This window comes from Electrophorus electricus, chromosome 1 (assembly GCF_013358815.1).
Source record: "Electrophorus electricus isolate fEleEle1 chromosome 1, fEleEle1.pri, whole genome shotgun sequence".
Lineage (NCBI taxonomy): Eukaryota > Metazoa > Chordata > Actinopteri > Gymnotiformes > Gymnotidae > Electrophorus > Electrophorus electricus.
The window spans coordinates 2694528-2766458 of NC_049535.1; the positions used below are offsets into that span (position 1 = coordinate 2694528).

General features: G+C 41.3%; 4 protein-coding genes across 6 annotated transcripts; 2 read left to right on the forward strand and 2 right to left on the reverse strand.

The window, feature by feature from the left end:
- The first annotated feature begins 12660 nt into the window (after positions 1-12660).
- pth1b (parathyroid hormone 1b) lies at positions 12661-13762 on the forward strand. Its single transcript, XM_027012279.2, has 3 exons — positions 12661-12760; positions 12856-12958; positions 13084-13762. The coding sequence occupies exons 2-3, from the start codon at positions 12864-12866 to the stop codon at positions 13280-13282; spliced, it is 294 nt and encodes a 97-aa protein (XP_026868080.1). The 5' UTR covers positions 12661-12760; positions 12856-12863; the 3' UTR covers positions 13283-13762.
- Positions 13763-14017: 255 nt separating this feature from the next.
- Positions 14018-21320, forward strand: btbd10b (BTB (POZ) domain containing 10b). The gene is made up of 8 exons (XM_027012567.2): positions 14018-14177; positions 16892-17084; positions 17330-17618; positions 17762-17864; positions 18787-18907; positions 19159-19356; positions 19757-19867; positions 20335-21320. The coding sequence occupies exons 2-8, from the start codon at positions 16931-16933 to the stop codon at positions 20664-20666; spliced, it is 1308 nt and encodes a 435-aa protein (XP_026868368.2). The 5' UTR covers positions 14018-14177; positions 16892-16930; the 3' UTR covers positions 20667-21320.
- Positions 21321-21895: 575 nt separating this feature from the next.
- Positions 21896-39826, reverse strand: arntl1b (aryl hydrocarbon receptor nuclear translocator-like 1b). 3 transcript variants are annotated; one of them, XM_035527491.1, is made up of 19 exons: positions 39733-39826; positions 33184-33311; positions 31326-31473; positions 31034-31054; positions 27039-27077; positions 26699-26737; positions 26348-26505; positions 26153-26232; positions 25979-26071; positions 25710-25827; positions 25234-25383; positions 24838-25084; positions 23900-24006; positions 23579-23729; positions 23319-23404; positions 23106-23208; positions 22918-23014; positions 22714-22807; positions 21896-22602 (listed from the first exon to the last, which is right to left on the reverse strand). In XM_035527491.1, exons 2-19 carry the CDS (start codon positions 33194-33196, stop codon positions 22442-22444), a joined length of 1905 nt encoding a protein of 634 aa, XP_035383384.1. In that variant the 5' UTR covers positions 33197-33311; positions 39733-39826; the 3' UTR covers positions 21896-22441. The 3 variants fall into 3 exon arrangements, with proteins under 3 accessions (XP_035383384.1, XP_035383385.1, XP_026867250.1); XM_035527492.1 differs by lacking the exon at positions 39733-39826 and adding an exon at positions 34695-34719; XM_027011449.2 differs by lacking the exon at positions 31034-31054.
- Positions 39827-69885: 30059 nt separating this feature from the next.
- On the reverse strand, positions 69886-71873 carry rassf10b (Ras association domain family member 10b). Its single transcript, XM_027011992.2, has one exon. It carries the CDS (start codon positions 71649-71651, stop codon positions 70281-70283), a length of 1371 nt encoding a protein of 456 aa, XP_026867793.2. The 5' UTR covers positions 71652-71873; the 3' UTR covers positions 69886-70280.
- Positions 71874-71931: the final 58 nt, after the last annotated feature.

Here is a 71931-nt window from a genome sequence, read left to right on the forward strand (position 1 = left end):
ATACAGGCGGGTTCCATTTGCCCCCTGTTTTCATTCTTGTTTTCATTAAATAAATTTCATGCTCTGGGGAATTCATACTTGCTAATTGACGGGCAGTAAGTAGCATTCCAACTTTTGATCCTGAGAAACACCACTAGCAGTATATTTTAGGTCATTGTATTGTTGGAAGGTTAAGCACTGTCCTGTAAGGAAGCATGTTTCACTGAAATAGAGCAATTTGGTCATTCTCAATGCTTTCATTAACCTGATCTTTTCATGCTTGTGTCTTACCACTGGCTTTAGTGGATAAACCTTCTAAGGTCTTGCTGGTGTGTTCTTCTGTTCACTTCTTTGCCATGTCAGTGCTTACATGTTCTTGAGCTGTTTAATTTTAAAAGGTTTTTTTCTTTTCATGACCGAACATAATTCTGCTGTCATAGTCATGTGCTGCCACTAAGCATCACACTCATCCAGTGCTTTACCAGGTGTTTCTGTTCACCATGCTCTGATTTTTCAGACATGTGATGGCCTATTTTACACACACACATGCGCGCGCGCGTGCGCACACACACATGCACACACACACGCGCACGCAAACACGCACACACATGCACACACACGCATGCACACACGCATGCACACACACACACGCATATATATATATATATATATATATATATATATATATATATATATATATATAAATGTACCTCAGCCCATGTCAGCTGTCAAACTACAGGCCGATCTCAAACCTTCCATTTATTTCCAAGATCCTAGAAAAAGCTGTAGCTCTGCAGCTAAGCTCATACCTAAATCAGAAGCATGAAGTCTTTAAATCACGGTTTAGGCCGCATCATAGCACAGAGACAGCACTGATTAAAGTAGTTAATGGCCTGTTGTGGACTCCTGACCAGGGTTATGTCTCTTTGCTTATATTGCTTAATCTGAGTGCAGCATTTGACACTATAGATAACAACATCTTACTAAATAGACTTGCAAATGCTGTTGGGATTAGGGCAATAGCCCTTTCCTGGTTTAAATCTTATTTAGCCAGTTGCTACCAGTTTGTTAACATAAATGGAGACTTTTCAGCATACAACAAGGTTAGCTATGGTGTCCAACAAGGATCTGTTGTAGGGCCTCTGCTTTTTCTTTATACATGCTACCTCTAGGTAACATTATACATAAACATTGTGCTAGTTTCCACTGCTATGCTGATGATACTCAGCTATATGTCTGAGCCAAACCAGAGGACATATATAATCTTCATATTATTGAGGAATGCATAAAGGACATCAGACACTGGATGATGGGAAACTTTCTCCCATTTAATCCTAACAAAATAGAGGTGCTTCTATTAGGCCCACAGACAGCGAGATCCTCACTCTCTAATTACTCAATGAACCTCAATAGCCTCCCAATCACATCTTCTTCCAAAGATCTTGGAGTAATTATGGAACCCAGTCTCTCATTTGAAGCTCATGTAAATAATATTTCTAGGATCGCCTTTCTCCACCTCAGGAACACTACAAACATTAGGATCATACTCTCCTCACATGATGCAGAAAAACTAGTCCATGTATTTATCACTTGAAAATTGGACTACTGTAATGCCTTACTATCTGGCTGTACCACTAAATGCCTAAACAAGCTGCAGCTAGTTTAAAATGCAGCAGCCAGAGTTCTTACTAGAACTAGAAAATCACTCCTATCTTAGCTACTATATATTGCCAAGGTACACTGCCAAGGTACATATATAACTGCAAACGTGTGTGTGTGTGTGTGTATGAGAGAGAGAGAGAGAGAGAGAGAGAGAGAGAGAGAGAGACAGAGAGAGAGAGAGAGAGAGAGAGAGAGAGAGAGAGAAAGAGAGAGAGAGAGAGAGGAGAAAGATAGAGAGAGACCGAAGTATAAATTAAGATGACTGAAGTTTCTTGCCCCAGTTAGTGAGTGCATTTACATTCACTCAATAATCTGATCCTTGTCGGATTTCTACAGTTATCTGATTATTCAAGTGCTCATGTAAAAAGCACACTCCGATTTCTTAGACCGGATTAAGGTCATAATCATATTTCTTGAAATCCGATAAAAAGAGGTCGATTTCAGCTCAGTAATTGGGTTTCCCAGTATCTACATACACAAATTTCTTTCAAAGTCCTTAGGTTGCGCATGTGCAAAAACACTCCTAGGTTGACAAAGCTGTACCAGAAACTGCAAACAGCCTCCTGAACAACAGCAGAAACAAACAAAAAGGAAACCTCTAAGAAAGGCAGCATTGCACACATGAAGCCATAAAAATCTGCAGGTCCTTGTTTGCTAGAGCAATGATTCCATGCTTTAAAAAATGCTGCAGAAGGAAGTTAAAAATGTCATCACATGCTACTTCTCCTTTGAGTTCACTGGTGGGCTGCACATCAGAAATCAGATTACTGCCAGACTCATGTCGACCCCGAGTTTTCTCATTATCTCATTATCTGATTACTGAAGTGCATGTAAACTAATTAATCGTATTACTGATAAAATCTGCTTTCTTGCCATTACCGAATTATTGAGTACACGTGCAGTGTTCTGTTGACCTCTGGAATGGACAGAATGAATGATCTGAGTGAATGTGACATGTTGGTGCCATAAATGCACCTCCCTAATGTCCTGAGCTTTTCAAGCACAACTACTCCAGGTACAGTTTACCGAGTGTGGTGTAAAAAGTAAAAAGTATCAGTGCATGATGATTTGTGCATGAAACTGCATCAGAGAGCTCAAAGGAGAACCACTAAATTCATGCAAGCAGACAAACCATGCCTGAATCACATCTGAATTCAACATCAGTGTGTAATGTAATCTCAGAACTCACATTCATTGTACATTGTCTTGAATGGGCTACAACAGCCGAAGTTCATGTCGGTTGCTGATCTTGACAGCATAGAATCAGAAATGACATCTCGAGTGGACCCAAGATTTGAATCAATTAGAACTTGTCACAAACAGCGTCTTCGGAGCCATCCTGTCGGGTGTCAACACCACAGACTGGTGGTGATAGAGTGTGATGGTGTTCTGGCACACATTAGGGCCCCTAATACTCATCAATGAACATCTGAACAGCACAAAGTATCTGAATATCGCTGCTCTGTGCATTCATGCTTTCACACCTACACTTAATTCAGACTCAGATCATGATGCACCCTGTTAGGAGACGTGTAACACTGTCACCATATAGTTCTGCAAACATGGCAGCATGTTCTGATTGCTTGAGTAGCTCTGCATCTCAGTCGTACTGAGCATATTTGGGAATGAGCTGTTTGCAGCAACACTGTTCAGCCATCCGGTTTGCAGCAACTGTGTGAGATTGTTATTTCTACATGGTAATATATACGAGCACAACACATCCTTGGACAATCCCTGCTAGAAAGCACACTAGTAGATAGGCAGACATAATAAACTGACATCTCAATATGTGCATACATATATATGATCATAAGGCAATCTCCAACTGACACTGCAGTACGTATATCTGACTAAATATAACCTGCTACAAACCTCATTTGGTTCAATTGAACTTTATCCTGCACAAACAGTGTTCAAGTACAGATGTGACTTAACGTTGATACAACATTGCAGTGTTTGCAGCTTTGATGTAGTCATGGGCAAGCTGCTGCTTTGTATGTCACACAGTGTGTAGTGAGGGGAGGGTTGCAGATGCAACACTTCTCGTTCTAGTATTCTTGTGGCACAAGCCAGTCACCCGGTGGTGCCACTGCATGCACCTGCTCTCATTAGCACGCACACAGGGTGACATATCTGACACCAGGCCTGCCTGAGTAGGTGGGGCTCCAGCTCGTAATATTCAAGAGTTCCACATAGTCAGAAATGTGTTAGGTGTTGAAAATTTGTTTTAAAGGTTTGGTAAGTGTGATATTATCCCTGTCATATGTGCAAATGCTTTTTCTAATAAAGCTAAACATTTTTTTTCCTTGCACCTTGTCAGGAGAAAGTGCTCTGCATGACTTTGAGCATGTGAAATTATTTCAGTAATGCCAGTGAAAGATGGGCCACACCACACACGCTGCAGACTTCTGGAAAATATCATAATCAGAGAAATTTGGGCCGTTGCATCACAAATGTTTGCAGAAGCACAAGAGGCACATGCAGGGAGCTCAGAGGAGTAAATGAAGGGCTGTGTGCTTGTTTTCCACCAGTGCAGGTAGAGCCTCCCATATTTGTATTTCCAGCAGGAGGAGAGGGAGCAGGGACTCATTAGGTTGGACTGCACAGCGGTGGTTCTCAGGCTCCAGGTAGCAGTTTGCTACCATCAATACATCTACTCAGCCAACCTGGCCTGGATTCTACTGAGAAGGCCTTTATGCTGAAGAGTGCAGTTTTCAGAGTTTGTGTGCATATGCATGTCTGTGTGCGTGTCTATACATGACAATCATGGATATACATTCATATTCATATATGCTTGCATATAATTGTGAATATGCTGTCTCATAGGAACATTTCTTGTTGCCAGAAATGTTACATTATACTTTAAGAAGGACCATGCTATGTTATCACAACAATCTATTTAGCAGCTCTTGACAGAGCCTAGCCATTAGCTGTCTGGCAGGAGTAGCTGGCTGCAGGTTACAAGCCAGTGATCTCACCACACTCTTCACCCTCGAGCGAGTCTCTTAGCTGAAGGAGGAAGGAACAAGCAAGAGGGATTTTGTTCTTAAAAAACCTGCCCCAAGCTACTGCCTTTTGCCGAAATATGCCTTTGTGATGCAGTGTTCATCCATTTCTGAAATTACCAGCTTGAACAGTTTAGTGTAGCAACGTGCTGGGCTTAATAAATCTCATTTAGTGAAATGCATATTGAGTGAATAAGTTAACAATACACCCAAAGAAATTAAAGCTTAGCACATCATATGAGTCAAGGAATTTGTTTCATTAATAATTTAGATCAAAAACCCACACATTTCCCCACACTTAATTTGTGAAAAACTGGAAATAAAGAGTAACAGTGTTACTAACATACATAAATATGTATACATAATATTTCTATATAATTGATAAAATACCCTGAAAACTACATTTTGAATTTTATGCAAAGAAAACACAGAGTTAACGTTAGCGATAGGTTAAAATACAATATAGAAACATGAGTCTAAAGTGCCATTTCAGAGCTTTGTTCTGCTTTATCCATCATCACACACAATCTACATTTTAATCAATAATCGGTTTTCACTGATGAGGCTGAACAGATAAATGCATATGTTTACAGTTTGTCAAAGTTGAGGTTTTTTTCTTTCTCATACCACCTCTTGGGAACATTTAAGCTAATTATTATTGCCAGTGGCCTTCCTTTAATTATTTGAAAGTTAATGGATTTTAAATTGCCCTGTCTGTTGAATTTTTAATTTCCAACTAGAATTTCCATCAGACTACAGAAAAAAAATAGACATTTAAGAACACCTCACCTGCAGTTTCTGCCTGGTGTTTTAAATTAGAGTTCTGCTAATTTGCTTAGGAGTCTGAAGCTGCTTTATTATCCTACCTGAACAGACTAAAACTTAAAGCCACTTTAATCAATTTTACAGCCCTTGCTAACTTATACCAGACTTAGCCACAGAAGCAGTTTTCTCTCCTTCAACCCTATGCCACCCAAACCTTTCTTTATCATCTACCCAGAGACATGTGTGCAAAGCCAACTTTGAATACACTGATTGGTGAATACAACTGAATCATGTTGAGCTTTTTAGCTGCTGATGTCAGAACCCAAATCAGTCACTGCTATGTTTTTGTTTCTTAAAGCAGCTAGTTTATTGAAAGCTATCAGGACTTAAAGACAGTTCAGCCTAAAGTTTTTTTAAATAAATAATTCTAAACATTATTCTGAGACAGAGGATGAACTATTTGAATGGAAGCAAAAACACGCACACACACACACACGCACGCACACATGCACACACATACATACACACACACACACGCACACACACACACACACACACACACGCGCGCGCGCGCATGCAGGCTAGAAATACACATACATGTTAACATGCATATTATTACAAACAATAAACAGACTGTTCTTCCCTGAAGATAAAAAAAAGGAATCAAATATATAACTTTTATTCCCAGGACAGCAGAACAGCAAGGAAAAGAGCTGTATCCACCATACGCTGTTATTAAAGCTTTTAGCTTTGGCACCTCCTGTGGTGAATAATTCAATTATTGTGCTTAGAATGCACTGCAGGAGTGGAAGAGTATGTCCTAAGACAACAAGAAACCATGATGGAGTTTCTGCATTTCCCAAAGAGAAGAAGGTTTTTGTGGGATTTTCCTTTTGCCTTTGGAGTAGTGCTAGACTTCATGGACTGGTTACACTGACTTGGCTATGTGTTTGATACTCGGGACATGAACTGAGCCCAGAACAGCAGGCCGGAACAGGTCAGACCGAATCTGCAGAGAGATTCAACAAAAGCTTTTTGATTCACAATCTGATAGGTCCCTGTTTTAAGGAGGATGTTTGACTTCAGGTTTATTCCACTTCTTTTTTTGGGCGGATAAGTGTCCACACCCCTCCTCTGCCCTGCCCCGCTGACACACACACACCACAAACACACACACACGCATACCTCACAAACACATCCCAACCAAACCACCCACCCCCCAATTCCCCCCGACACACCCCGCAAACACATCCCCACTAAACCACACACACAACACCAGACCCCCAACAAACCACCTACCTGCTCACCCCCCACACACACACACACACATGCACACAACCCCAATTTTAACAAATTCCTGTCTCACCTGTCCAGTGAGTTGTCATGTATTTTGCCTCACACTAGGGCGTATTTTTGCTGTTGCTATAATTGCGTTCATCTGGACTGAAATTGATGTTGTCAGTCCTGGAATCTGCTGCAGCCAGATCTTCTTTTTAGGGGTTGTAAACCCAAGTGCCCATGTCACCACGGCGACAACCTTGGTGTTAACCTTCCACATTGTCTCTATTTCTTCTTCCACTCCTGGCTATTTTTCCAACTTCTCATATTCCTTCCTTTGGATGTTTCCATCACTTGGGACTTCCACATCTATTACCACTGTTTTCTGATGCTGTTTTCTGCATCTCACCCACTATCACAATGTCTGGTTGGTTTGTCACTACCTGTTTATCTGTCTGGATCTGGAGGTCCCACGGGATCTTAGTCTTGTTGTTCTCCACCACTCTTTACAGTTCCTCCCATGTGGGGGTGTCCAGCTTGTATGCTCATATATATATATATATATATATATATATATCAGAAAAGGTGGTTCTTCTGGTTAAAGAGATGCATACAAAGAGCTGAATATGCTCCCTCCCCAAACACAGTTAGCACACAATTCACAACTTGAAAAAACTGTTGCTTCCTTTTCCAACGCCTTCGTTACAAGGGCGTTTTAATTGTATGAAGTGAGTCAGAAAACCTTTTTTCCTGAATCATTTTCTGAATGTACATCCCTATGCTGCCACCTTGTGGATGAACTAATGAACAGCAATTCAGTCTTCAGTAGGCGCAAATATTATGCAAAATATATTCATAGCTGAATCATCTCCCCGGAAGGTAAATGTAACATTTCCCAGAAAACAGAAGTAGAACAAAAAAAATGAGCCATGTGCTTGTGACGTGATTCTTAATAAAGTTTCCTCATCACCCTGTGCAAAAGTGATTGCAGATAAATTAAATCTAGTAGCAAATTTGCTATTCCAGTATACTAGAATAACAGCCATAGTAATATAGTTCTTAAAAGGCAGAAAACATAAACATTGTGAGAAAATGTGTAAATATAGTCCACTGTGACACTGAGGATCCTGTGTATTAAAGTCACACTGGACAGGCCTCATGACACACTTCATGTGTCATATGTGTAATAATACTGGATGAAAGCTCGAGAACAACAAACCTTTTGGAATCTGTCTGGTACACATTGTATCAGCCTTACAGCTCTTACTGTGATGGCTAAACATAAAATGAGCCCAAACTAACAACCAAAACCCAGCCCAGTCTAGCCACACTCTTTTAGCCTCTCAACCTGTCTGTTATAAACATGATTCTAAATAATTAGTGGAAATGAACACTTAAGCAATGAATATATAATCCATATAATAATTCAAAAGTCATTACATCATAATTAGCCATTTTTATTCAATGGTTTCATTTGATTAGCTGAAGGCTTAGTTAGCAAGCTAAGATACAAACATTCTATGAGATTTTGTCAGTTAATTTTATAACTTTAACCTGAATGTAGAACCTCACAGAAGAGGTATTTTCATTCTGCAAATGCAAAATAGTATGTGATCTGTGAATAGAGACAGGATAGGAGTCTGGGGAGGTGTAAATCATACCTACCTTCTTGGTCACTGATATCATGGATTTCATTAACTGTGGACCTCTTTCAGCCATTGTAGTGGCAGTAGATTGAAATATTCACAGAGAAATGTGGGCACTGTCTCGCACAGGACCTTCATATCAGTCTTGCCACTCCCCATATAGGTATGGATGCTTTCTTGCAAGAAATAATAAGTTCTAGAGTGTGTGTGTGTGTGTGTGTGTGTGTGTGTGTGTGTGTGTGTGTGTGTGTGTGTGTGTGTGTGTGTGTGTGTACGTGTGTGTGTGTGTACGTGTGTGTGTGCGTACGTGTGTGTGTGCACATGTGTGCGTGCGTGTTTTAACAAAATTTCAGAATACACACCTGTGCACAGGGAGCAACTTGGTAAATGGTAGTCTCCATTTTTTGACCTGTGTAGTTTTAGTACAGGTTCAACACTGGTTTCTGATTACTTGGCTTTCAATTCAAGACACAAGCAAAATGTAATGTGACCCAGTTTGGGGGATAAAAGCTGTGTTTTAACTCATGGGGGAAAAAGGGGGCTAAGATACTAAAGAAACCTCTGTGAACTTCAGGAAATGAGGTATTCACTACACTACAGCACATATCCAATATGTATTCGAAGGCAGGCTGGTTACCCAAACTTCAAATTACCAGTTGCCAGTTACCCTGTTATTAAAGTGTGGAGCCAAAATGGTGAGTTTGGAGTTTCACTGACATCTATGCTCAGGTGCTACTGACATGTGTTTCCTATGCATGTTGCTGTATGAGTTGCTGGAGCAAGCAGAACTAGCTCTGTGAGCTGATTCATGAAGAAGGAGGAGGCGGTTCAGTCCTTCAGTGCTGAAAATTAGGTCAGTTCTTGGAGAAAACAAAGTATAAGCATACTTTACCATATATCTGCTTATCAGGAACGTGTCCCCAAATATGACACGTAGAATGACTGTGTATGCTCAGTATATGCAGTTGAAAGCTCTGTAAACAGAAGAAAGAAGCATTTGGTTACGATCCAGCCGGTGTGAATCAGCCTAAAGTGTTTGTGTTTGTGTATCCACTAAACCCAAACTGACTGATGAGCTCATGTTGTAGATCAAAGGTTGAAAAACTGGTTAGATCATTTTAAGTTGGTTGTTCCTTTAGTGGTATAACAGGTGCTTATATTTACATTTTAGTTCAGGTTCTGCTTTGGTTTCCATTTATTTTGCTTTGGATTCAACACAGAAGCAGAATTTCAAGAAGGTACCAACTGAGGAGATGAGTTCAATAAAGGGCCAAGACACTAACGAGGTCTCTTGGAACTTTAATGAGGGACTTTAGGGTGGTACACGTTATATATGTGGTCGACATGATGATGGTCGTCCAATATTCACATATTGCCAGTTTCACCCCATTCTTATTATATTATTAAGCAGACATGTCAAGTTTGGACTTTCATTAACATCTGTGCTTAGGTGCTGATAATATAAATAGATATTTGAAGACATATATATGATTGTCATAGCCCATATTTTCATTTTCACTGAGATATATGAGGATTTTTTAACTTTCTGCTGATTCTCTCACTGTTTAGATTGTTGTCTATTATTCTCTGATCATTCTGGTTTTCTTCTGTACCACTTTATTAGCATGTCTATATGCAGCTGTTTTTCATGAATGGTTCTAGTCTAATTTTGATGCCTACATGGCTGTCAAAATGTGGCAGTGGCTAAATTCACAGCCATGAAAATCCATCTTCATGGCACTGACCTATTTTAAATGTTCTCACAGGCGTACTGATCTGAAAAAAAAAAAAAACTTCTCTAATATAAGAGCATGTAGATTATTCCTCAGCAGTCCTTACATGTTAGGATGTGCCACACCCCTGAGACCAGCTGCAAGTGTTATCTTAAGGTCTGTTGAATTAAATATCTACTCTGTTGTCACTTCAATTATGTAAACCCTGCAGTTTTTATTTACCATCTTGGGCTAATAAATCTGGATTTCAGTATCTCAGTCCCTGGATTTGTTTTCCCCTGTTATGGCATATCTTGCTGTATGAGGCCCTTGTTTTTGTCATGTTAACCCACACATCCATGCTTAAAATGTATAGTTAGTGTCATGTGTAGGACACAGACTGATTATTAATTAATAGCTTGATAAGAAAAAAAAACATCTCCAAGTTTGATATATGTAAATTCAAGTTTAACTACAACATTATATCATGGTGTGATCTATTTCAATGTAATTTTTCTCATTCCTGCATTATTCATATCTTGCCAATAAATATCCAAAAATGTGAGAGGCTACATATTCATTTCAATTTCTTGCCTTTATAAAATGTAAAATTCTCCCAGACAGAAATCTTGCTTCAGTTACTTACAAAGAAATATGCCAAGCACAAGATGTACCAAAAAGGTTATATATAGACTCATTTCTATATATCTATCCCATTGTTCCAATTATAGAGGGAACCCTGCATGATGTTCATTCTTCATGGTTGTCATGGCATCTTGGGGGTGACCCCAGTTAATGGTTTGTAAGCAATTCTTCACCTTTATCCTTGCCGAGCTCCTGTGCGCACTGCTGCAGCAACATGCCATTAGTAGGATGACAAGCATTACACCCGCATGAGGTAATGAGAACAGCCTGGTCAGGAGCCTGCGTGCCCAGCCTGCTGCATCTGCAATCAACCTCTTCAGTTGCAGGGACAGCTTTAGGCATAAGCTGTTTACATAGGAAATGTGAAGTCCAGGCTAAATGTGAAATGTGAATTGCTTTCTGAATCTGCTGTGTTCAGTGTGAAATCAGGTATGCTTAATTTCACGGAAGCACAAAGCTGTCAAGGGTGCGTACATTGTGCTCACATAAAAAAAAAAAACATGAATTAAAATGTAGTGCTATTGTAATATTGCAGATTTAATTTAGTTTCACTATTTGGCTGTGAAAATTATTTTGCTCTCATTCAAGGGTATGACTCACACACTATTCCATGTGTGACACAAAAGAACCCAAAGAAATGTTAAAAGCACACTATAACATCATACTAACCACACATCAAATAGGCTATTATTACTATTATTAGCCATCCTATAATGAGCTGCAAGAATGGTTCTACATAACACACATCACACAAATCAACCTTTGCCCTTTGAAAAAGATCCTATGTGTTGCGCTGTCCGTACAATTCCAGGCTATGCACTACACCATGTGGTCATGGGGGTAGAGTCCTCCTGACCTCACTATGTAAGCTACCCCTTGCTGAGTTAGAACGAGCACAGTAAACCTTAAGATGGAGGAATGGGAAATGTACCGTTGTGAAACAAGAGAATCCTTATAAATGCCAAACAGTCCCACCCCTGAATAGAAGACTTTCAGTCCTAAAGGATTTGTTGCACCGCACATTGTTTTGGATCCTTTCTAGAACTCCCTTCTTGTGTCATGACATAGCCATTCCTCTGCCACATTTAGAAACCTTCTCTCATGGTTAACCAATGTGTCCCATGAGAGTATGACAAGGTTGTCCACTTTCCATAGATCATTGTAGATCATGCAAGCATCAGGGAGGCTTTGTTTTACACTGCAATGGTGAGAAAGAGCTGTCTTTTTTTTTTTCTCTGTTTGACCCAGATAACAACAAGATCAAATGAGCGATAATGTACAAACCTGCAAGTTGGATATTAAAACAAATATGCAGAATTCAGGGGGGTTCTGCTGAATTTCCTGTGAAATCCTTTTTTGAAGGCTTGTTTAATGACAGTAGTTTTACAACGGTCACTGTCTGGTAGAAAACAAATGATGGAAAAAATTTAATATCCACAGGATAAATGCCATCTTTGTGCCAGGAGGTGGGCACGTGCTTTGATGGGCAGCTTTCATTTGTCTCTTTGTTGGTTCCCAGCAGTCTTTCTCCTCAGTGTCTATTTCAAACTCAGAAAACCCTAGAACAAAAACTGAAGTATCACCTTCAGTATCAAAGTGACCTTCTTTCATCTGCTTTTATTGCCCATCTGATATCACTGAACTTTTGTTTTCTAGGTACATAACAAAAGTGCACATAAACACAACGTTGGTTCCTGACAGTGAAATGGCGTATTATTGGTCCGAAGGGCGTACCTCCTACCAAACATCATAGCCATCCATACATGACCCAAGTTCAGCAGCAGTTTAATCACAAGAGGTCTTGACTGAGGTGTTGAAAACAAAAGTGGGTGGATGATGGGGTGGGTATTGTGGGAGAAGCTGGGGGTCGGTAGAGGTGTCGTCATGTACATGCCAGTCCTCATCAAAGCACAGGGAAACATTACCATCAATAATCTGGATTGCTCATCAATGACCAAGGGGAGGGGCCTCGGACATAAAAAGGGAGGAACAGACACGTCTGACACAATTACTACACTGACACATGGAGTTTCTCTGTAAAGCACAGCTACGAGCCGGTCCCAGCTTTGTAAGTTCACTTTCTTAAAGATTCATTTAGCATCAAATTTCATTGTAAAAAAAAAAAACTGTTCACCATTCTTATAGATATTTATTATGTTTCAGCTATTGCAATGTTTTCAAGACGTGCCATGGACAAAACCATTGTAGTGATTTTGCTTTGGATCTTGTGCAATCTAGTGCTACATTTGGAGGGAGTACCAGTTGGGTAAGGGGATTTGTAACTACAACAAAATATTTTTTAGTGATTTCAATGTATTCTAACAGCCCAGTTTGTTTCTTACTGCTAATGTTGTTTTGTGACTGACCAATAATAATCCATGCCTCCCACAGCAAGAGGTCCATCAGTGAAGTGCAGCTGATGCACAATGTTGGAGAGCACAAACAAGTGGTAGAAAGACAAGACTGGCTCCAGGTGAAGCTAAAGACTATTCTCATACCTTCCCTCAATGACTCTCAAAAAGGACTAAAGGGAAGAAACAGGACTCTTTTTCCAGTTATTTCACTGCCCAAAGCCCAAACAGGGTCTTGAGCGTATACTGGAAAGTCTTCATGTTTGGTCTTACTAATAAAATACATCAAGAACAAGCAAATTTTTATCAAAATATTCTATCGCTCAAAGTGTTAATTGTCATCACAGAGTCTCTGTGTGGACATTACACTTAAGTCTTTCTTGATAATGTGCACTAATATGCAATTGCTTTATTTATTTTCATTTGTTAATTTATTTCTGCGTTCCACTGTTTGACATAAAGTTAACTTTGTATTTGTTAATTTAATTAATTTATTTATTTTATTTTTTGGTTATTTTATCTTATTTATACAAATGATTTCTAACCATCTAGGGCATGTGAAGGACAGAAATTTTGCTTTGTCTGCCATCCTCTGGTAGTATTTGACAAGTATTTGCATTTTCCATTTATTAAACATTACTTGTAATGTGACCCAAATAAAAAATACTATATCTTTCCTTGTTTACACATAACAAATGGCATTAAAAATACCATCCAAATATGTTGTCCTTAATTTCATGAAATGTCCTATTAAATGATACATGCAATAGACGAATGAATAACTTAGCATATTTACAAAAAGAGGAAGATAAAAGCAACGATGAACTGAACAAGAGTTTAAAGGAGAAACAAAGCAAAACAGAAAAAGGAAGGAAAAAAACAGCAGAACTGCACATAGTGAAAAGTGATCAACTTCTGGATGTTGCCCGCTGCTCTCGCGAGACTTCGATTTGTCATTCTCGTCAGTTTGTGGTTATTTCCTGCCAGCACCAATAGTCAAGGCAGGATCTGTGTTTGCTGGTTTAGAAAATGCGGAGACTTCTCTGGAATTGTTCATAATTTTTTGTTATTTGGTGATCTGATTCTTCTGGCTGAATGCTCTTTCGAATGTCAATGCGTATGACCGTATTAGAGGTAAGTAGTCGTTTTCCTGTGATGAAGATTCGCTGTTTTCATGAATAGCTGTGGTGGTTAACCGTTTGCCTCGAGACGAATTCGTTTTAAATCAGAGCTAACTAGCTAATATAAGCTAATCTTAGCTAAGTGCTAACGAGCTAGCTTAGCTAAATGCTAACGCGTTATCTTAGCTTGCTCGTTAGCATTTAACTAGCGCGTGTCTCAGAGAAAAGCTTTGGCAAACGCCAGCCAGCGGTGTGGCCTGATAGCGTTTCTTTAAGGATGTTAGCCATCATATGTTAGTAATTCTATCTGCCGACATGCTACATGCAACGTTCTGGTAGTCTTTAAAATAGGTTAGCTAGCTGTGCTAACTGTCGTGCGTTAACCGAAAACAGTGACATTAGCTGGTTAATGCCTAGCTAGTTTAGCTACCAAGCTAAATAACGCTAGCTAGACACGTCGCGAAGTTAACTAGTATGTAGCGATACTATTAGCTAGCGTTAGTTAGATGGATCGCTACCCTTAAGTAGAGGTAGATGGCGTTAGCTAACGTTGCTAGCGTTGTTTTTTGTCACCAGCTTCTAGTTTTTCAAAATTCTGTCTTGGTTCACTTTACATTGATTAGGTTTTGTTAGCCAAATCCCAAGTAATGATCTAAGGTTAGTTAGCAAGCTAACATAGCGTTATAGCGTCTATCTCAATAGGATAGCTAGTTAGCTACCTAGCTAACATCCATTGTAATGTCTAGTATAATTATAGGTAGCTAGGTTAGCTGTTATAGATTTTTATATCCTGTTTTTATATGCTGTTAGATTTTTTTCCCCAGAATTTTGTCAAATTAAACTCACATGCCATTGGATGGATCTTTCTCGTGTTGAGTTGATAGCGTCGGCATATTTTATGGTGTTTGAGTTCAGGTCTATAGCTGGCTGGCTAGATAAGTGCAGCCAATGTTTTGGTAACGATACGCCTTAACCTCCTTAACGCTAACTGCCTAGCTAGCTGATTGTAAAAAATACTGTATTGTGCTGAAGAACTTAATCTTGTTTGTTGGACCTACATATATTGACATCACGCCCACTGTCATATGATTTGTGATGGCTGCCTTGCTACATCGGTGACACTGAAAATTGGGAAGTGACTGTCATCGCTTTTTTAAAGTGTGAAACTGTTGAATTTACAGCTATCCTAAATACGAATATATCATAAAGGTTCAAAGTAGGAAAATGCGTTAAGCACAGCAAGTTCCTTGTGCACTTAATAATTATCCATATGGACATGCTTTGAGACGATGGGTTTAAATAACCCACATCCAGGATTCAAAGGTCACTCACTCAAATTTATTAATCCAGGCCTTGGCGACGCCTACGCAGTCTAGATTATTTTTTAAATCTACCGCAGATGCCACACACCTCAAACACTCAAATTGCCTCAAGCCAAGGGGGTTGGAGAGCTGGAACAGAACAAATATATAGACTAGCCTGGATTCCTCAAGAACTGGATTGAGAACCTGAGTTATTGTTTTTAGAGTTATTTAACTAAGAGTTATTGTTTTTAGACATGGTGATTACTCAGGTAAAGATCGATCACACTACAATAGTCTCTCATTTCTGAAAATGTAATTTCCTATTTCCTTTGCCTAACCTAGCAAAGGATTTCCTACAACAAGGAAGAGTAGATAAGACAGAAATCAATGTCTTTAATCAAGGTTGTACCATACTATCCAAATGATCAAATTAATGTCACATTCAACGATCCTGTTTCTTAAAAAGAAACTGAGACTGCTGTCTGAAACGTGGGCACTGTAATGTTGGGTACTGCTTTGGGTACTACTGTCTCTGGTAGTAAAGGAAATCTCTCTCTCTCTCTCTATTTCTACACAGCTTTTGTAATGCCAAGATGGAAACAAATGGGTGGGGATTTTTTTTTTTTTCAGGGTGGTTTAAATAGAAAGGTATCTCTGGAATTTCCTTTTTTTGAAGTTTCAAGGTTTTTTTTTTCTTTTTTCCATTGACTATGAAAGAGCAGTGGCTTTGCTAAAATATTTAATATTTCAACAGAATGTTTTCAGTGTTTTATTTGCAGCTGGTAATATTGGTTTTTGTTAAATTCCTGTTCATAGTATACAGTAATAGTATACACAATAGAACAGAGGTACAGAATACCACGCCATCAGTAGCTGTGGGCTAGGATACGGCCAGGCAGCCCAAACCTAGACAGAAGCAGCTGAGGGTAAAGGGCCTTGCTCAGGGGCCCAACAGCAGCAAATCGGCAGCGGTGGTGCTCGAACCAGCAGCCTCCTAATCATAAGACAAACACCTTAACCCTATTATCATGGTAGTACATTTAGAAGTTAAGATCCCATTTCATGGTATTCCATTAATACAGAGGCAGTCTAGATTCAGACAAAATAAAAGCCAGGACATTTGCTTATAAGCCAGCTCTTTAAGCTTGAATTAGCTGCCCCTTAAACTTTCAAGACTGAAGTACTTTCACTGAATGTTTATTTTCAGACTAGTATTGCTTGTTCCGCTTTGACTGTGTCTCTTTAAAAGGCTGGTTAGGATCCATTCCTTTCATGCTACCGTGTTGCTTAACAGGTGCTGAATTACAATAAGAAGCAACTTGTATGACTGATGTGGTGTTTGACTGATAAGGTTCCTTAATGTAATTTTGTTCTACTAATTGGCATTGTTTGCACATTTTATCTGTGTTTTCCCTCTCATCAGTGAGCCTGCTAGTCGGGATTTAAGACTGACTAGGTAAACATGAGCCTGCACGGTGCCAGTGGAAGCTGTGACCGGTCACGAGATCGCCGCCGCTCCAGTGACCGGTCGCGTGACTCCTCTCATGAGCGAGGCGAGGGCCAGCTCACACCCTGCATCCGCAACGTTACCTCTCCCACACGACAACACACTAGTGGTAAGAGCCCCTTTCCCCCTGTCGCTCACAGCGAGAGAGCATTCACTATGGCTCTGCAGGTGTCTCAACCTAACGTTATTTACCTCCTGTTTGGAAAAGGCCATCATCACCTGTGTTAATAGAATGCCAAATCACTGAAGCAGATTAGCAGATTAGTTCTTTCTGGTGTCAAGTGTTTGGTAACCTAACTCTAGATTCTAGTCCATGTCTGTAAATGGCATGTTGGTCACGTGCTGTTTGCGCAGAGCGAGACGGTGTCTCATCACGACCCGGAAGCCCCAGGCCTCAGAGGGTCTCCCCAAGCAGCTCCAGCAGTAGCAGCGGGGTGGCGAGCAGCCGGAACAGCAGCCTGTCCAGCTCAGAGGGCACCTTCAAGGGCATGGGCGTGGGTGAGATGGTCTTCATCTACGACAACGTCAAGGAGGGGGCCCGCAGCATCCGGACATCGGAGAGGGTCACGCTGATCGTGGATAACACACGCTTTGTAGTGGATCCCTCCATCTTCACCGCACAGCCCAACACCATGCTGGGCAGGTGTGGCAAGAAACAGCTTGGTCCTTTCCAACCATAACATTTGGTCCTGCCATGACTTGGCTCAGTCTCCTAGAAAGGCACCGTTATTTTAGAACTGTTGCTAAAACAGTGAGTAAGTCCTGTTTCTGTCTGTTGTTTTGTAGAATGTTTGGTTCGGGCAGAGAACACAATTTCACACGACCCAATGAGAAAGGGGAGTATGAGGTGGCTGAGGGCATCAGTTCCACTGTGTTTAGGGCCATTCTGGTAAGTTTGATATATCACTGTAAATTTTACAGGAATCTCAGGGAGAAGTGTGTTGCCAAAGATGAGGCATTTTGAAGATTAATTGGCTGAAATTGTTTCCTTATTGGAATGTGGGCATACATGTTTACAACACACAGTGCTGAATTTGGGTGAATCATGAAGGATTATAAAGCCGTTTCTAATGAAGGGCTAATGATTAGACTGTTTTGCTTTTTATGTGTAAGGCATTACATTTGTGTTTTGAAAGCTCACCCTTTTATCAGTTAACAGAAAAAAGGTGAACAAAGTTGATGCTTTTTGATACTAAGACACAAAAATTACCTTGTTGCTTAAGTTTCATGTCAGCGTTCTGTGTTAAATATGGGAAAGTGGCAAGTTCAGTCTATAGTATTCATTCTTTTGGGTAGTATTGCAATAATGTTTTGAACACACTCTCATAGTGAGATTTTCAGTAATCGGGCTAAAACCCCCTTTTTTCAGTATGTGCAAGGTATGGCCTCTGGGCCCTTGGTGCTTAAAGCTGCCACCTGGTACTGCTCCCAAGCCATGGTGTCTTTTACATGGATACAAAGAGGTTGACTTGGAACACTGAACAGAATGCTTGTTTGCTACAGGGCTTTGCTGGAGTGAGAGAGGGAGAGAATCAGTAATGAGACTATTGGGTGCAGTTGACCTCTGCAAAGGGAGGGAGAGTTAAAGTTACGTGTTTGTGAGTGAGAGGTTTTTAACTGCATTTCAGTATGGACACAGAACACAGCAGTTTTATTTGTAATTGAGGGTTCTCCACACCTCCTCGAGTTTAGAACAGAATCAGGACTGTAGGGGCTTTAGCTTCGGCGGTTCTGCTTTTAGGAGCTGATGTGTAAACAGTGCAGCCCTAGTAATGGCTGCCTTTGTTGTCTGTATTATCCCAATCTCACAGGATTACTATAAATCTGGAATAATCCGCTGCCCTGATGGAATCTCCATTCCTGAGCTGAGGGAAGCATGTGACTATCTGTGTATCTCCTTCGACTACAGCACGATCAAGTGCAGGGACCTAAGTGAGTACTTATTTGGATATAAAGTGCAATTTGATCTTGTAATACTATACATAAAACACTGGTAATGCTATCAGATAAAGCCATGTTTCTGCAAAAAACAAAAAAATAGGAGAGGGAGAAGCATCCATCTCTCTCTCTCTCTCTCTCTCTCTCTCTCTCTCTCTCTCTCTCACTCACTCACTCACACCCTCTTTCGCGAGTGCTCTCTCTCACTCTCTCGGCATCTATCTTGATGGTGCTGTTGTCCACAGGTGCCCTGATGCATGAGCTTTCAAACGATGGTGCAAGGCGGCAGTTTGAGTTTTACCTGGAGGAGATGGTGTTGCCACTGATGGTGGCCAGTGCACAGAGCGGCGAGAGAGAGTGCCACATCGTTGTGCTGACCGATGATGACGTGGTGGACTGGGACGAAGAGTACCCGCCCCAGATGGGAGAGGAATATTCACAGAGTGAGTGCCCTCACATGCTGCACTGAGTACCTTCTGACTTACAAATCAGGGTGGTTCTAAATGTTTAATTTCTTTAAAATATTTATTTAATGTTACATTATGTAAATTAAAAGATTTGATTTGGTAGACATTTTAACGGTCTGAAGGTTAAAGTTCCTTAATTTTAAATGTCTTGACCAGAATCATTTTGTCCATAAGTCCGCTTTACTAATCTTTTGATACTTAAGAAAGCCTGAACAAGCATTAATCCCTCCCATTTATGTAATGCAAACAATATATCATTCACTCAGCTAGTTCTGAAAGCAAAAGAGGTACCTTTTATCCATTTGAACTGTTTATATGAGCCATGTTTGACTGTGTCGCTTTGGTTAAGTATAGCTTGCTCATTCGTTTATTTCAGTAATCTACAGTACAAAACTCTACCGCTTCTTCAAGTACATTGAAAACCGAGATGTTGCTAAATCAGTTTTGAAAGAACGAGGACTAAAGAAAATTAGACTAGGAATTGAAGGTAAGCCTCTGTCTTTTATCTGTCCCATTATCTGAATATCTATTTTTTTTTTTTTTAAGAGATTAGTATGCATTTGCTACAATTATATTACTGGAAAAACAATTATTCATTATTAAATTATTATTCATTATTAAGGAAATGCTTTAATATACATAACCCCAGTTACACTGAAGAAAAATAATGATTTCCATAGGGGTCTGTAACAACTTCTCTTAGAATGTGCAGAGAAAAGAGATAAAAATGGGAAATGATGTGCTGTATTACCACCACCAGACAATTTGATTTTAATATATTTAATCGTTCCAATTTTGGATCCTTCCGAGCCGATGTGATGGCTTTAACTTTGCCAATCATCTAATTTGGAGTTTTTACAATGTGTTTTTTAATATAATATTTGTGTTGACTGCACACCACCACCTCCACTGGCACAGTGGCTTAGATAGCTTTTTGTATATGTGCTTTTGTAGGCTACCCCACATACAAAGAAAAGGTGAAGAAGCGTCCCGGCGGTAGGCCTGAAGTCATCTACAACTATGTCCAAAGACCCTTCATCCGCATGTCCTGGGAGAAGGAGGAGGGCAAGAGCCGCCATGTTGACTTCCAGTGCGTGAAGAGCAAGTCCATCACCAATCTGGCGGCGGCGGCTGCGGACATTCCCCAAGACCAGCTGGTGGTCCTGCATCCTGGCCCCCAGGTGGATGAACTGGACATCCTCCCCAACCACCCTCCCCCGGGCCACCACTACAGCAACAACTACAACAACGAGCCTGACCCTGACGCTGCCTCGCCTGCACTCTGAATGCAGACACGCCTCCACCCCCACCCCTCCACCCTCAGCATGCTGCAGCATGGAGCGAGAGTGACACCATAACCGGATTGCCTTCAGCACCTTCTTCACAGCCTTAGAGCCTCAACTATGTAGTCTACTGTACAAGGAAGAAAAAAAAACAACAAAGAAATGATCATTAAAAAAAAAAAAAAATACCCATGAGACTTTAGAATACGGGCATGGGCAGTGCTCTCCTCTTTTCTCTTTTTTTACTTGACCAAAGGAAATTTATTTTTTTGTTAAATGTTTGAAATTAAATTAGCAACCTCACTTATTTTGTAATTGGGCCTGTTGTTTATTTTTCATTATATTCCAACTACTATGGTTTGTATCAGAGTGTATCTTATTTGAGAGGTTTGGGATGTGACCTGGGTGGTGCCACTGTGTTATTAATATATTATTATTAGTTTTATTTTGTTCTCTTCAGATGGAAGCTCTCCCTTAATCCCAGTTTGAGAATGTTCCGCAAGACTCCTTTGCACCACACAACCAAAGGAGTTATTTTTGCCTGCTGTATGAATACAGTGTTTAGTTCTTTTTTCCATGGCAGGACATGCATTTGTGGTCAGGAATCCTCTGTTCAGAGCTTGAGAATCATTATATAAATAAAGTTGTAAAACACCAGCTTTGTATGGTATTAAAATTGCAGTGGTTTTGGGTTCCATGTTACATGCACCTTCAGATTGCATGTAAAAGATGATGCTGAAAAGCTGAAGTCATTACTATGCACTTGCATGCTGCAGGCCAAAAAATATCCATTTTTGCTATTTTAGCATCAGTCAGGTTTATTATTGATCAATCATGATTGTGTAGTTGCATTTAGTTTGACAAGTCATATCAACCTTTTTTTTTATATAAAAATACTTAATTTGCTAACCTGGTATCAATATTATGCAGAGGTTTCATGTTCATCGAACCTGCCAAGTCTGAGTCTTTTTATAGTTGAAGTAATTGGGATGTATGCATGTTTAGGTAGCAAGAAACCAATCCCCACCATTGTCAAGCACAAATCTAAAAGATCAAAAATATGAACCAATTACTGAACCTGAATGAATTGGTTATATATATATATATATATATATATATATATATATATATATATATAAAATTAAAAAAAAAACCTCTCCATGTATAATCCACAAAGCTTTGTTTTGGAGTTTTTTTTGTTTGTTTTTGATTCACAGGATGCAGCCCCATAATTTAATATCAAGAGAAAGGAGTACTTTTATATTTGACAAATTTCACTGCCAATACAACATACTTGTTACACCATTGAATGAAATTAGAATTATATATATCATACATTAGAGATTTTTGCATGTAAATACACAAAGTACAGAGGAGTCCAGTGTGATTTATATGAATATACTGCATACGCATGAATAGAAAAAACCTGCAAGATCAAAACGCCTTGCTGTGTGCCTGGATTCAGGACCCTTTGCTTTTCAGAAAGAGCCCAGTGCTTTGTGTTGCTGAACAGCCAGTGCAGGTCTTTCCACAGCTGTAGCGGCTGCAGCTGTCTTGGCTCTGATGCTATCAAAAGCTCTGTCACGGCACGCTATTGTTCTGCAGCATCAGTGCCTTGGAGTACTTCCCCCTCCGTGAGCATTAAACAGCCATGCGTCAGGGGGAAACCTGATCCAGATAAGCAGACGTGTGATGGGACAGGAGCCATACACCCTCAGCTGTACCCAGGGTCTCTCACTCTGGCTTCAGGCAGGAGGGCAGTGGGCGATGGGCTCCTATCACAAGGGCCATGGGAGGTCACTGAAGTCCACAGGTCCCCCCAGTCCTGCGTCGGCCTCCAAAAGGCTCATGATGACGGCCATGGCAGCCTCGTCATTACTGGGGCTGCTGGATCCGGGCTCATCCATGATGTCTCCAATGCCGATGTGGGAATTGTCGCCTGCGGTGAAGCACAGACTGCCTTGACTACATGCTTTTTCCAGCTTGCACTCAGGATTGCTATTCATCTTCATACAAGAAATGGAACTTATTCTGAAGTTTTTAAACTTACTTAAAAGGGAGTTGTTTGAGTATGGGTAGCCTATGGAATCCTGGCCTGACCCCATTCCCACTGACGGAATGTCTGGCGTTCCACCATTCTGAATCTGAACAGTGGGGAAAGAAAGAAAAGAAAAGAAAACAAAACAAAACTTTATTGATTTGTAAAATCCTACCACTAGCAGGCAGGCCTACTTGCTACAAACAGTACCCATACCTTTTTACCCCCAGGAGAGGTGGTGTCTGGAGGGGGCGTGCTGTTGTTGATGTTGAGTGGACTAGACCCACAGCTAGACGGTGACGAGCCTCTTATCCTGCCAATCAGAAGTCAGCAGTCAAAGATGAATTACATTTATACGTCCCAGTGCAACACCACGTTCAGGACCCACCGGGAGAGCAGCTCACCTCTGGATCTCCATCACCTCTTCCGCAATCATGCGACCTATCTTCCCCGCTCCGGCTCTGGTGCCTCCTGGAATACCAGGCACCGTCTGCAGTGCCCGCTTCCCTACAGTTCAGAAAGTTAGAATTTAATGCAGTATTGAATATTAAATTAACAAAATGAAGCAGTTTTTCAGTGTCGACAAAACTGTACTGGAAGGGTTTCCATCCACGTACCATCAGCCGTGAGAACACTGTCCATACTCTGGGGGGACGTAGTGATCTGAGGATAGCTGGGAACTGCCGGCTCCAGCGAACCAGCCCTGAAACACCAGGCAAAGCTTCCTACTGAGTCATATACTTCCAGAGGGAGGCTGGAGCACCCCGTTAGATTAACTACACTTGTATAAAGTGTAGTTAAGACAATGTACAACTGAATACACAGATAAGAATTAGGTGTGCAGTAGACAGCAGAGAACGAGGGGTTGTTTACTCACGAGACGACTGTGTTCGTGGATACGATGTATTCGACTTCTTTGGTCCAAGGGTTCATGAAACTGAACCAGCGACTTCTCAGGGTGATGAAGGAGCCATCTTTGATCTTAAACTTGTAGCAGTTAGTGTTAATCTTCTCTCGCATGTGCAGAACTGTGGAGAAGTCAGACAAGAAGGTCAGAATTAATCTTGATGCTGTCATAATTCCATCATCAACCTAATGGTTGGTGGCAAAAAAAAAACCAAAAAAAAAAAAAACCTCAATGCTGTTGTACATATATTTGGGAGTTTTTACATGGCCAGACATTTTTGCATCCAGTTACCTTGTCTGTGGCATTCAGCAAGGTGCCCAATGTCATCCTGATGGAAATATTCATAAAATGACGTTCCCAGTAACTCCTGGGGCAGATAGCCGAGAATCGCTGTGGCTCTGAAACATCCAGAACTAAATGTTTAATGACAAAAAAAAACCAAAACAAAACCCACAAGACACACCCCACACGTGCCCAAAAACTTGCCAAGGTATCACTTCACACGTGCCCACCTCACATGGTCACCTTCTCACATGTGCCCATAAACAAGCATCTGTAAAGATTCCAAATGCCCTACTGACACACAAACACTTAGCCACAAAGAGACGATATTATTAGGCCTAGCGTCTGCCCTGTACTTCAGTGACTCGTTTGTCTCACTGGAGCTAAACTTGGGTGCTGACCAGCACCACACCCAAGCCTTCATGTTAAATCCTGCTCTTGCACAGGAACAGCCAACCCTGCCTGCCACGCACACTGCCTCTGTGGCATGGACCTCAGATGCCTGGGCCACATGACATGTCATAAGGTCATAAGGTCGACATGTCAGAAGACCTACTTAAAACAGTGCATGTCCACAGTGGCGGCTCAAACGTTTGACGTATAATCGAAGAGTGATTCAGTCACCTGCAGAATAAGAATTTCCAAAAAACACTTTGCCTCTGTAATAATTCATTTTTTTTTCCCAGTAATCCACTAAAATGTAATATTTATGTCTGGAAATGACACTTATTAAAATCCATGAAGGGTGAGCAAGACTGGCACGTGCTCTACTTCTTAAGCACTATTCATAGATCACAGATTAAACTGGTTATTCAATCAAAATGGGATTTGGCCCACCGTTTTACCCTCAATGTTTCAAATGACCGAGCAGCAGAATTTAAAACTCAAATCTTTGTTCGCGTTTCAATCCACAGTTTTTCACAGCATAGTCTGTGCCCCTCCCTCACCTCTGGTCCACGAAGACGAACTTGCCGTCGATGGCGTGGCGGGAGACGTACTCGGTGGGCTTGACGCGGATGTCGCCGTTCAGGGGCTGCGCCACGATGTGGGGGTGCAGGCGGCCGATGGCCACCAGGCAGCTGAGGTTACAGCCCTCGTTGTCGGGCTCGCCGTCCTCGTCCAGGCCCATCTTGGTGGGCGGCCAGCTCTTCAGGTAGCCCGTGCTGTGGATGGTGCAGAAGCTCTTGCGGTCAGCTGCACGGAACCGGGGAGGGGAAGAAAGCACAGTTCAGGGCCAAGGCTGTTCAGCGAAATCAACGTCTGCTGCTCTTTTACGGGAGAGTTTTACTTGGTAGACACAGCAGCATGTTAGCCTGAAACAGAAGCAACGGAAACTTTTTTGCCTTTCTTTTTGGAGCAAGTGGAGGGGAGGTCCTTGTCCTCCATTTTGACGACGGGCCGGTTGCATTTCATTCTACAGAAGAAGGAGCGACGAGCCCCTGAGCACAGCCTGGATGGACCCGGGGCAACGTCAGTCTTCACAGGCAGGCCCGCTGAGGAAGTAACAGCACACACCCTCACCTCCACTCCAACATGGCCAATCTTAGTCAAGCTTTACACAGCCACAAATCTGAAACCTTCAACCACTACTCAACATGGATGGAAAGGAAATTCAAACATAGAGAGACAGGGAATACATGTTAGGAATTTTATACTATGAAATTAGTATTACAGTATGGAAGAGTTGCTTTTTATTCAGATGTGTGACTTTCATACTAGAGCTAAATATGTCTGGCACAGTAAACAATGACATTAAAATTTGCCTTTCCACCTCGCGGAAAAAGGACAGAGGAGTAATCCAAGGAGGCAGATGACATACTTTTGGCATCGATGAGTCGTTCCCGTGGTGCTGTGTCAGAAGAGGATAGCTGTTCCTTGACTTTGGCAATGTCTTTAGGATGCAAGTAATCAAACAAGCTCTGGCCAATCAGGTCATTCTGCCAATGGATACAAGGAGGTTATATTACTGCTTCTGAACATGATGGCTGTCGAGCATTTTCAAATGTGTACTCAGAAATCGTGCAATTTCAGAAATCTTGCAATATGAGAATAACATGAATCATACCATGCCTAGACAGTGGGACTTACTTGGCTGTAGTTCAGGATTTTGTACACCGACTCCGAAACAAAAAGAATCTTCCCTCGATCACAGCCAACGACAAAGAGGAAGCCATCAGCAGCCTGGGGGTCAGACAAAGAACACAGTCAGTCCAGAAGGCAGGCACAGAGCTTGGAAAAGCAGCATTCCTCAGAATCACATACCCTTAGGATTAAATGCTTCAGTTCATCATCTGACAGGAAGGCTGGTTTGTAGTTAGCTTCAGTATAAGGGTTTGCAGCACCTTGTAGATAAATCCATAGTAAACCACCAATCTCTGTATTGCACTATGGATATTAACACAATGTGGTTGTGTCTTGGCTAAAAGCAGTGTTCTGTAAATTTCTAGCAGGTCTCACCTCGTAGTGTTTTCATGTGCTGGACGGCCATGCGTAGCACGGTCAGCTTGTCCAGCTTGCGGGACATGGCGTTACAGGTAGGCACGAGCGAGGCCAGCTCGTCGATGAAGCTGTTCATTTTGTCCCGCCGTCTCTTCTCGATCTGACTGTGGGCTTCCCTGTGAAGGGTCAGGATCATACAAGACAACATAAAGCAAAATCCTTCACACAAACCTTTCAGAGTTCCTGATTTCACAGGAACCCGTCACATAAGTGTGGCAAGGAAGCAGTTTGAGGCAAATCTGCACACACACACTATCCAGCACTGTGATCCACTAAGGCCCTGTTGAGGAGTGAGGATGATGGAAATACCTGGCATTCTTTACCCGGCCTTGCTGATCGACGCAGTCCCTGTTAAACGGGAAAAACTGAGTTAAATTATTTAACACACACACACACACACACACACACACACACACACACACACACACACACACACACACACACACACACACACACACACACACACACACACACACACACACACACACACACACACACACACACACACACACACACACACACACCATTGAAATGTATTTCAAACCCAGAGCTAGACCCATTTTATTTTCGCTATTACTTAAAATGGAAATGCAAGTACATTTCAGTTAAATAAGCTGGATAAAGGCATTATTATGGCTGCCATATTTACCTTCCAAGTTGTGTGTCCTTGTCTATGTCCATACTGTCCCTTGACAAATCAAACAGCAGCATTAGTCCAGGAAATAAATTTGCTTAAACCTTAACAAAGTAACAAACTTTCAAGGCACCTCAGCATGTTCTTATGCCTTAGTGAAAACAAACAATCGTTTTTTACCATGAATAGGAGACTGTTTAGTAGACTCTTTAGTTAGCTATAACTTTTTATACAGTTTTCTGTTCTGATGATACAGACAAAAGATACTCAAAGCATGCCTTGGAATTACAGTTGAGACCAAAATTTAAAACCATTTAACTCAAATTTTTCACAACTCCACACATTTCATGTTACCACAAATTTCACAGAGACGGAGCCTTTTGAAGGAGGAATAACTGAATTGTTTGGCCGTGATCAGTACTGTGTATAGAAGAAAAGAGAGAGTAAGGTTTTAATCCACAGAACCATGGAAAAACGGGCATGACCGGATCACACCGTGGGTCTTTGATGAAAAGGAACTAGTGAACTTTCAGAAAATAGATGAGATCACGAGGAAGGAGGGACATCAAGAAATAATCAGAAGCAACACCTCAGGACATTCCAGCTGGACTGCGAACATAATTCCCATTTCTCCAAAGTTCCGACAAAATGGCCAAAAAGTCCTGAACTGAAGTCGACAGAAATCTGTGGACCGAGCTGAAGGAGGCTCACAAATTTGACAGAATTACACGGGTTCGGTCAGGAGGATGCTGACAAGAATGCTGGCCATCTCCACAAATACTGGCAGTGAAATGGGTCACACTGATGAGCTCGGCGACTTTAAACGTGGCATTGTTATAGCATGTCGCATTTACCACAAATCAGCTAGTGAAATTTTTTTGCCCTGCTAGATCTGCCCCTGCAAGCACCATTACTGGAAGAGGGATAATGGTCTGGGGCAGTTTCTCTGGGTCTGGGCTAAGCCCCTTAGTTCCAGTGAAGGGTTATACAAATGGCCAAAAATAACTTGGACCATTATATGCTTACAACTTTGTAGCAACAGTTAGTGGAATGTCCCCTCCTGTTCCAGCAAGATTGTGCACCTGTACACAAAGGTCTATAAAAGACATGGGGCTATTTATGAAGTGTGTGTACACACATAAATAACGTGGGGCAACAATTTGCAGACAAGACTAATAATTATGAAAGTGAAACCTGACAAGTGTGCACTCCTCCACATACACTGGCAGTGGGTTGTGCATATTTTGGGTGAAAATGGGGATTACTGACCCCAAGTGGAAAGGAGAGGTATTGTCCAAAAAATGCCAGAATTCAGATCACATATAGTCATTAATGCAGGTGGTATATGTAACAGTGAAATGCCTGTGCATAATAATGAATATTTATGAGTACTGAATATTGGAGATTAATTCAAATTAGAGGGGAGTGCATCTTCAAAGATTACGCCAATGTTTTGTTAGAACAGCAGGAATGGGCAGTAAACTAGTTTAGATTTCTGAAGGCAGTTCTTTTGGGCCTGTGTACACAGTTGTCAGGGAGACACAGAGAATCCACGAACTACTGGTGCATCTACAGCACTAACCACCCTTAGCTTCCTGGCCAATTGCACTTTTCATTACAAGCTGGTGGACAGAGCCAGGGGCATGACAGCCAACTCCAAGCATCTGATGCCAACAGCCTAGGCTCAATGCCGGGTATATCCACTTAAGTGGGAGCTACGAGCGATGACTACTGGACAAGACTCTGTGGAAATGCTGATATTTTGAGGATAAATACCGTACTCAGTGAGTGGTAGACTGCACAGATGGGTGCTGGATCTGCTCGGATGCTGTAGCAGGAAGATTATTTCATAATTGTATAGTTATTGTATAATGTATATAGTATATTGTGCATCATCATCAGGACTTGTGCTGTCTGCATATTATGGCCAGTATCAATGCTGTTCCCGTTCTCAGTGATCAGCTCAGGGCTCCCTCTTCCTCATGCCCAACCATGGCTCCAGTTACCACCTGCGGCAGCTGCGACGTGTGTGTTCAGGTGAGTGCTATATATTGAAGACAAGCTAGACACTGCATATTAAAAAAATAAAGAGCTTGGACAAGCTCTTTCAACACAGCTGACGTTTCACAGAACAACTTTAATTTCTTTTAGCTCAGATGTTATAATATTGACTGCTACATCTCTGCATCTCCAGTATGGCATCGGTGAGGATCTGGCTTTGATGGCTGCCTATTGACCGTGCCGTGAGAACATGGCTTCACTTGGACTTGTTTCATCAGGACTTGAATTGCAAAACATCAATAAAATAATCACAAGTTTACATGTGTGTATGTTTTCACTGCCATTCATCCAAGCAGACTGAACCCCTTCTTGGGGGTACAGGTCACGTTCTCATTTCAGCTTGCATCTGGGCATCAGTGTTCCATTTGACATCAGAGACGGATGTCAGACACGGCCATTTGTTTGAGGGAATCTGCTACATGGCAGTCGAGCAGAGGGGCTGAGATAATAGCTTTGTGTGCTTTGTGTTCGTTTTTTGGCTTTCCCCTTTTCACGCTCTGCCATTTTCCCAATATTTCCTAGGTGACCCTCTGCAACTCCTTGTATCTACACTGTTCAGGCCTGCAATGAATGTTGGTTTGCATTTTTTGATTTCCTGTTTTAATTTCAATTTTTAAATGTTAAAATTTCACAATCTGTGAAACAGCAATTTTTTGTCTCCCTTACATCTCCCATCGTTTTCAGAATCACCACAACAAACCCGGTCTTTGATGGGCACTGTCTCAGATCACAGATGTTACACATTTTACATTCCATTAACATTTTTGGCATTTAGCAGATGTTCTTATCCACAGAGACTTACAAAAGTGCTTTGTCATCTACTCATAGAATGTTTCCTAGCCAGTACAGTAGGTTAGACTTCAAGATACCGTTGAATGAGAATACTGCTGAAATACAGGAATCAATGCTGATACATAGAAGTGCAAAATAAGCCTAAGCTCTATATCAGAAAACTGATATGTAGTTGCTGATACCTAGAAATGCAATAACAAACAAACAATACTAGCCAATAAGTACTAGAGTTTCAGCTACTCAACATGGGTGCAGGATCAATGTTCATTTAAATATTCCACAAATAGATCCGCACTGGAAAACTGCATGGGACTCTGCTGTGCAGACAGCCAGTGGAAATTTGTTCTACCATCTGGGAGCAAGGACAGAGAATGCATCTCTCAACACACATCTTCCATGAGACTTGAAACATGGTGTTTCAAGCCTCACCATACTTCAGGTTCAAAGTATGGATCGGACTTATGCCCTCACGGTCCGATTTAAGAAACCAAATAGGTGTGCTCTGCTTTTCTAAAATTTCATGAAAAACGTCTACATGAACATAATCAGAGGAAAATCACTTTCATACATTATGGCTCCTGCTGTGATGAGTGTGGTGTGAGGAACTCAAGGGGCCTAAAGTACATAACCTAATTTACTCAACACAGGAAATGTAAGTGAGGTTGTAAAAGAATTGAGTTTAAATGTCTTTCGGCCTCAACTGTACTTCCCGGATTAACTATACTTATATTTAAGAGCATTGGGGGGGGGGGGGGGTCCAATGACACTTCAATAACCATCGAGTCCATGAACTATTAGCCATTTACACACAGCTCTCTCTAAGAACAGCCTAAACCTATAATGTAACCAATTCTATAAATATTACAGCCCTGGAAGTGGCCTGAAGATCTGTTACTGCCCGCTGATAATGTGTCAGTTAATAATTGGTGAGGATTTAATGGTAAATCAGGTAAATCATTTACTCTGCTTTCCAGGTTGGAGTTATTATTCGAGGTGATTATAAAGCTATATGTTTGGTTTACCTTATCTCCTTTCCATTAGAATGGTTATGCATAAATATAACCTACCCAAACTGCAGATATTAAACAACTTAAGGTACTTCTCCACCTGACATTGTTTTCATACTTAAATTAGGGGGGGGGGGGGTTAATACTTACTCAAGTAAAAAATCTTCAATTCTATAAAAGCAAGAAAAAAAAACTTCAGTTAATGTCCTGTTGGGGGCCTACTGTTTAAGGTGGTGTTTCTTCCTGCAAAGTTGATCATTAATTTCAGGTTACTGCAAACAGAGCTTTAAAAAAAAAAATTATTCGTAATCAGGAATTCTCTCGCCTGTATTCAGGCAGGCGAAACAAAACAACTAACAAAAATCAAAAGATCTGGAGCAGGCACACAGGATGGCGCCAGGCAGGACACTGCTCTGAACGGCGGGAGCAGCGGAGACCTTACTGGTAGTCAGGGCAGCTGCCCTTTCTCTTCCGGGTGAAATCCATGCCAGGCGTGCTGATGGAGCTGCTGATGAAGTCAGTGGAGCTGGGTGACATGAACTCATTCATAGTGGAGGAGATGTCCATTCTTTGGTCTGCCATTAGATCATCTGCCACGAAATGTGTGAAATACATTATACATTTTCTCACATGACATTAGACCAGCTCACGCTTTACATATACAGCTCCAGAAAAAAAAATAAGACACCACTTCAATTTTTTTCTTAAATCAGCATCTCCACATGTACAGCAGCCATTCCATTCAAGTGTTTGTTGAGTTCCTTCACACAGACATCTAGTTCTTCTTAATGAGATGCTGAATAGGTGATCACCTGAACAGAATCCTGTTCTAACGAGCAACAGTATAAAAACCACTGCTGCCGTCATCACTATTCTCCTGTTATAGAACCAGCTGGATGGGAAAAGCAGTGCTAGGAATACCCAAAAATGAAGTGTAGTCAAAATACAGCTACAGACCGTGCCAGAAGAGTAGAAAAGAAAGGTTCAATTGTAGCTTTACTGGCAGAAGGATACAGTGAGCGTCAGGTTGCTTTTATCTTGAAAATTTCAAAAGCTACGGTTCATAAGAATAAAAGGTCAAGCAGCAAACACATGGGACAATAGCTACAGACTGGCAGAGGTTAAAAACGACTCTCTACCAACTGATGATCGCCACCTCATTCGAATGTCACTTAACTGTAAGATGACGTCAAGTGACCTACAAAAAGAACGGCATACAGCAGCTGGAGTGAATTGCACAGCAAGGACGGTTTGCAACAGGCTTCTGGAGGCAGGGCTGAAGTTGTGCAAAGCTAGAAAAAAAGCCCTTCATCATTGAGAAGCAAAGAAGAGCCAGACTGAAGTTTGCGAAAGACCATAAGGATTAGACCGTAGAAGACTGGAGTAAGATCATCTTCTCTGATGACAATTTTCAGCTTTGTTCAACACCTGGTCGTGTTATGGTTAGACGGAGACCTGGAGAGGCCTACAAGCCAGAGTCTCTCACACCCACTGTGAAATTTGGTGCATGATCAGTGATGATCTGGGGGTATTTCAGCAAGGCTGGAATGGGGCAGATTAGTCTTTGTGAATGACACATGAATCATGTCAACTCTGATGACTGTTTTTTTTCCAACAGGACAATGCTCCATGTCACACAGCCAGGTCAATCAAAGTGTGGATGAGGGACTACCAGATCAAGACCCTATCATGACCAGCCCAATCTCCAGACCTGAACCACACTAAACACCTCTGGAATGTGATCAAGAGGAAGACAGATGGTCACAAGCCATCAAACAAAGCCGAGCTCCTGGAAGTTCTGTGCCAGGAGCGGTATAAAGTTACCCAACAGCAATGTGAAAGACTGGTGGAAAGCATGCCAAGACGCATGAAAGCTATGATTAAAAATCAGGGTTATTCCACCAAATATTGATATCTTGACTCATCCTTTGTTTATAAATGAATATGAGCTTGTTTTCTTTGCATTATTTGTGGTCTGAAATTTCTGTAACTGTTTTGTTATTTTGACCATTAGTCATTTTCATTAAAAATAAATTAAAAAACTAAAAATTCTCTAAAATACAATATTTTTTTATCTGGAATTTGAAAGAAATGTTGCCAGTAGTTTATAGAATAAAGCAAAACTGCTCAGCCTGGTCAAACACATACCCATCAATTGTAAAACTAGAGAAACTGAATTTTGTAGTGGTCTCATTTCTTTTTTCCAGAGCTGTAGGTGAAAGCAACATTTGATTCTGACAGGTAACGTGTAAAACTAATGAACATAACGGAGGCCAAAAATGAAATCTTTCACAACTCACCACAGAGATTCATGAGAATGGGAGTTTTCAGGCCAGCTCATGAAGTCTTCTGCTCCGTGTGGCCTTCAGGGTCATTCAACTCAGGTGAGATGATGATGCATCTGAACAATACTACTAAACATCCACACCTTAGCAAATAAAACATGTTGTATTTATTATAAACTGTATACAATATTTCTCTATTCCAAAAGTATTCTAAAATAATCCAGCCTTTTTCTATATTTTTTTTCTCCATTTAACAATTATATTTAAATTACCTTATAGATAATTTAGATTTTTCAGGAAATACATGCTTACAGGAAGTACAATTATCTGGAAATGCAGTAAGATGTTTATTAAAAGAATAAATGTTATTAGACAGACCACAATTAGTTTACTAAAAATGATAAACGGTTTGAATAAGCTCTTAATTTTTGAATAACCCTAAAACAGGAAATATAGGGCTTACATTCAAGATAGCGTAACATACAAGTGAATGTATCTTTTTTTGCCTCATGGAGAATGCACAGACCTCCTTACATCCAGTCAGGCTTCAAGACGTGAAAGCACTACACTCACTGGCAGATCAGAGCAGAACAGCTCCTGACCAAAATCTCCCAAGATACACTAACATGCATGACTCACTTAACTGCCCCTCCGCTAGTTTCATAACGAAGGCACAATCCTAATTTTTAAATGTGCATCAATTAACATTAATGATTAAAATAAAAATAAAGACTAATTACAATGCAACGCATTTTAAACTAGTTTCCCATACTTAAAAAAACAAAACAAAAACAAAAACTAAAAAAACCCAAGGGCAACATCAGAGGCTACATAAGCAAATATTACCAAAATCCTGAGCTTGCTAGCCTTGGTCAACAAATCTAGTCTTTCAACCCTTCTGAAATGTTTAACACAACGACACTAAGAGCTCCAGATACTCTAAAAGACAGGACATCCTTATATTGTACTTGATTAGCTAACACTGCTAGGGTGGTCTGGTCCACCGGTGTGGAAGAACTTATTTTTAGCAGAATATTCTCACTCCCCCAATAACAAAAGCCTAGACCAGGGTTCCATAAAGCAGAAGACCCCAGCTTAGCAACTACAGTGAGAACTGAACTGGTACAGATGTTCTTCAGTGGCCGAGTTGTCTTGTGACCACACTCTCCAGTGACCTAGTTTTCCCTTTTACCACCTCTCCACCCTGAAGCTGATCCACATGATTCCAGGGTTTCATGGCGTGGTAACACTGAATCAGACATGCCACGTACCAGCCCCCACAACCTCCACACCCAGTGACGCACTGTGACTCCAAATGAGCAACGTCACATAGTCGCCTCTAGACTTGAACATCCCAGTGCGGCTGACCTTAAGCCAAGGTTTTGCCCTGCCATTAATATCAAGCACAGGCACATAAACATACAGCTATAAAAACTTCTTTGGATTCGCCTGGCAGAGCGGATGATTTACGGTTGCCTGGATACGGCAGTGGGGCAAACGCTGTGTGAGTCTCTTGTGTTATGTACCTGCACACAGTCCAGAGCTGCTGTGTTTCTACTGGCATTCCCAGAAGGAACGGTCTGCTGCAGCACTATCACAGCTGCGAGCTGGGTCTGAAACGCAAGCCGCACACAGCACCGTCACGTTAGACAAGGTGGCTGGATCACGTCTGCACCTCCTTCCAACAGACTCTATTGGATTGTCGGATAACAGAAGGTTTTAAAATTCCTTTATTCCTAATTAAAGGACATGCTCAGAGTGCAGGCAGATGGAAAAGACAAAGACGTGGGCAGGGACAACATGCAACTCCAACGATCCATTATTGCCTCCCTGCCAGCGCATATCCTGATGACAAACTTGGCTGGTTGCATTCGCTTGGGTGGAAATAAAAGGTAATAAAGCTGGCCTGAAGTGCACTGCGGTCAGTAGGAGAAGGCAGGCAGTAACAGCTCTGACGGAGTCACTGCGCAGGTGAATCGGTCATCTGCATCAGTTAGAGCTTATGAGACAACAGAGCCTAAGATGCACCCTCTCCTCACTACGGCCTCAGGACCCCGCCACTTCAGCTCGGAAAAGTTCAAACAAGATGAGAGCGCAGGCCGCGTTCCCAGCTGCAACACTGGGATTAGAACGCAGCCTTTGTACACTATCGCCGGCTTGCAGTGCAGTAAGGTCACAAGTTACCACTTGCATGCGTTGCGAGTTGTATGTCGAAATGAGAACGTTTTTACCGGGGTTTTTCAGGGATACACTGCTGTGTGTGTGTGTGTGTGTGTGTCACTAATTCTGACAGACAGTTAACGTTAGCAAAACTGATGTACAGTAACAGTCAGTCACGCACAGAAGTAAGTAAGTAAATAAATCGAACCAAACCAAATTGCTGCAATGTCGCTCACTAAATCACCTGCTGCACGCTCGCGATCAGGGCCTAAGAATACAAGATCAGCTTTTAACTAAAGAAGCCAGGTTTAAATATTTTTCCAACATTATCTCAAATTCCCCTTGCCCTAAAGTACTGCTCAGTAACGGGTTCGTTCATCAATGTTCTACAGCATTTCCGAAATGCAGTACACAATTCTTTGAAGATTTTTGCAGCTTCTTTGTGAACAAGGTTAACAACATCAGGTCTTTCATACCGCAAGGTATGCATGATCCCTCTGTACTAGGCCCTCCATCTACTACACCTTTAAATCGGTTTAAGATGGTTTCTCTTCATACAATGGGTGATACTGTATCGCAGATACAGGCCTCTACCTATTCGCTGGACGCTGCTCCCTCATAATTCATGAGACATTGGGCTCCTTAGTTTTCAGCATTCTAAACATCATAAACCAGTGATCCAATGGCATTAATCCAATTAATCCAATCCAATTAACCAAAGGCACAGTCCCTGCCTGCTTTAAACATGCAGGTTTTTTTCCCCCACAGCTTTCTCTCAATGAGCACAATATTTCAGAGAAATGTCAGTTTGTTTTAGGCAAAAAGAGCACAGAATTAAAACTGATTAAAGTCCCTAACGACATACTCCAGTCTGTAGATTATGGAGGTTGTGAAGTTTTAATTCTCCTGGATCTGACTGCAATCAAAGCATTCCTTTAAATCGGCCTGAGCGCAGAACTTGAAACAGTTATTCATGCATTAATATTTTGTCCAGCCTCGACTACAGTAACTCACTGTATACTGCATGTGTTGGTCACATCTGTCTAGTTTACGATTAGAACTAAACACGGCAGTCAGCTTCCTCACTAGGTCTAGGGAGAAACTTCATATTTCCCCACATACTTGCTTTTGTTTGTTTTAAAAGCTCTACTTGTCTGACCACCTCCATCAACACCCAATAATCAGGGCCCAGTTTCTCCAAATCATCAGAGAGAGAGAGAGAGAGAGAGAGAGAGAGAGAGAGAGAGAGAGAGAGAGAGAGAGAGAGAGAGAGAGAGAGAGAGAGAGAGAGAGAGAGAGGAGGCAGGGTGTTCCATGTAAAACTTACTCTGCCATTTAAAAGATTATATTTGTTTTATGATGCTTTGGGAAACCCAGCCCAGGTCTCTTAGATCTTCTGACTTCTTTAGTCTACTCCACGATCTTGCCTAAACACGAAGGGTGATTGAGACTTCTGTGACCTGCTCCCAGACTGTGGAACAGATTACTTCAGTTTGTTAGATTACCTCACTTAAACCGCAGTTGAAAACACACTTTTTCTCTTGGGCCCAAGAGTCCCCCTGAGCATGTTTAGATTCTGAGTTCAATGGTTTTTGTTTTTTTTATATACAATTTTAGCAGCTTTGCTTTTTCCTTGCTTTTGATTTAAATGTAGTTACCTTATGTACATGGGTTTGACTTTAAATGATAAGTGTCTATATTAATGGATGTAAAGCATGTTGGTCCGCTATGGCTGTTTTTATGTGTTTTATAAATAGATATGACTTGACCTGACTATCTCTGGCCGGACACTCCGTCTGTGGGGCGCCTCAGAATTGTGTGCATGGCAAGGAAACATAACGGTTCTCTGATGCCCCTATTAATGTTGTCGTGTTGGTGCCATTGTGTGATTTATTCATTAACTTTGTATATTAAAGTTTTTGTTTTTGCATTTGTATTGCTTTTGGTATTTGTTATATATAGAAAATACACATGTTCTTCTCAATTAATAAATATGTTTTTAAAACTCTGTCTATGTTTATGTAACAGAAACTGATCAGTATTAAAAATAACCCCAAAAGAGGACCTGAGGTATTCCCCATTCTAGGTGAGCTCAGAAAGTGTAATGCTCCCTGAAAATATTTTGCTAGAAGTAGATGTTGGGAACCAATTCATTTCCAAATAATAATGCACCTTTTAAGTTTATTATTCACTATATCATTCTATTATTATTAACAATAATAACAACAATCTTTCCTTGTTCATTTGCAACCTGTTCCTATATGGAGCTATTCCAAAGCATTTGGCAGACAATCAAGACGTCATCTCATATGGTTCAAAAACACACGCTAAGCCTTCTGTTCTCAAAGATAGATGCAACACCATTGTTATTCTCATCTACAAACACTCTGCTTTTATTCATACCGAAGCATTTATTCTGGAAAGGTTTTTTCCCTCCCACTAAGACATTTAACGTGGTTCTGATAAAATAAAAAGGCAAGTTTTATGCATTTTTACATTTCTTCAGACAACATCAGAAAATGTGTAAAGCATATAATTGAGCTTGTAAAGTACATTTCTTTAATATATATTTTTAAAAGTACGAGTGTAGCTATTGGTTTACATTTGGGATGCTGTGCCGAGTCTGTGCTGAGTATATGCCCCTGGTGTGTGGGGGTATGGTCCTAGACCAAGAAGTGATATGCAGCATGGCTTGAGGGGAATTGGAGAAGCTGGTGATAAAATGCAGGGATATGCTAGGTGACAGTTCCAGTTAGGAGGAAGTGTTCGGCTGGGTAACAGCTTTGGGTAGGTTCCTGGGGCTGGTTGTGCAGGAACCCATGTTCTTGTAGCACATGACTGATAGGATGGGAGCAAGCACACAGCAGTTGAGGCCAACAAGGACTTCCATGATGCTGAGGGGTCTCCCCTGAAATGAGCCGTCAAACGTCCCCAGCGGTGGTAACTGGGACCCAAGGACGTGTAGGGTTAATTCAGTTTAGATTATACACCTTTCTTAAATACAAGCCAGCTGAAGCCAATTTCTTCTTCAGCCCATTTAATTAGCCTATATAAAAAGCTCTGTACAAAAGAGTAAGTACATCAGAAGTAGGCAGCTTGTTAATTTAATTTCTTATTGCCAAGAGCTTTAGTTTTATCATATTAAATTTTCCCTATAAAATCCCATTCAGCTTAATGTATGGTATACTGAGATATGTAGTTCTCTCAAATATTGCCATTTAGACAGGATAAAATGCAATTTCAGTGTTTTAAACAAAGGTTGAATTTTTGGCATTTTGGGTCTCGTAGGAAATGAAAATCCTACGTGTTTAAAAAAAAAAAAATCTGACAAGTACAAACTGTACCATGGTGTTAAAAACAGTTCCCTGCCGCAAACGGAGTAAATTAGGGCAACTTCCTACGTTTAGCAAGTTTCGGCCTGTGTGTGTTTGCAGATGCCCACAGATGACAACATAACCATCAGGCACACTCCGAAGAAAGGATCTGATTGTGTTGCGTTATTATAACCCAAGGAAAAACGGTGACCTAAGCACACTGTAACATGGTGCTAGACAACAGAGGGTGCTTACACAAACCTAGCAACCCATTTCCTGCGAACACTGCACAGCGGACCAGGGCACCGCACTAAAAAACAGGAGCGATCAGTCAGACAGACAAAACCATCCCTGATCATACCAGGCAGAGTCTGAACCTCAAACCCACAGAGACCTGCTGGGTTGCGCCAGTACAACCAATACCAGTGTCTGGGGCGCTGAGGGAAGCGGAGTGCGAGGCTGTTTATTAGCCTGCTGCACCAGTACGTGTCGTGCATGCAGTGCCAGAGGAGTCGCCCACATGGCTTTGTCTGCATAACCAGACCAACAAGTAGATGGACAACTCGCCATAGTTCACGTTAGAAACACGGTTCATTCCGTGATGTGTCCAGCACAAAGGGGACGTATACGGAGTTGAAGAAAACCAACTAATAGGATACGACGTAAGGATCAGTTACTGCTCTGTGCGTGCAGATATCCTAGAAACGGCTGCCCTGCTGGGCTTGCTTGCCTCCACATATAAACCCTAGATGGTAATCCGGCATGGCAAGCTCTCACTGTTTATTTTATAGGCTTTGTTTGACCTGCATAACCGCGAGGTGCAGGTCTACTTCAGATACAATTACATTTGATTCAACGCAAGTATTAAATCGAGCGATGTCAACATACTGCTCGCGGTGGAGGGCTTTAAAAGTTCTGCAGATAGCCAACACGCTAGCTAGTAAAGTCGAGTGGCTATTCAACTTCACACCAATCTGCCGCTTATTATAGCTAAAATAAAGAAAACAGACCAAATTGCACGAGTGCACTGCATAAAATATACGCACTAGAGGATGCTGAGAATCTATTATTTTAAAAAGGTCATACTCACATAAAGAAGGCAGGAAAACACTTGTATTATCACGATAACATGGACGGCATGAGACAGAAGCTACCAACATATTTAGCTACTGACCTACTTTCCTCTCCCCTCTAATAACTATTGCACCACTAACCTACTTACTGGACCAATCGCGTTCGACCAAAGAGGAAGCTCCACCTTGTTTGGCAAATGAAACCACGCCTCCTTGGTGTCACGTCAAACCAGACCACGCCTCTTCAATGGGCCAACCAATGGCGAGACGAGTGGCACGAACGCAGCCAATGGAATTTCACAAAAAGGTCATTACCGATTCATAACACATACAAGTCGAGCCTGATTTCCAGAAGAAAACAAAACAAGAGTGAAACATTTTACTGTAAACGTATTAGAAAGAAAGAAAGAAAGAAAGAAAGAAAGAAAGAAAGAAAGAAAGAAAGAAAGACGTGAATAAATTATTGTTTTGACATGTTGGATACACCACTTGAGAGGCAGACTCAAAAACAAAACAGAAAACCAAAGGCACACAACATGCGATACATCGGTCTGTTTAGATTTCTTTAGGCATACTAAAGCGTGATGACTTGGTATTTAGTCCAGATTTTTTTTCCCGCTTCTTTTGCATCTCCAACACAAGGGGGCAATACAGTGACGTTAAAATGAGGTAAAAATAAAAACTAATTATTATTATTATTATTATTAGTAGTAGTAGTAGTAGTAAATAATTTTTCAAACAAGCATAGGCCTACCATATGAAGCTATGTGAATTTCAAACAGCAAGCAAGTTATAATTAACTTTTGATATTGTAAAATTATGAAAAGTCGAATTAATTGTACCTATTGCCAAGTAGCCTCTGTAAAATGCTCAAATGCCCTTGTGCAATGCTATGGTAGGGTTTGTTAAAGATTTGTTAAAGAAGTAATTGAGTCTATTTTATGAGACCTTCGGCACTGAGAATACTGTGAAGCTCTCAGCTGCTTTGCCTACACCAAAAGCCAAAGAAATGGTGGGCACTCTGGGTTTGAATACTTGTAGCTTTGTAGCATGTGCCACAACAGAGAGAATGTTAATGGTTTAGTCAATAAGGACAAAAGTGGGTCTTATTTTTTTCTCTTCTGTTAAAGTCCTATGCAACATGTCTGACACCCAGGACCCTAGAAAGAGTCCCCTGACCTTCATGAAAAAGTTAGGTTGCCATGTTTAGGAAAGCAGAGAGCAGAATATTTCCAATATTAACTATGTTTTGTAGCTTTTTGCACCATATATTAAACATAAGGTAAACACACACACACACACACACACACACACACACACACACACACACACTATGGTTTGTTACTGAATTTAGATCTGTAGTACACTGCAAATAATGTGTGGTTAAAAATTAATTTGTAAAAAACATTCAAAAGAAACATTTAGAATCACAATTATACATGTTGCCAAATCCTATAGCGCCCATAATTAGGCACAGTCATGTGATGACTGTGATGCTTCAAATGTTAGGTGCTAGCAGGCACTCTCAGAGTGCCTCACTAGATGGCAGTCAGATACTCTTCTTCCAGAAAGATGCTTAGTGTCTAGGTTTCTGACTTAATGCCTAACAATGGACAACACATCACAAAATAACCATATGGATGTTTTCTAGTTACCACTATTCTCATTATTTAACATTAATTTTGTTTCCGCTGCTAAATTTACTATTATCTGGCAGAATATTTGTTAATTTTTTAGAGTAACTAAGGAATTATCAAGGCCATCATTTATTTCCAAAATAATAAGACAGTCAAAAGCCCAGTTACATTCTCAACAGAAATGAGCAACCCCCTTTTAAAGGTTTACCAAAGCAAAACTGCAAAGTTGTGCTGGCTTCTATTTTTGAACCAAAGGTTTATACGTCGGTTGTAGAATTCATCGTCTGATGGTGTCACGCAGTAGGGCCGCTGATTTTAGACTATTGGTGGGGTGCAGTTTGTCTCGCTCTACAAGTGATGGAGAAGTGGCAGCTCCTTTGAAAGCAACAGAAAAGAAAAGTGATTGGAGGACAAACAGAGGCCTTTCTTCCCTCCCTGGTCAAGGAGGCATGGCCAGGAGGAGGAGGAGCAGGAGGAGGGCAGTGTCTGACAAACACACACCTGAAAGGAGCAGCTCTCAGTGAGGCCATAAGGGAACGCAGAATGACACGAGTCCCGCAGCACACACGGTGACTAACACAGGAAGCAGTAAAGCAAAACAAACAGTCGCTGGGTAACACATCAAACTCTCCTTTTACTGTGGCCTCTTCTTCTGTGATCTCTGCAGATCTGAGCATACTTGTGAGAACTGGGACAAATCCTAGGTCTCCTCACTCACTTTTACACACGAGGTCTGGGGAGGCCAGGGACACTTTTAAGGGCTATCATTTTATGGTGACTTAACTTATTCCAGGTGATATTTGAACATTAACATTTCAACTTACATCTTCCATGGAGAAGATAAAACCTTTATATTTACATTTCATTTACATACTTTTCATTTGCTCATTTGGATGTACTGAGGACACCAGAAATGTTTAAAAATAATTGATAATGTGTAGCGTAAGAGAACAAAAGCTATCCTTAAGAATAAGCCAGATGACCACATACGTTTCTAAACTTATGAAGCTGAAGGAGACTCTGATTACTTAAGAGACCTGACTGTTACAACAGTCCCTTTTTTGTGAGCAGGTACTGTGTGTTCACCAGAGAATAAAGGGTGTGTTTAGCATAACATGACTTATAGCGGGGCGTTTCTGAATTCATTACACTGAAGCATTCTGGGTGTTCCATGATTACTCCTGCCAGTACTTTGAAGTTTACCATCTACAGTTATGTTTTTCACATACAACAGGATTGGTCATAAAAGTTTGAGATTATGGAATAAAACGACCACAGACACTAACTGTTTCAGCAAATATTAATTTGCCAACATTTGTTCTGCAATGGGTAGTTAATTGTTGATATAAAGAGCTGCTTAAGCTTCAAAGCCCATCTTTCATCAAATGCTTAAATTCAAATTAATAAAACGAATCTTCTAATAAGGTCATAATAAGTACTGAATGCTATACAATAACATGAACAAAGGGTTATGTAGAAGAAAACATTTCTTTCTTCTTTTTTTTTTCCTGTCAGCATTGGTATGTCAGTACTGTAGGGTAGTATGCCTGAGTTGAATAAAATTAACATTCTAATGTTATTATAATGAGGCTTGTGAGGCATTAAAGTATGTATCTTACTTTTCAATCGTTGTTTCTATGAAGGAAATCTAATATTTGTTTATTGAATATATGTCTAAGCATTGAGAGCTATATTATTACATCTGAAAGGAAGTATCATATCACATACCATGGGAATGTATAGTGTGAAGACTCTCACAATGGTCTGTTATCATAGCCAATAACACACAAAAAACACATTTACAAATACTGGAGAGTAGAGTGACATAGATAACATTACCAAAATGTAATGTTTTGTTTGTATATTTTCAAAAACAGAATTTGTTTATTGGGTCTACTGACCTAAAAAGAGGCTTGGATAGCTGGGGTGAGATTCAGTACTCCCCAGCCTTTCATCTTGCCCACTAGAGCAGGCCTGCTGGAATCTGAAGGGTCCTCGCTGGCAAATTCCTCAGTGGCTGTTTTAATGACTCTGTCTCTTGGCAGTAACAAGAGAAACATATGCATTCCCTGTTAAGTAGGTTTTCCTCTCCAGTTCTGAATCCTAATCACTGTTGGACCACAGAGGTACCACAGAGTGAAGCGTTGGTCAAATCACAGTGTCTGCAGCTGCTTGGTGATATGCATACAAAAGGAGCATTTTAATATCGTTACCAAACTCAATTTCATTAACCTTTTTTTAACCTTTCTTGAATGCTTTTGAGTTACAAATGCACAAACAATCAGCCTTTAATGAGTTTATTTAAAAGCCTTCAACTGATGAGGTATGATTACTTTTGGCAACACTTCAGGTTATGAATTTTGTGTGTCAGATCCTATCAGCTCTTTCCCTGTAGCATACTGTTTCACCATCCTCTAATCCTTGGAATGTGCCATTTTGTTCCACTATGTCCTGTTGTTCAACGTGAGATGTCGTTCAGGGGTCTGGGGTACTAATGAAGGCAGGGCCTCAAAACTGGCTTTCATTAAACACTCACCAAAGCCACCATGGCTCTACAGGGAGCCAATCCTCCCCAGACAGTAGTCCAACTTGCTCAAGGGCACTTCACCTAAATCAGTGGCTTTGATGGGGGGACGTGTTCCCCACACGCAGTGCAATAGTGCCCGCACACCCTCATCCTCAGTGGTGCATCCACTGGAATTAATTGGAGTTCCATCTCATTAGAGTCCAACTACTAAGGGCTCAACAGGTGTGGTAATTAGTGAGCCCCAAAGTGGACTTGAATACTGTTCCTGGCGCAGAGGAGGCAGGGGCAGTGTCTGGCACAGGGTATTTCCATCCTGCCAGAGGCCCTTCAACCAGTAGAAACATTAATATGCAATGAAAGGGGTACAGTATCATGATACATAATTGACATGCCAGAGAGAATGCATTGCCCTTCGAGGGCTGTTTATAAATCTCATAGATAGTCCAGTGGTTCTGCTGATGGACTGACCTGGCTACAGTCAGAGCTTGTGTTTGCAAGTGATTCAAAACGTCTCCAAATTAGACACACTCTCTCTACCAAAAATAATCGACACCTCAAGAAACTGGCTGGGTGCCATATAACACGTCCCTTCCAGTGGTTGGCAGCTGTTCTAAAAATCTTCAGCAGTGGAGTAATTCCAGTCAAAAATCCATCCACTAATCTGATTAGCACCAGTTCCTTATATCCTGAATTACATTATGTATTTAGCTGGATTAAGCGTGCTTATCCACCGGAGGTGGATGAGCCCACATTTGAAAAGCAGTGCTGCATGTTTGCTTAACTGTTCCTCAAACTGAATAATTCTCCCAGAGCTCAATGCCTTGAGGAAATCTCTCCCTAGCAAGTTAATGAGTCACTGCCCCACTTTGATTACCTGGGATGATTGATGTGCTTAGATTTCCTTGCTCGCCATAACACAGCTCATTCCATAGTCGCCATAACACAGGACATGCCATAGTCAAAACTAAGATAATTTATTCATGTAATTTGTGGTGGTTTGTGGTCAACACCAGAGAGACATGCTGAGGCCACTGTTTTGGACCACTTCATACATCTCCAGATGAGCCCCAGGTGGACTGTCTCATCAGTGGAGAACCTGCACAGCTGGTGGTCTCCTCCACTAGGACAGGCCAGGTCCACAGCTGCCGCTGCACCAGGGAAGTGGTCGCTGGGATGGGTAAGATGGTAGGAGGGCAAGGTATTAGACTGCAGGTCATGTAAACCTCACAGAGTGGCTTTATGGGGCTTCTATCACTGGCTGCCAACACCAATGAACTTTCAAGCGGCTAGAAGCTAACAGAAACTGCATAACAAATGCACATATATAAATAAATGATAATGAATTGATATTTATGGGTTTTTAATGTGAAACATGAAGTTTTGTACAATTTTATCACAGTTTATTCAGCTTTTGTTAAAGGTGCATTAGTCGATTTTCTCCATGTTTCTTAACATGTAGAAATATGTAGAACATAATAAAAATGTTTCAGGAATAGCATAAGCACATGTGTATTTGTTTCATGAGAAAAGCTCTTTGAAAAACTGCCTCCCTGACCAGAGTCGTGTGTCTGTTTACACTGACCTCCTGTGCCTCCACGGTCACTGTCACCTCCACTGACTTTATGAGACACTCAACAGCCCATTAGTCCATTTAGTCAGAAAACATGGTGGAATCCATTAAGCACCCTGCTTCGCTAGGTCAAAAGAACTCATTGTGCTGCCAAAAATAATAATAACAAGGAATACACTAAAACAAAGGATATATTGGAAGTACCAAAATGAAGTGAATTATTATTATTATTATTATTATTATTATTATTATTATATGAAAATGGGATGAAATTAGATTCAGAATCAGTGACATTCTTCCTGGACAGGTAGTTATGTAAATGCAATCTGTATAATTTCCTTGAACTGTTTCGGAGACTTTACATAGCGAATTGAGTAGTTAAATCTTTATCACACAGAGAGATATGTAAAGTATTGCTTTGGGTGAACCACATTCAGATAAATATATTTATTTGGCCAACATGATTGCATGATATGTCTCTCTGAAAAAAAGAAACAAATTTGTCATCATAATTTGCCAAGTAGAATAAATCAATTATTCGCTGGGGGAGAGAAGCGTAGCCCTTTCCTGATGCTTATCGCTTACCAAGTTAATACCTTCCACGTGGTTCTCCTTTACTAACAACTTGTTAAACAACTAAGTACTATTAATAAACAGCCTACCTCATCACTCGAAAGTGACTTGAAAAAAGTGATGACAACTTTGATATAGCAGGAAACTGTAACTGAGCTCAGCTCTTATAGGCTTGTTTTGTGTTCATGTGCAGGAATGGAAAGTAGATCCAAAGAGTAAAAAAAACTACTCCAGTGTTGTTGTGTTGTTGTTGTGTCTACTAAACCACAGGTGGTGATTCTTGAATTTTGACCAATGCACCTTTAAAATTGTAAATCATGTGTCCTTGTTATTCCACAGTATGTGATAACAGACACAAACCACAGAAATGTTATCTAGAGGCATCTAGTTAAGATACTAGCTAATAGACTGCGTTATCTCTGTTTCCAAACACTACACAGAACTTGGAACATAGACTGCATTGTAAACTCTTGCCATATTGCAGTCTGACACCTGCAAAGAAACCTTGCATGTGCTGTCCCTGAATTTCTCGGCAGTCCCTTTCACTTAATCAGTACACACCAATCTGAGATTGAACAGAAAGGAGCTCATTAAAGTCCTTCTGTAGGTGTTACCTCCAGCAGCAATGGGCCCTGTGGCAGTGCTCGTTTGAAACTGTCCCTCTGTTAGCCCTGGGTTGACGTTCTCCATCTCTTTAAAAGGCAAGCACAGGTATAAAGGCCAGGGGAACAAAAAAACGCCCAAGGCCATTATCGCGCCAAACGTGTGGTGAACTGGAATAATCCCTTAGCTGACCCCCGATGATCTGGAGCTCGCAGAGATTTTAGCCAATAGCTTACTGACACAGGAACGAGGAGGCATGTCAGGTATGAACAAGCTTCGGAAGCCTTTAGCCCAGGATGTTTTGTCTGTGCTCACAGAAGTGTGACCAGTGGGGTGGAGCAGGAAACGACAGCTGGAGAAACATCATCAGTGCAGGAACGATCACTGCAAACACTGCTGCAAATCACTGCATATTGCAATTTGGGATGCAAGTGAACTTTGCTGCAGCACCTGAAGCCTGGTTTCCAAGTCGGACTGTAGTACGTTTTCTAAAATCTGTGCAGTGTTAAAATTATCCTTAAAGACAGAGAGCACTCAGTGTCTTTTCTGTCATTCTTTAATGTGGAGATAGAGCCTTGTTTTATTTTGACTATTTTTAAATATTTTTTCTTTCAGCCCAGTTTCCTTTTGTAGCAGAGTTTAGTCAGCATTAGTGTAGCGCCAGTTTCTACTGCCCACAGAAACACACACATTGTGTTCACACACTATGAAAGATTGAAAGACTAATTGTCCTATTTTGTGTATGTCTCTTTGTTGAGATTAACCTAGTGATGCTGAAAATGTTGTAAAATGAGACAAGAGAACAAGATACCATGGGCCAGATTAGATTAGCAGCCACACCCAGTGTTGGGAAAAGGATCGTTTATGGTGGTGTCTACAGAATGAGTAAATGTGGCATGCTACAGGTGGCATTATCACGCACAACAGCATGGCCCATCGTTTTGTTATGGTGTGAGTTACAGAAACCATGCTGCCGAGACTCCCAGAATTATCTGCCTTTCCATAAACTTGAATGGATCGGATGGGCCCGAGGCAGCAGACAGAGTATCAGGGATCCAAACTATCGCTGGAGTTGTAGTATTTTACTGGTTAATGGAGGGAAGTTTGTTTTCTGTTACAATAGCGCTAGATTGAGTTGCAGCATTTGTAGGGCAAATTCCTACAACTTACCTGTCACATTTAGTATACACCAGCAGTAGTGAAATAAGACCCACTGCATGCTCGAGCTGTATGTATATGCATAATCCATGTGTTTTTGGAACACTTTTGGCAGAAAAGAATTCATGACAAAATTACTTCCTTAAGAAGTATATACATGTTATATAAACCTGGCTTCTTAAGGAAGTAATGCTATCATGAATTCTTTATCAATTACAATTATGATCAAGACAAGTTAATGCAAGAAGGGTTTCAAAACATATGGTGAATCGGGAACCCAGTATGCCCAGCGGCAAATTCCCAAATCAAGTATTCAGAATCATGTTCAGAGGAAGAAAAAAAACTTTCATTAACGGTATGAGGCCTACCTAATCACATGATGATCATGTTCTATTTATTTATTTAGGTTTGCAGTCATTTTATCAGAAATAAGCTGTCGATGATTTGACAATCATGATTTGACAATGATTCGAATGATATGGTAACTATATTTATAAGAATAAAATCTTAATCAGGCAAACCCTCATAATCCAGCAGGGTGACTGGATATGGAATCTAAAGAGTCCACCACAGTGCAATGCACTAGGTCATTTTACACTACAAAAGATAACAGGTCATCTTCCATGAAATGTGAGCAGGTTTGAAAAAGATGATAAAACTCTATGATTACATATAACCTAAAAGAAACTAAGGAATCCCTATGTATATGGAATGAAATACTGTACAGTATAAAGGAATTTCAATGAATTCCAACCCGACACAGCCCTGTGTTCCATCCCACCCTCTGATCTGGCCACCACTCCATTTTCTGTTCAACTCTGAGACTGAAAAGGTAGCACTGAGGTAAAAGACCCTGAATCAGCACCTGATGTTTAAATATGCCGAATGAACACGGAGCATGTTTGTGTCTAAAGAAAAGACAAAACATCTCAGGGCTGACAGAAATAGCAGTGTATTTAAGGAGCAGGCATTGATATAATGCCGTTATCGCTTCTGGAAGGAACTCTGGAGAAAATATACATGAACATGCATGACCAAGCAAGCAGTTCAAGTCAAAACAATGATCTGTCCTAGGATAAGCCTGGAAAGAAAGAGGCCTTATTTAATATGTGTGGAGTTTAGCTCAACTCGTACTACACAAAAGGAAATTCGCCATAAACTGTTTTGCCTATAAAGTTAGATTCCATTGATGATACTATTTACCAAGGCACCTTAAGCAAAACGCAAGAAAAGATCTTTTCCATTGTCTGGGACATATGACACTAAGAGGATTAACTGTAGAGACATTTTCAGGATGGTTTTAGCATTGTGTGCATAATTTACCTGCACCTGCACTGAAGAGACAATAGAAAGTTAGTGGTTCCTTATGGACTCGGTACAAAGGCAACAGAAGAATGTCTTAGTAAATGAGAGGATACAAAACTTTGTTTTCCTTCCCTAGAGACATGCTTGACCTTTGAAACCACCTTTGATCTTTGACCCTACCTATTCCACAGGCGCTAATAATGGATAAACAGCTGCTGGTAATTATACACTTCTTAAAGGACCAGTGCAAATTCTTTCCATTCACATACTGTTTCACTGATGGTAAAAACAATGATTCTTTGTTTGTTTGTTTTTTTATTTTGGTTTTTGTTTCAGTTTTTGATGTTTTTTAAATGTTGAATTCTCTGGATAATTTATTAGTGTCAATGGCAGAGATTTTTTTCTCAGTGACTCCTTTTCTCTGTGTATTTAAACAGCACTACTAAGCACACTACACGGATAAACACATCATTTCCTCCGAGACTTAGTGCGGCGCAGTTGACCTGTCTAAAGTGACGTGTCAGAGGGTCTAAAAAACACCACCCCATTCACAAATGGAGTTCAAACAGCAACAGTACCTGGAGACTTGAGGTCAGATTCGGCCTAACCAATCAAGCTGTCAAAGAACTGTTCACACAGTAACAGTACATCAACACACTGATTCGGCCTAACCAATCACGCTGTCCTAGAACCGTTCACACAGTAACAGTACATCAACACACTGATTCGGCCTAACCAATCACGCTGTCCTAGAACTGTTCACACAGTAACAGTACATCAACACACTGATTCGGCCTAACCAATCATGCTGTCACAGAACCGTTCACACAGTAACAGTACATCAACACTGATTCAAAGTAAACAGTCAAATTCGGTTACATACATGCCTTTCTTTTCTGTGCTTTTTTTTCGTGGGAAAGAAAGAAAAGCACTGACTCCATGTGTATTTAGGAGACTGGCGACTGAATCGTTATATGAAGCCCAGATTGGTGTTAAAGAGGGTCTGTTTTCCTAAAGCCTTTTTAAAATTCTGCTTGCATTCCTGTGGTGCTCTAATCAATTTAAGAGCTTACTGAATATTCCATAACTGTCTGCCCACTAAAACTGGGATGCCAGTAAGGGTCCACCCAACGAGAGTTCCCACGGTCCACTTCAGCCACCTCATCCTGGACATCCCCACGGCAACAAAAGAAGTAAATCAAGCCAATACTGCTTCCCACAGATGGACCAACTCCTTTGTCGACGAAGGCATGCGAAATAGTATTTACAGACGACAGATTGGGCCGCAGCTCCTCAGCATAAAGGGACTCCTTCTGAGAACCATTTCAGAGCTATGAGAAACCATCAGGGCTGGAGTGCATGCGTGCTCCCTCCCTCCCCACTCACATTGTCCTGCCCTTTCACAGGAGCCTGTGGATTTGGGAGCCAGCTGCCCCACAGACGAGGAACTGCTGTCAGAAACTGCAGAGGATGTGGCATGCATGTTATGTTCAGACCCCACCATCAACCCACCCCAACCACCCCTAACCCTGAAAACCTTCTCAGCGCAGGAGCAGTAACTGGTCAATAAGTAGGTGTGACATTTCCTTGCTTTCTCAGACTTCTTGTGACCCGTATTAAAAAAAATGCAGCAGCCTGGCACACTGCTGAGACTCCGCTCCTTTCTTTTTCCCTCATTCACTTCCTTTTGTTCTAATTCCATAAAGACCCGGTACAGTTCACTGACAAAACAGTGAAGTACACATGGTTGCACAACATCAGTTTAGTGTGGAGAGTTTGTGAGGAGCTATCCTTAGGCAAGTCAGATGTTTAAGAACTTGAATGAGCTCAAGCAATAATTAATGGTCTCAAAGTATGAATGTCATATTGATAGCTACAACATTAGGTCTCTGAAACAGATAGATACAAATATAGATTCAGATTTAGCTATTATATACATTATAGTAGCAATACTTAATACTCTGCAAGTATTTTAGTTAATTACATTTAACCTTCCAAAAATTGGACATAGCTTACTAAAGCCACATGCCACCAAAGCTCACTCAGCTCTTTCCAAAGAAGCAATTGTGCCTTATTTTCCCCGACTCCCGTGCATTTTGGGAACTGTGTCATGGTCCAAATAAATTAGCATGGTGGTGCTTTTTATTACAGACACCAAGAGCAAACCGGGTGGAGGAATTAAGTAGGTTTCAACAATCACATGCTTTATCAGCAACAACACTAAATGTTCCTGGAGGAGTTATTGATGTAATCTTACACGGCAACATAATCCTTTGATGTGAAAGCACCGCGCTGGGGCTTTTTTGAGTTTTGCTTTCTATCGTGAGCATTACTGAGCCAAAGTCTGGACTCTTCCTGAGGTCCTGACATGTGGCGGAATGTCCTGCTAAGCAAGTGGTTGCTGCTGGGTGTGATCTGGCAGGACATGACAGAGCACTGTGGGCCAACACAGTTACCAGGCGGGAATATCTCTGCAGTTTCCAATGGGAATGCAGGAAGTGGGAAAGAAAACACAGCTGGTGTGAAGCCACTTGTCACGGTGAACATGCAAAACTCCATACTTATACTGACAACAAGTGAATGGACTTTTGTGTGTGCTTCATATATTTGGCATAAATGTACCACAACTGCATGGAATGGATAAATCTGCTGAACTGGTTATAGAATTAATTTTTGAGAACCAAACAGCATGCCACGGTTCTAGATGACCGATGCCAGCTGTCAAGAACTGGTGCTGCAGAGATATTGGCTCGAAGACTGGTTCAGTCATGTAAGCCTGCTATAAAGACTCTTGTCAAACTAATCCACAACAAACACTGCATGGTTGTCACAGAGTCCTTTGTCTCCAAGTAGCTAAAATAGTGACTCCGATACTAAGGGAGTAATAACGTACAGATTTACAAACTGTTGATCAAATACATAGCCATGTGCAGGAATGCACTTTATGCATCACAGAGCGGCTAAAATCTTTGTATTATCTGTGACCTGGCTCAGAGTCAGTCACGTGCACTAAAAGATGCTTGCACTTATTAAAGTTTTGCCTTGTGTGCTTTGAAGTTACATTTCAAAATTCAGAGCCAAATTCCAGATTTTCTCAATGTGCAATAGTATAGTCTGACAAGAAAAAATGCATTCAGCCTGTCAGATAAGATTTTTAGATGATAATCTAAGACTTCTAAATTATAGGGTCTTTTTTTCTGGTGTTTCTCACAGTTTATTACCCAAAGAAGAAATGTAACAGAATTTGTTTTGCAGAATAACATATCTACTGTAGTCATGTTTATGAGTTTCTACAATCTCTACTGCTTCTCTCAAAGTCTTATATTTACTGAGAAAACAGCTTTAACTACTCTGGGGTGTGTTCTTCTATAGATAGCGATACAAACACACACTCTTTGACATGGTCATAAACCTACACATACACATTCTCCTGCCTTGCACACACTTGCACATGCACACATGCATACATACACACAGCTGTTGGGTGTAGCAGCCGATTCAAGGCAGAAATTTATGGCTTGTCAAGTCATGGATTGTGGACTAACAGGTAGAAATTTGTCATTATAGAAGGAAGCTCAGTGTGAATTTTCTCACCCTAATCCATGGTTTTAAATAATAAAATACATAAGGCATGTGACTATGTATTCATACATACAGGCTAGGAGATCTGTGGGGTCTGGTTGTGTTCAGAGGGAAGCTAAAGTTCTTGTAGAAGTACTCATACTAACAAATCTGTATCTCTGTTTTCCATAATATTATACATGACTCTTTCAAAAGAAAGTGAAGTTAAAAAAGAAGTAATTTAGAGTGAAAGGTTTTGCAACATCCTCTCACTCCCAGTTTCTATATAGCATCATTCTTGCTTCTGGGAAATTTAGCTAAGAGTCACACACACATACACACAGACACACACAATATGGTGTATTACAAAATTTTAATCTTCAGTCTGATGTGAGAAATCTATATATGAAACCAACATGCGGTAAGAATTTGGACACTGTCTTACATTATCTTATATACTCTCTGTTTCAGGCTATGTTTGCATATTAAAATGTTGACCTAGAATGCAAAGTTTTTGTTTTTCTTGTTTTCCATCATGGAAACCAATGTAAAAGGATTTCTACTGAGAATTCATTATACCAAGTTCATACCAGCTGACCTTTTCGTTTATATAGCTTCCACTGTCTGGTGTCAGGTGTTTATGCATTCTGCTCATATCTACTGATGGGGAGTGGAGCAGGAGGGGCTAGCCGTACACTTTAGCAGTGATGCCGTGATACCAACTGCGGGGCGATCAGAGTCTCTAGCGCTCAAGGTCACCATTCCTGCCTCTCCTCTCCACCAGAGAACTGATAAGAGTAGTAAAGGCCTGAGACTGTAAGCATAATGCATGAGGTCAGATGATGGTCCTGAATCTGAGCTGCACAGACTGTCGGCAAGAGTGTGTGTGTGCGTGTGTGTGTGTGTGTGTGTGTATGTGTGTGTGTGTGTGTGTGTGTGTGGAGGGCATTTCTGTGTATGTGTGATTCCCAGCTGCTTAACTTCATCTGAGTTAGATGCAGTGCCAGATCTCAGGGGGATGACCTGTCAGATCCAGAGAGCTTTGTTACCACGGCGCCCGCTCATTTAAAGCCCACAATCTCGCTAAGAGCTGCAGACTGAGAGACGCAGAGAGAGCACAGGACCTGTACACCGTACACAGAGCTGCACATGGTCTAGATTTAGGCCTATTGGAAATGACCTAATTTATGATATTAAATCCACCAATATCCACTTGCATTTGATGTGGTGAATGGGAAATATGTGATAGTTAATGTTTATCCTGGCAACAGAGGCTAGTAAGACTTGATATATAGGAAGGTATTTCCCCAGGTCTTCAAATGAAAGATGCTTTTTTTTAAATTTGCTGAGATCAGATGAAAAAGGTTATTATGTAAAGAGAACATTTCAGGCTAACACCCACAGCAAACACAGAGTGCAGCATTAATTCTACCATTTGTTACCTGTTGTCTGCTTCTATAGGTTTTTACCCCAGTGATTGTCAAACATCAGCTCTGTACCTACAGCAATAAATCAACCAGGAATGTGCTGCTCTAAAAACACTGCTGACTTCAGCAAAGTGCTCCTACGAGCTTCTACTGAAAAAGGATGACAGATGCACCAGATCATCATTATCAATAATAATAATAATAATAATAATAATAATAATAATAATAATAATAACCTGATTTTTTCTGCTGTTTCTGGGGTATTTGTTAAAATCTAATAAACTCTAACTGATTCTTTATTGCAAGGGTTCCCTTGAAGAGTCTCAAATATTTTAGCATTAATAGTCCAAGTTGAAAATGGTGGTCCTATAACCTTCCCATCTTCTAATGAGTGATAGTGATTAATGACTGTTTTTCAATATGTTCAGGACTCAGAGGTGGCCCTGAGTCACCGCCCTCACAATATCAAGTACTGCAGCTAATAGATGTAATACAACACTACAATAGATGCAATACAACAGTCCATTTTCCACAAACAGATTAGATGTGTTTTTGGACTAAATTATGCTGTAACTGTGGTTACTGCCCTAGAAACCCTGTTGAAGAGCACCACTCTGATATCTTAAGTTCTCCGTGCTCTGCAGACTCTGTCATCTCTGTCAAGATGTTGAAGATACACAGCTGAATTATTGAAGATGCCCCTCTTTGTCAAGTGTTCTCATGCAACTCCATGCATGAAAGGAAATTACACTAGCTTCTACTACAGCTGCTACAGTGTTTTGGGTTAGTGCAGGTCATTAAATGAGTGAGACATTTTTAGCAGAGACCTTGTTAGTTTTTAGTCTATTGGATCATGCTGTCTCAACATTGCTTTGTCTGACTGATTATTTCAAGAGATCTAGAGAGTTTCTTATATAGAATCATATATAGCTTTCATATGCTCTCTCTCTCTCTCGCTCTCTCGCTCTCTCTCTCTCTCTCTCTCGCTCTCTCTCTCTTTCTCTCTCTTTCTCTCTCACTCTCTCTCTCACTCTCTCTCTCTCTCTCTTTCTCTCTCTTTCTCTCGCTCTCTCGCTCTCTCTCTCTCTCTCTCTCTCTCTCTCTCTCTTGCTCTCTCTCTCTTTCTCTCTCTCCCACACTAATGTAGGCCTTTGTTGTCCTAACCATTGCCATGGTATGGTGCAATCTTATCTCCGTGTGTGTGTGTGTGTGTGTGTGTGTGTGTGTGTGTGTGTGTGTGTGTGTGTGTGTGTGTGTGTGTTTTCGTTGTTAATCAGGCGAGGGCAAGGTCAGGGCTAACACGGCCTGCTCTCGCTCACCCTGAGAATGAGGCGTGAAAGCAGAGAAAGCAGGAGGTTAGATCAACACCAGCTCCTACCCTGAGGCACAACTGTCACTCAGGAATTTCACACATGGTACACATAAACCTCCATAACCAAATCATGGGAAATATTGAGATCTGATGTACATCACTAAGGAAGGAAACAAAATCATTCATGCTTGAGGTATTGAAATTTATAGCTCGAAGCCTAATAATAATCATAGCCCATTACTACAAAATACATAGTAGTTGAAAAACATATGGGTAATCATTTACATTCGCTGAGCAAAATCTGTATATTTAGTGTGTTCCTCTCATACCTCAGTCACCCAACCACTTACAATAATAGATAAGCAATGTTGTCCTGGCGAACTAAGAGGCTCAGTGGGGAAAGAATGCTGTAAACTGGAGATAAAAAAAAGATGAAGTTTTCTCCATGCATGTGGTCTCCAAAGTATAGGTAGACCAACCTCTTTTAACTCATTAACACCTGAAGAGTCCCCTGAAGAAGAGGTTTTTCCCTCCGGAGCTGTGGTGACTGCATTAATACAGATGCAGTCAGTAATTAAAGAGCTTTTAAACTCCTTTCAGCATGCTAGGGCAGGCTAAAGGGGGGTGGGGGGACTCATTTTGTTCAGGTTATCTTTCTGCAAGCCTTCAGCACAGTTTTATTTATAGTGCACTTCCCAATCACAGTCTGCAATCACACAGGGTAGTGTAGTGGTAGCCTGGAGAATGTGATTTTAGGCTATCAGTCGGAAGTTTGGGAGTTCACATCCTGGTTCTGCCATGCTGTTGGGCCCTTGAGCATGGTCCTTAACCTCCTCAGTTCTAGGGGTATGTCTAATGTCTAACCCTGCACTCTGAAAGAAGTCGGGCTACACAAAGAGAAACATTTAATTGTACCGTACACATGTATATATGACCAAATAAAGGCGTTCTATCCGCTCCAGATCTTAATACAGCTTCTTTTAGCCATCGTCTACCTCTTCATCTGCAGTCTGATCATCACACCACTGTTTGATTGTGCAAGTGGCTGACCACTCTCAGCTTGGTAATGACACTGACAGGTGTAAAAATACACTTGTGCTGATATACCTGAATCATATCACTACTGTGTCAGTACCGTCCCACTACTATATCACTACCATGCCACTACTGTACAACTACCATGCCACTACCACACCTCTAAAATGCCACGACAGTACCACTACAGTACAACATATATGTTAATGCTGCATTAAGAATGGACTTCCGCCAAAATATCCAGTCTAGTTGAGAGTGGCTGACAAATTGCATATGCCAACAGATGGACTGCTGTCTGGAATAGTAAATGTGTAGGTTGCTGTAGGTATTTCAAGGTAAGTGTGTTTAAAATGGCTGGTAAGTGAGTGTGGCTGGTAAGTGAGTGTTGCTGGTAAGCAGGTAATTTTGCATCAAATTCATAAAATGTTTTAAGTGAATTCAGGAATTTAAGAGCATTAAAGCAGTAAAGCTAGGACACACACTACAACATCATTCTTCAGTCAGTCAGAAACAGAGATGGGAACTCCCCACCTGAGACTCACACCACACTAATACACCCAACTCATCCAGGATCAACCCAGAACTGAGACCGAATGCAAGAAGCATAAACAGAACAAGAATCTTTCACAGTTCTGCACAGATCTGTGTGTTTAGCAAAAAAAAAAAAAAGATTTTGAAACTGTTATTTCCATAACACCAACTGAATTCTTATGTTGTTTATAAATGTATTTCCATAACATGAATTCATTTCTTATGTTGTGGGAAGGGTCCCCAATGTTTATTCCCACGGCAACTTTCCTAAACAACTGATCCATGGAGCTTAACACTATAACACCTGTAAGTGGCTTATCCTCTGTCCACATTTTTCACCTACAACTAATAACCCAACGTTCATTCATCCTTCAAATAAAACTAATGGAGTTATAGAATTTCAAGGTCAATGCATTGTGTCAGTGTTACAAAACAAATACTCTAACCCGATTTGGAATACAGCTCAAACCAGTGTATCACTAAGCACAGTTACGCCTTTGATCATGACAAGAGATCAAATCAGAGCCATTAACAAAGAATTTCTGAAGGGCAGGACAAAAGACATGTGACTCTTTTGTTCATTAGTACTATGTTAAGACCAAATCATGTTTTTTGGAATATACATTTAATTAACAAATCCTACCAAGTATTCCACCAAAATGTCATCTCATCAGTCTCCTCCTGAATACTGAAGTGGGCTGCTTTGAATGGCGAGGAAGGCCTGTCCCTCCTGATGGATGGGCTCCTCACCTCCCCTCGCTCAAACTCCTCCATTAGGAGTGTCTGGTAACACATTAAGCTAGAGTGTGAATGGCTCACGACTTCTAGCGGCTATGCTGGCGGGTGCCTGCATCTCGCTCTCTCAAGGGGGGAGGCCTTGAGGAGCATCGGTTGGTACAAAAGAGACTCGGGTGTGGCATGAAGGGCTTTTGTGCCTCTTTGTGCCGACCTGCTCCCTTGTCTGTCAGCAGTGGGCAGTCCCTACCTAATGGGCCTCCCATCAGTTGGGGGCTCCGGTGGTCATCAATCATCATGTCTGGGCCCATTTCCCCCAGTCTGCTTGTTCAGGCACTGGATTGCAATGCCAATTCACCTGCATGCACCAGTGCAATGCAAACATCACCTCTTATAAACCCTCTGCTGATAAGGGTCCTCCCTGCGGCCACTGCTCCTAAAACAACTGTGGGAGGATACAAACAAAGGAAGGATACAAATGTGAAATGAATAATAACTGAGTTTCGAAGGTCTTTAAATCTGCATTGAGTGATCCAAACAGAAATGATGGAACTGTTCAAGGAACTGCATGTGATTTGGTTCTTGACTAAATGTGATCTAAAAGGCCTGGAGGTGTGGCCTTGTCTGGAGGTGTGGTCTAGTCTGGAGGTGTGGCCTGGTCTGGAGGTGTGGTCTAGTCTAGGATGTGGCCTGGTCTGAAAGTGTGTTATAATTTGGAGGTGTGGCCTTGTCTGGAGGTGTGGTCTAGTTTAGAAGTGTGGCCTAGTCTGGAGGTGTGGTCTAGTCTAGGATGTGGCCTGGTCTGAAAGTGTTATAGTTTGGAGGTGTGGCCTGGTCTGGAGGTGTGGTCTAGTCTAGGATGTGGCCTGGTCTGAAAGTGTTATAGTTTGGAGATGTGGCCTGGTCTGGAGGTGTGGCCTGGTCTGGAGGTGTGGTCTAGTCTGGAGGTGTTTAAAGAAAATCAGTGCAGTAATAGGTAGCTAAAGATTACTAAAAATTCATGAAGAAAATCTGTTGAGCAGATCAATAACAGTATGTAGGAATAGCTACTGTAACAATTTAATGGATGTTTTTCATAAAAGCATTTTAATCTAAAATTGTAAGCCTAAATTTGTTTCTAAGACAAATCTAGTGAAGTAGATCCTTATGCATGCATTTATTTCTTTATTTCTAACAAATTGCACAGAGACAAATACAATGTGAACACTATTTTTAGTCTTCTAGTTTCCTCAGATAGAATATGTTACATAGTTTACATTGGTAGAACTTTTTTGTGACTGTATGCGAGGGTAACTGAATCTATTTATATTATATTAATTATAATGAATTCATAAATAAATATATTAATTATTGTATTACTTTCCTGTGTCAGTTTATATTATTTATAAATATTATTATTAAATCATTATTGTATTAACAATACTGATTATAATTAAAAGAATATTTTATAATTCTTTTTTATTGTTATTTTATTAATGCATTTCTGGTCAAGCTTGCCAGTAAATGACTCTTGCATCCATGAAAGTTCATGCATAAAAATTATATACGTGAATTTATTACCCCCATTATTTCATAGCCTTCTACTGAAATTAAAGTGATTCACATCAGTGTTCTATCATCTTTTTTTTTAATTATTGGCTGAATTTGTAGAGCAATCCTAAAGGGAAAAAATGTAGTTCATCTACCACACTCTATCTGTTTTAATCTGTTCTAATACCCCATCCTTATTTACCTGTATTTCACCAACCCTATATCGTTGATACTTTCACGACCCATCAAAACTATTTGTAAACACAAACATTCAGTATAGTGTTTTGGGAGATTTGAGTGCTTGTGGGAACAGGATTTAATGCTCAGCACTCTAGTGACACACTTTACTTCAGCCTTTGCTCTAAGACTGCACTGGCCTATTCAGAGATCAAATGGCCTCCAGGCTCAGTGAAGGTCATCTGCCCCAGCTGCAGGTCAAATCAGAAAGCCTCGTGTCCTCTGAAGATGAAAGCATGGGTTAAGGCCTTAGGCTCTACCTTTACTAAATATAATAGACTCCTCCTTGCACAGTATACCTAAATCATTCAAATTATCAGTAATCAGACCACTTATTAAAAACTCAAACCTCAGCCCATGTCACCTGTTAAACTACAAGCCAATCTGAAACCTTCCCTTTATTTGCATCTATCCTAGAAAAAGATGTATCCCAGCAGCTAAGCTCATACCTGAATCAGAACCAGATAAATGAAGTCAGGATTTATCATAGTACAGAGACAGCACTGATTAAAGTAGTTAATTACCTGTTGTTGGCTTCCAACCAGGGTTATGTCTCTTTGCTTATGTCTCTTTGCAAAAATGTTGGGATTAGGGGAATAGCCCTTTCCTGGTTTAAATCTTATTTAGCCGATCTTATTTACCAGTGTGTCAACATAAATGGAAACTTTTCAGCATAGACCAAGTTTAGCTATAATGTCCCACAAGGATCTGTTCTAGGTCCCATGTTTTTTCTTTATATTTACATTGTATGTAAACACTGTGCTAGTTTCCACTGCTATGCTGATGATACTCACTTATGTCTGAGCCAAACCAGAGGACATATATCAGCTTAGTATACTTAAGGAATGCATAAAGGACATCAGACATTGGATGTTGAGAAACCTTCTCTCATGTAATCCTGACAAAACAGAGGTGCCAGAGACAGTTAGGTCCTCACAGTATAATTACTCAATGAATCTGAATGGTCTCCCAATCACATCTTCTTTAACAGTTAAAGATCTTGGAGTGATTATAGATCCCAGTCTCTCATTTGAAGCTCATAAAAATAAAATTTATAGGACCATCTTTCTCCACCTCAGGAACATTGCAAAGATTAGGATCATACTCTCTTCAAATGTTGCAGAAAGCTAGTCCATGCATTTACTACTTCAAGATTGGAGTGCTGTAATGCCTTACTATCTGGCTGTACCACTAAGTGCCTTAACAAGCTCCAGCTAGCTCAAAACGCAGCAGCCAGAGTTCTTACTAGAACTAGAGAGTTTAATCTCATTTCTCCTATTTACAGATCCTTTTCCTATAAATTTCCCACACTATGGAATAACCTTCCTGTAAATGTTAGAGACTTAGACACAGTCTCAGTATATAACGCTAGGCTGAAAACCTATCTTTACAATCAGGCATTTTATTAACTACTTCCCATCTTAGGTAAAGGTGTAGATGTTGGGGTCCATGGGTACTGGGAGTACCATTGGGGTAAACTGGGAGCTTGTGATGATGTCACTTCACCTCTATTTTGTCACTCAGGTTTGTTGACTGAGAGCGGTGGAGTGCAGATGTTCCAGGAAGCCCTCATGCCTGTGTTTCCTTCTGCCTCTATCCTTTTAGTTGTCCGTCTATACGAAGATCTGCCGGAGTCCATCTTTGCACATTATAATCGCCTATTTTACACACCTTCATACATGGACATGCCTAATCTGTTCCTTCTTTCTTCTGAGGTGCACGTGCTCCTGATGTGATGTTGTTACTGAGCCTCAATCCGTCTCAGTTGCCATGCCCCCCCCCCCTCCCCGATGTCCTCCACACCTCTACCCCACCTACTTCTCCATTGCCCTTAACAGATGTTCTCATGCAAGATGGGTTTCGGCCACGCACGCATCGTCGATACCAGACCAGGACGTCTAGAAAACCGGAACAGACATTCATTGCTTATTTCTTTATTTTCTGTATTATTCCTTTATCTCACTACTTATTCTGCTCTTTATTTTATACTGTTGCTATTGTAGTGTCTGTCGTCCACTTAGAGGACGATGCCCCCCTCTTGAGTCTCGGTTCCTCTCAGGGTTTCTTTCTCGTGCTCTAGGGAGTTTCTCCTTGCACTGCCGCCCTTGGCTTGCTCACTCGGGGCTTGGACTTGGACATTTGCAAAGCTGCTTTGTGACAACGGCTGTTATATAAGTAAATTTGACTTTGGGTTTGGCGTTGGCTTCTGTGAGGATTCTTCTGTTTAACTCGTGTCTTTTGTTCGCTGTAAAATCACCAGAAACATACAGATTTCAAAGGCTTTAATATATATACACTAGAGGACCTGCAGTGGCTTTCGTCCTAAGCACGTAACAATGACACTACCATCTTCATGAACACACAGGAGCAGTAACACCTCCAGTACTTCTACACACACATTCTTCTTTGTTATGTGTGGCTTTACAGGTCTGCCCATTCATCACATCCTTATAGAAAATGCAGCCAGAGGCCATAGTGAAATCCTATTGCATTACATGGTCCCAAGTAAACAGCAGACCAAGCCTTTTGTTGACAGATTTTCAGTTGATCCATGAGGATTAAGGCATGTTGCAGTGAGAGAATATCTTGAAGGGCCCTGCATCTATTCAAAGCAAATATTGAATTACAGAAAGGCACTTAATTAAGGTTATTAAACTATTGAATGTACCTTATTACTTTTCAAGCGGATTTAGATGTATGTAGACAATAACCACTGTCTCAGCCAGAAAAGTTTGGGATTTTGGGGCAGTATCCTTTTTTAAAAAAAAAAAAAAAAAAAGCAAACATTTACCCTTCCCAGCAGTGTGATTCAACTACCTCGGGCTCTGTTTAAATGTGTCTACACCTCTGGGACAGCTGATCCGTGACCAAACTGGGTTCAGGCAGAAGTCTGTCTGCTCCACATTTGTTTGATATATTGGTGTAATATGGCTTATTTTGCCCCAAGGTCAGGCGCATGCACAATAGGCTGGCTGAGTCACAGCTTGCTTTGAAGAGAAACACACTCGAATTGGGACTTTGGCCTTCTCGCCAAACCTGCAGCTCACAGATTCTTTCTGCAGACAAGATTCCCCCACATTCTTCATGCCACAAGACCTACAAACATCTCCTACCTTTGGAGTTCATGTCAGGCTTTAAAGTCTCTTTTTTATGCTGCAGCCATGAGTCACAACTTCCAGACAGTGGTGTGTGTGTGTGTGTATTACCGGTCCTGTGTGTGCTATACTCCAGGCAGATATAGCCAAGGTGATAATGGGGAATTCAGCTCCTTCTGTTCAGTGGCGAAACATGCTGGTGATGGTGGGTGCAGGTAAGGAGCCACTGAGAAAAGATTTACACTGATGTGCTCTGTAGGTACTGGCAAATCATAACATTAAACAATAATGTGAATGCAGCTTCTGGCATGTAAGTTCAGCAGGACTTCACCACATCAGATTACCATCCCACTATATAGTAGGCTAGGGGTTATAGTGAAGACAAATTTAAGAATGATAATGAGACGCATATGACTTTGGACTTGGTTCAGAGAATCAGACAGAGACTCACCTCAAAACCGCCTAGCTGAGGCATTTACTTAAACACACTTCACGAAATCAACCGAACCCTCTGAGAACAACTCCTCCTTTCTTTTTCCCCTTGATTGTTTCTCTGCCAACATTTTAAAAGCATGTCCTTGGGGAGGGCAACAATGTGTGAGACCTGATGCTATCTGGGCAACCGAGGGCCACAGCAGCAGAAGAATGGTGGCATTGTACCACACCTACAAGCCTGCGGCCACAGCAGAGGCAAAAGCAATGTACACAGCAGCAGTCCAGAAAGGCCTGAGCCACAAGCCGTACCGCTGCAGTCCAGCAGTTTCCAGTTCGCCTTTATGTTAAAAGATTTTTTAAGTAAAGAAGAGATGGGAATTTCCGCAAGCAGCGAAAAGCGCTTTGCAGAATTGTTGATATAGGAGAAAGGCAGTCGAGTGCTGAACACGATGCCTGCACACATTCTCTCCGTCCTCCTTCACTCTGTGGGTAAACGGAGCGGCTGTTATGTCATCGTGCCATTGAGGCGCTTGCATACAAATGCAGGCACAGAGACGGGCTTTGTGGCTTCTCCTCCCCGGAGGTCGTGAGCAAAACGCTCTGACATTTCTCCTGGAGAAAGAAGCCAGGCAGAGAAGTGAAAAGAACTCGCTGAAAGTGCTACTTGACTCTGTAGGCTTCTGCTAATTTATGGTCACTGGAGGATCGAGGCGTGGGCCGTAGACGTCGTGTACTGTTACATATGTCAGACTTTAACACTTGACCCCTCCGTCTGCTTGTTTGCAAGTCTCGTTTTGCACTGGTAGCACACGCAATGCGATCTGCTGTGTACCTGTTTGTACATTAATGATACACGATAGGCCCCTGATGTGCACACATAGCTACATGAGAGGATGGGGCAGTGTGGTAACACTGGCAAGCAGCCTCATGGTTAACGGGAATTCAGTATTAAACAGACTTGATAGATTATATTTTAGAACGCTCCTAAGAAAAATGTGCATTCCAGTGCTGGTGAATGTTGATGAGAACAATAGGAAAGGTTTCAGGGTATAAACAGAGGCACTGTGGCTGGTATGTTTTATTTAGGCTTTTATAGGACACTGTAACTAGAGGCACACAGCTAAAAGTCTGCCATCCATGCTGCAACGGGGACAGCTCCAGGGCTCCTGGTCTCCATTCCAAGGGCCTTGGAAGGACACAGTCATCTTTTGTTTAAACAAACTTGATTTTGAAGCCTCAAAGCACACATCCTGACTTAGACTACTGCCAAAAGTCCAAATACAAATCATACGACATTCAACGCAATGACAGCAAGAGTGCATTTGATGTTTCAAATTTTATATAAAATTTTTATATAAAATTTTTTCTTTCCTTTTTTCCTCTGAGCCTGTGCACGCAGCCATTAGTCTCTTAGCTCTGACAACAGAAGTCACATTTGTCGTACTTTTCAGGTGACATACAAGCTAACTGAAGCTTCTGCTTAATTCCAAGAACACAGATGTCAGACCATACGGATGGTGCTGATGGTGGGGGGATTTAATCTGCTTACAAGTATACTGTTGCTTGATCTAACAGCACTGGCTGACAAATATTGAATTAGACAGGTGAAGATACGTGTGTGTGGGTGTGTGTGGGTGTGTGTGTGTGTGTGTGTGTGTGTGTGTGTGTGGGTGTGTGTGTGTGTGTGTGTGTGTGTGTGTGTGTGTGTGTGAGAGAGTATATGATCATCTGCTGAAGAGTTTAGGTTTTCTCTAGCTTGTAAAAAAAGAAATATTGGGAACTTGCGATCACAAGGATAAAGGCTTGCATGGATAAGTGGCAAACTTGTGACATTTCAGTGGTCAAAGTCTTTAACTTAAGGCTCCTCCACTAAGGGTAGGGGTGAAAGTGAGCATGTGCACTGCTACTGTAGATCACATGTTCGTAACTGTATCCTGTGTTTTTAGAGAAGAATCTGCTTAATGCTTTAGTTTTGCCAGAATCACCCATTGCTACATTGCCGGAGCACTGCTCCTGCATGATGGACTGTTTCCAACACTGTGTGCATTCCATTGTAACAAGCTGAAAAAGGACTTTACTCTCCAGCATGAGGTGGGGGTGTTCTTTACTCTCCAGCATGAGGTGGGGGTGTTCTTTACTCTCCAGCGTGAGGTGAGGGTGTTCTTTACTCTCCAGTGTGAGGTGGAGGTGTTCTTTACTCTCCAGTGTGAGGTGGGGGTGTTCTTTACTCTCCAGTGTGGGTTGGGGGTGTTCTTTACTCTCCAGTGTGGGTTGGGGGTGTTCTTTACTCTCCAGTGTGGGGTGGGGGGTGTTCTTTACTCTCCAGTGTGAGGTGGGGGTGTTCTTTACTCTCCAGTGTGGGGTGGGGGTGTTCTTTACTCTCCAGTGTGAGGTGGGGGTGTTCTTTACTCTCCAGTGTGGGGTGGGGGTGTTCTTTACTCTCCAGTGTGGGGTGGGGGTGTTCTTTACTCTCCAGTGTGGGGTGGGCAGGTAGAATTAATTAGTGAAATCATATGGGTTGAAAAAAATTACAACCCAGATTTTAGACTTTGAGCCTGAGTGTACAGCCTACACTTCTGACCATTTTCACTGTATTCATGAGTACAGTACCACACACTCCATATGTAATACCTCCCCACATAGCATATTTCCTGATGCCCCATACATATTGACAGCAGACAAGAGTGATACCACACTGACTTCAACAGTGAGACGTTACCATCAAGGTTAGAAATGGGTTGTACTGCCTGTCTAAACTCGGATTTTCCAGTTAACATCTACAGAGCTCAGTGCACATCAGCGTGGCCATCTGCCACTGAATTAAGGTTAGAACAATAGAGACCATTAAGTGTAAGAGCTTATATGAGAGAGGAATTTTAACCTTGTGAGGCTCCCATCTCACAGGAAGTAGAAGATGGTGTGAGGGGTTGTGAGACTTGATTACCTTCATTTGTGGTTCACTGCGGTGTGACTGGATAGTTAAGTAATTCCAAATCAGTTTGTTTTGACTCAGAAAGTTTTCGACTTAACTTTGAAATGTACATATTACCGTGCAGAGAAAAGAGTATTGTAACTGCTCAAACTGTCTTCTCTGGCATGTAGTGATTTGTGAGTTTGGTGTTGAGAATACATCAGGGGATCATATGTGTGAAGGTGTGTGTGTGTATATGTTACCCATCCTGTGGTGGGGGCACAGCTGGGTTGTCTCTTTTTCTTTCAATCCATTTCCCCTCATTCAACCATACACTGAAACCTTTATCCTCCTCCCCCCCCCCCCCAGACACACACTGAATGACCGCTTGACTGTCTCTTTGGGAAGATTCCTCCTGAGGTTTGAGGTTGCCAACCATGTGACCCATGAAGCCTCACTCTGACCTGTGCTAATAGTGGTGGGGTGGCTAATTCAGTAAGCCTACAGAGAACACGAAGCTTTTAGGGCCAACTGCTTTAACACAATTTTACACTTAACTTTTTATCTTACATAGAATTGTTTGTACACAAAAGTATAGAATTTAAATATAAATAAATAATAATAAAGAAATATTTGACATCTCTTAGTCAAGAAATTAAGGAAATTTTAAAAGTGAAATGAATTTTATTAGAGGAGAGTAATTGCTTACTGGTTATTTTCTTTGTAAAGACTCATTTGGTGGAAACGGATTATCATTATCACATTTCACATACATTACCTGTGTCTGTCAGTTGATTTGATTTCTAGGAATGTTGCAGCCTCCTGGCATAATTTGTGAAGCTCTCATTGTTTTGGTTTTAGGGCCTACAAACTTTGAATGAATCAAGAATTGCCCTCAGCATGTAGAGGTGCTTGGATGTGCCCCCGATCTGAACTCTGCTTCTGTGATGATGTGTGCAGTTCCTGGCTCATCTACGTGTTCCAGTTAGAGTACTAAACATGCAACATGCTGATCAGCTAGCTCACTCTTTCTGCTTGCTGGAGGAAGGTGAAATTCCTTTCTGCATTGTTACACACAAACACAGCAAGCTTGGGTGGCCACAATAAAACCTTCCCAGAAGCCCAGTAAACCCTCCCACATCCTCTGAGATGCAGTGGTCAGCAGTTGATTCACTCCTGACAGCTACAATATGGTTCAGTACCATTACATGAAGCTTTGAAAAACAATTTTATCAACATACACTGTAGCAAAACTGGTGGAATGGCCAAGGACATCTTATTATCTAGTCATCCTCAACTAAAGTATATTAATATTAATAATATATTTATTATATTATAATAATACAAATATAATTATTATTGTTCTTATTAGTAATAATAGTTATTGTAAATTCATCATTATTACTGTTTACTGAGCTATGATTGGGACCTGGTATTTTTGTCCCCACCACGAAGAGGAGAAACTCTACTACAGTATAAGCAATTTTCAAATGTTTAGGTGAACTACACACATTTATACAGTTGTCACCCAAATTGGTGAGTAGCTGTTCACAAAAAACTAACGTTAGAATTGTAGAATTTGGAGGATGTTTCCTCTGTGTATATTGCTGTTGATTTCTCTTGCACATGATAATGAATCAGCAATAATCATGTCATTCTATGTATAAATATTTGGAGTTTTGCTCATTGAGCTGGAAAAAGTGCTTTGACTAAACTAGTTTTGTGTCTCTGACTTTCCAAAATAAATAAATCTCCCACAGGGCAAAAGTGCTTAATGACTTGACTGACACCTGCCTCTCATATACAAGTTCAGTGATCTGAGAGCCAGAGGACTTGCATGTACTGAATGCATTCATGTGTGTGGGTGTGTCTTTGCAGATATACGCACACTGCCATGAGTGTATGAGCAGGTAAGCATGGAGGGGTGTTTATGATTTAACATGATGTAGTTTAAAAATGCTCTTACATACAAACTGGTATGTAATATTCAGAAATTAAATTGATTCTCTTATTTTTCATAATTTTTCATGTTTTGTTATACAGAGCACAGTTAAGTAAGAATAATGTCAGTGAGCCCAATAAACACTACAGCACACTGAAGGACACGACCCCAGCTGGACTTAGTGAGCATGAGTTTTGTGGGTACCTTTACGCTAAACGACTGTAACACACACTACAGCAAGATGTGAGGAATTTGTCCACATTGCTGTTATTTACATTCTGACAAACTGTCTAGCCATATCAGAAGAGCTACACAGACACAACGAGGCTATGTGTGTTGCAAGTACATTCCCCGTGGTACAGACATACTCCCACTCTTCCACAGATCTGGCCTGTGCCAGCCTGTGGATATCTGGGCCAAGGGTGGTTAAGTGTTAACTGAAAGTCAGTCTCCGGTCCGGAGAACTCGGAGTGGCTGACCCCCACAGGCATCATGGGTAATGCTGTGCCACTATTCAGATGCTGATGATGTGCGACATGTGTCATCTCTAAAGGGTTCAGGGACTTTATTCAGCCTGAAGGGCAGAGCTGCATCTCTGGAAGTAAAGTGCTGGATACGTTAGTTGAACTGTGCTGGGTTACACCTTTTACTTTTCCAAGGCTCAATGTTATCTTCTTGATGTTGAATTTTATTCTTTGTTTTACATTACATCTCTACTTCTCCTTCTTCTTATTATTAGTCATATATCTCACTCTCATAAATGTACTGACATTTTATATTTAATCTTCTATTAAATATTTAACATGCTACAAAATCTATAATTAAAACATACATTTGCAAAAAGTGAGTTACATGAACACCCCATGCAAAAGTGATTCTGATCATTTATGATGTGAGATGGTTGAATAAAGACAGAGACCAGACAAAGAGCAAGCTGCAAACCTCAGTGTCGGCCTGTCCTCTGCCTCTGTATAACATAGCATTGGGCTCTCAGTCCCTGCCCCAGACTACAGCAGCGCGTCTGTCCCCATTAACCTGCAAAACTGTAAGCCTTTCCCGGGGCTCAGGGATGCTGGACTGGATGAGTCTTTGGCTCTATGTTCGTGCTTGGTGGCTGCGTTATGGGGGCCTTGCTGCAGGCTGTACAGACATGTGAGACAAGGCCTCAGCCTAAGACAGGGTTTGGCTTGTGTAAACACCCTGCTTTCAGACCGACAGGGCTCGGCATCCACATGTGATGCAGTTCTGGCCTCCTTGACTGCAGCCCACGATCCATGCCGCTTGGCGGTATTACATCACCACCACCACCCCCAACCCCCGGCCATCTTTTTCCCAGCAGACTCCACACTCTTGTTCCATGTACAGGCCACAGAGGCAGTTTGTGCCAGCTGAGTTCTGGATAGGACCACTCGAGTCGTGTCGTTTGACTGTGGATGACAAAATACTGGTTCTAATCTTCAGTTAAGGGTATAAACACTGTAGGCTTCTCTCTTTGCTCTTACATGCACAGTGGTCAGGTAGACTAATCACACAAAGTTTCATTAAAATTAATTTTCATGTAAAATTCCATTCATTAGTAGGTGTGCTGTTAAATTAAAAAAGGAGATACGTAGATTGCTTTCCCTTACTGCTTTCGAAACCCTCGCCTTAAAAAGCTCATGTGTGTTTAATGACGTGTGTACGATGAGCTGCGACCTGAACTTGTTTCACCTCATAGTTTTACCTGGGCTGTCATCCACTGACAGTTACAATCACAGAGGGTTCTCCTCCCACTCAAATACCTTTTTATTTAACACTGCTGAAACCCACCATAAAGGTAGGTTTACCAACCCAGCTCTCTCATCTACCTGTATTGTCACTTTTATGATGCTGTTAAAAGCCACTGCCTAAGATCTATATGCTCTAAAGTGTAAAAACAGCCTCAAGTATGGATTCGGTGTCCCACATTTTTTTTTTTTAAATCATTGATGGATAGCAAGAAAATGTAAATACAAAATGATATACCAATATATGCTATATAGCATTTATTGACTGAAGATACATGCTTTGTAAACGTTTGCTACCATATAGCATCAGACTTTGTTTGATTCTGACAACTTACTTTATTCACAAATCGCACCAGCATTCTAAAAGTTTAATTCTGGTCTGCTTTTAAAGGAAATGTCAAAGATAGAAGGTTCATTTTCACTGTGAAACGTAGATTGTACCATATAAAAATTAATACTGATTTACTCAACAGTATAAAGCTAAGTATAAAGTTCACATACAAATGCTCACCAAGAAGCGTAACCAAATCCTACTCAGTAATATAATTACTAAGTGCATATACGTTGCTAGAATCTCTGTGTTGCTTTTGTTTACCCAGACATGTCAAAGGTTCAGATGATGGTCACATACACACTGTTTGGTACCCTGTCCCTGAGGTATTCGGGTTTGCATTGTTATACTAAAGACTCGCAAACACGTGTGACATCCGAGTCCTGGCTGTGCATAGAACTGAGTCCCGTGTCTGAATCGTCATCATTGCTGTTGCAGGACTGAGCGAGTCCCCGTGCCTGCTCTACCCAGCCGCTGTGCGGCTGCATGGGGGTTTCGCCAGCAGGCTCCGTGTGTGCCACATCGCCCTCTTGCAGCCCAGCCGCGGTTTCACTCTGCTCGCCCGAATCCAACGAGTCCACTTTTTCTAGTAGATTCCTCAGTTCTTTCTCCTTAGCCCCCCACATCTCCTGTGCCAAGTCCAAATCATTCCTAACAGCCTCCAAATCCGTGTTCAACCTCAGCCCGATGTACAAACTCGCGTCCAGCTCCGTTTTAATCTGCTCTTCCTCCAAGAGTAACTCGTTCTCGATGGGATTGTCGGCCTTGGTAACTCTAATGGTGTCGTCACCTAAACTGAAGTCCGACTCCTTATTTGCAAGTTCTTCTTGTCTTCGCTTCATCCACCTCTGATTCAGTTCCTCCTGAATCTGAGCGGTGATGCTGTCCAGAAGTGCCTCGCGCTCAGCCAGCTCCTCTTGAATTTTAATCACCTCTTCGCATTTTTTGGCATATTCCTCAAATTGTGCAAGGACCTCTGCCGAAGCTGCTTTATCCCCCTCGTGGAGAGAGTGCCCTTCCGAATTTGTGTCGACCAAGTATGTTTCCTGAACATAATTGATGCCATGCATTTGCATCCTGTCAAAATGCACTTTCGCCTCATACCTGTCAATGTCCCGGTCCAGCTCCTCTATCCTCTGGACCTGCTGGCGGATGGTGTGATCTTGAGAAATTACCAGATGCACTAGAGTCTCCATCTTCTCCACTGAGGACGTGTCCTTGGATACAACCTGCGCTCTTTTCTTGTTGATTTTTTCTAGTTTCCTAAAGGCTTTTCTGACAATTCTCCGTTGCTTGTCCCGTGAGAACGCCATTGTCACGCCTGCTGTCCCCTTGTACACGCACGGGCTGTCTTTGCTAAGAACTACGCGCGCCTCTGCGCTCCTCGGTCCGTTGTTGGGTAACGACGCCTCGCTCTTTACCAGGACAAATCTGACGTCCTCCTGCTCTTCTCCCCACGCGTTCCACAGTCTAAGGATCTTTGTTTTGTTCGGTAAGGTCCTTTCAAATCCTCTCCATTTCTCAACAATGCAGTAAGACTGAGGAGACCCCGAAAGCATCGCGGCGGACACACGCTGTTGGAAGTTCTGGTCCTCCAGAAGTACCTTAATAACGTCAGCACAAGTGGTACGTTTTGACAAACCCGACACGAGCTTCTCCTCTCGACAAACCCACACGGATATTTTATTTTCTCCAGCTTCCATCTCCCAGGACATTCGCTCATTGAGTGTCTGCGAAGTGCTTGCAGCGCAGGAAATCTGTTATATCCCGCGAATGGATCCAAGATCGGGAATTAGAAAGTGGATATAAACCACCCTCGACAAAATAAAAACTTTACTTCGAAAAACGTGATTCATTCGCACTTTAAATGGTTGCTAAAAGCCTCCCGTTCCGAGAACACATGCCTGAACTGAACTGAACACATCTTATACTACACAGCGCAACTTGGCCCCACTGGCTGGCGCACTTAAGAAGACGCACATTGTTTCTCCGCTC

What these genes read in the sequence shown, in the direction of transcription:
- rassf10b (XM_027011992.2), bottom strand. Translation starts at nt 71,651, where the DNA reads ATGTCCTGGGAGATGGAAGCTGGAGAAAATAAAATATCCGTGTGGGTT.
- arntl1b (XM_035527491.1), bottom strand. An exon ending in GCACATGAAAACACTACGAG is followed by an intron (nt 26,233 to 26,347) that starts GTGAGACCTGCT and finishes TTTATCTACAAG; the next exon opens with GTGCTGCAAACCCTTATACT. An exon ending in CAGTGTTCTCACGGCTGATG is followed by an intron (nt 23,209 to 23,318) that starts GTACGTGGATGG and finishes TCTGAACTGTAG; the next exon opens with GGAAGCGGGCACTGCAGACG.
- pth1b (XM_027012279.2), top strand. Translation starts at nt 12,864, where the DNA reads ATGTTTTCAAGACGTGCCATGGACAAAACCATTGTAGTGATTTTGCTT. An exon ending in TTGGAGGGAGTACCAGTTGG is followed by an intron (nt 12,959 to 13,083) that starts GTAAGGGGATTT and finishes TGCCTCCCACAG; the next exon opens with CAAGAGGTCCATCAGTGAAG.
- btbd10b (XM_027012567.2), top strand. Translation starts at nt 16,931, where the DNA reads ATGAGCCTGCACGGTGCCAGTGGAAGCTGTGACCGGTCACGAGATCGC. An exon ending in CCCAACACCATGCTGGGCAG is followed by an intron (nt 17,619 to 17,761) that starts GTGTGGCAAGAA and finishes GTTGTTTTGTAG; the next exon opens with AATGTTTGGTTCGGGCAGAG. An exon ending in CTGTGTTTAGGGCCATTCTG is followed by an intron (nt 17,865 to 18,786) that starts GTAAGTTTGATA and finishes CCAATCTCACAG; the next exon opens with GATTACTATAAATCTGGAAT.